At 34.2% G+C, this 72089-nt stretch overlaps 1 protein-coding gene and 1 long non-coding RNA gene across 2 annotated transcripts; both read right to left on the bottom strand.

Annotated features, from left to right (window-relative positions):
* Positions 1-30170: 30170 nt before the first annotated feature.
* LOC139897001 (uncharacterized) lies at positions 30171-31207 on the bottom strand. The gene is made up of 4 exons (XR_011776414.1): positions 30858-31207; positions 30671-30700; positions 30549-30579; positions 30171-30428 (listed from the first exon to the last, which is right to left on the bottom strand). It is a non-coding gene; the product is annotated as an uncharacterized lncRNA (long non-coding RNA).
* A 6338-nt stretch (positions 31208-37545) lies between these two features.
* On the bottom strand, positions 37546-37929 carry LOC139900611 (uncharacterized). The gene has a single exon (XM_071883377.1). It carries the CDS (start codon positions 37927-37929, stop codon positions 37546-37548), a length of 384 nt encoding a protein of 127 aa, XP_071739478.1.
* Between the last annotated feature and the right edge of the window lie 34160 nt (positions 37930-72089).

Raw genomic sequence — 72089 nt, 5'->3', positions numbered from 1 at the left:
TTAAATACTTTATTGACATTTTCAATTTATAACATATACACATATACATACATATTCATATATGTTCATTTAATGGTCCGTGAATCATTGGAATTTGGTCGAGGTTTAAATGAATGTATAAACATAGTTTAAAATCCTTGAGATTTAACTTAACAAGCATTGCTTATCTTGTCAGAATAATATAAAGATAAAGTTTAAATTTAGTCGGAAATTTTCGGGTCGTCACAAGAACGGTGGAACGGTAGTAACAGATGGATTACATTACTAGTTCTTAGGGTTAGACGAGTGGGAAAAGGGTTCAGAAAAACATGTGAACTAGGAAAGATAAATTTCCAAGTCGGTACAGCGGATAGCAGAAATGTAGCAAGAAACAGCATCAACAATAACCTAGGTAGTCTATTGCAGTACACAAAACTGTAGTATAGTAAAATTGAGGGAGAAAGAATAGAAAGTGTGAGCTGTGGAAATAAGGAAACGAAGGGAGTAGATTTATAGTAAAATATTTGATAAAGCAATCGAAACAGATTATTGCATTTAACCAAAGAAGATCCTAATTTCCTTAACTACCGAAGAATCAAATCTTATTACGAATATTTTCCTCTAAATCCCTTGAAATCCGGAAATCCACCGTGACTACGTCCAAAGTTTAATCTCTATCTCAACCTTTTGTGACAGCTTCACTCGTACGCTTCACATAATCGAATCATTTTATCTATATTAGTCAATAATGATAAAAGTCTATTTATCAACTCATATTCCTCATGAAAACATTTTTATTGTTAGCCATGACAATCTCTATCAAATTTCGGGACGAAATTTCTTTAACGGGTAGGTACTGTGACGACCCAGAAATTTCTGATCAAATTTAAACTTAATCTTTGTATGATTTCGACATGATAAGCAAAGTCTATAATGTTAAGTCTCAAAAACTTTGGAACTATATTCATGTAACCAATTACCCTTTTTACTGTGCTCGACGATTCACGAACATTTATGTATATGTAGATACGTATATATAATATATAGTTACATTAATTGAAAATGTTAACAAAGTATTAAATATATAATGCTTTACATGAACATAATTGTTTCAATATATGTTTAATATATCTATCGACGGAACTAAAAGATAATATCAAATGAATTAATTAACGGATATTTTATTAGCATTTATCAATTCCATAAGTATTGTGATATTATTATAAGTCTCTGTTGTGAGGTCCACATTGATTTGAGAAATTTTTCCTTGTTAACAGCATTCGGAATAAATGGTAAAGTGATTTACAAGTAAGAACAAAAGTGTCAATTAACGGTAACTGGACAAAAGTTAGTAGAGATTCCTGCTTAATTTTCAATGCATGCTTTACAAAAATTGTCTCGTGTCTCTTGATAAGTTAATTATTTAGTTTTCTAATATTGAAAACGTTTTACGATATAGATGAAACCTTTTAAAGAATAATTTGAATATACTTAATTCTGGAAAACTAAATTATATTTATTCGATTTAGCACGAACACGTTTTTCGATATAATAGAATTTTATTATAAAATGTTTTTATGGATTTTCAAAGATAGGAAAATAAAAATAAAGATAAAATAAAGATTTCTAATGAGCACCAAAAGACTACAACATTCCATCTCAAGATTGCAAGTTAAAATGATGGAAATCACTAAACCTGCGCACTTGCACGAGAAAAATCATAACTAAATCATACTGACTCGAAAAAGGGTGATTCCGGTGTCCAGACGTCCGTAACTCATAAATCTACAACTTTACAGAAGACACTATACGTGGATCGCGTACCCATCTACGCGAAACGAGTAATGTTTGTCGACATAAAAAGTGATGGCGGCTTTTAATTTAACACGTTTATTATTATTATATTATTATATTATCTTATCATAATTATTATATTATTATATTTACATTATTATATTTATTATTATATTACATATATGTACATATATATATATATATATGAATGACTCTTGACATAGAAATATTACTCCGTATTAGTTTTTATCAATTTCAAAATATTAGAAGTTATATACTACAATAAGTTATGTACGGGTGTTTTTAATTCGGGTTTCAAACCGTTTTAAACAAAGAAAATTATGAGTATTGCTTGGAGGTTATGATCATGAGTCAAAGGTCAACCTAGCGTTTATCATCTCCGTTGCGTCTACATATTTTCATGCAATATTGAATCACAATATTGATACGTGAGCATTCATATCTTATCTTTTATATTAATAGTGTATCCATGTCTAGTGCTCGAGTATATATGTTTATGTATGCTTGTATGCTTTAATTTTGTCGTTAGATAGTTTATGATGAATCACGAATTTGATACATATGCTACTGATATAAAGTATATGATATGCATGTCGTTGGAAAGCTATCGAAAAATTAATAACTTTTCATTTAGAAATCGCGAGATTTCGATGAACGGATTAAAAGATATGGTCAACTAAATTATGTTTGACGTTAATTGAAATTGTGTTTGAAACTACAATTAATATTTAAACAACTTGTTTATAAGATTAATAAATTGGATTTTTGGATACTACTAGTCGAGTAAATGAATTCTTATATAAGACACGTCTCGTTTTGTTAAACAATTGTCAAAGTTGACTTTTGAGATGACTTTTGTTAACTTTTGCATGTCGGTCTCGAGCATTAGGATTGTGATACACTATGACCTGACCTAGATCGTTAGACATGTATTGACCAACATATGTTCTCTAGGTTGAGATCTACGATTATTTTACTTTCCGAGTTTCGGTCACATTTCGGTGAATGACCTTATGTGCTGCTAAGGTGAGTTTCATTTGCTCCCTTTTTAATTGCTTTTGCGAACTATATTTTTGGGCTGAGATTAATACATGCACTTTATTTTAAACGCAATGGATACAAGTACATACTTAATTCTACACTGAGTTTGAACCGAAAATCCCTTAGCTTTGGTAACTAGTAACTGTCAGTTATAAGAACTGGTGGGCGCGAGTAGTTGTATATGGATCCACAGGGCTTGACATCCCCGTCTGTTCCAGGTATAGAAACCCTAGCCTGAACTATAAAACAGACGTATACTATTTGAGTTTAGTACACGTTGGTTTGCGTGTATTGTACATGTTGGTTGCATGTATGTTAAAACAGGGGTACTTATTATATAGACGTTAAAGCTTAGTTACCAGGGTGCTCAATCTTGCAGAATATTTTGATAAACGTTTCTGGATGAAACAACTGAAATCTTGTGATCCGCCTTTATATACAGATTATGCGCAACATTAAAACTATGAACTCACCAACCTTTGTGTTGACACTTTTAAGCATGTTTATTCTCAGGTTCCTAGAAGTCTTCCGCTGTTTGCTTATACGTTATACAAGCTATGTGCATGGAGTCATACATGCTTTATTCGAGAAAACTTTGCAGTCACAAAATCATCACCATGTATCTTATTTGACTGTATTGTCAACGGATGTATTGTTAAAAACTATTATATACGGTGATTGTCTATACGTAGAAATCATCAAATGTCGAAAACCTTGGATTTATATATTCATTTATGGTGTGCCTTTTCAAAAGAATGCAATGTTTACAAAACGTATCATATAGAGGTCAAAACCTCACTATGAAATCAATGAATGATGTATTCGTCCAAATGGATTTGGACGGGTCATCACTAAAATAATTAATAACTTGCTAGAATAGAAGTTTAGTAAACAAAATATAAACAAAGAATGTACAAACTTGAAGTGTATTGTAAATGGTTTTCCTTATTTTCAAATGTTACATACTACCTCTTTAAATACAAGAAAAATATTAAATGCATAATAAATGCAAACCAACTATACCTAAGAAACATTAAATGCTAGATATAAAAGAGATATCCTATAATCTCTATATTAAATGCAAGATATCTTAGAGATATGCAAAATCTCTATATTAAATGCAAAATATCTTAGAGATATGCAAAAATCTCTACAAGATATATCTTGTGACAATAGAATCTATTTAATTAGATTGCACTAATATTTTAACACTCCCCCTTAGTGAAAACTCTCGATCAATAATCCCCAACATTTCTCGAAATTCCATGAACTTGGTTTTCATTAGAGCTTTAGTAAAGATGTCGGCTACTTGAGCATTTGCCCTTACGTTTGCTAACTCGATTTCCTCGCTAAGAACCTTTTCACGAATAAAATGATATCTCATTTCTATATGCTTAGTACGGGCATGAAACACGGGATTCGAAGCAAGCTTGATTGCACTTTCGTTGTCACATTTCAATTTGACAACATAATCTACTTTTTCAAATATGTCACCAATCAATCTTCTTAACCAAATACATTCTTGAGCCGCCATTGTTGCAGCTATGTATTCTGCTTCCGTGCTAGACAAAGCAACAACATCTTGCTTCTTGCTACACCATGAAATAACCGCGGAACCTATGTTAAAATAGTAACCCGAAGTTGAATGGCGATCATTTGCGTCTCCCATCCAATCTGCATCCACGAAACCATTTAACAAAACATCATCACACTTCTTGTACCACAAACCGTGACCCATTGATCCTTTCACATAACGAAGGATCCTTTTTGCTGCATCAAGATGAACATTAGTTGGACATTGCATAAATTGAGAAACAATGCCAACCAAGTAAGAAATTTCCGGCCTTATGATGGTTAAATAGATCAAACTCCCAACCATTTGTCGGAACAACTTCACATCCTTGAGCTCTTTTCCTTGATCTTTCTTCATTTTGAGGTTTGGTTCCATTGGAGTAGTCATAGGCTTTGACTCCCCAATGTTGAAACGTTCCAAGAGACTTCTTGCATAACCTCTTTGAGAGATAAAGTACCCGTTTTCTAATTTATCGACTTCCAAGCCAAGAAAACATCCAATCTCCCCCAGATTCTTCATTTCAAAACGAACCGAAAGATCATCACTTAAACGAGAGATTTCTGACTCGTTTCCTCCGGTGATAATCATGTCATCAACATATAATAATACCAAAACATGGAAACCTGGTTCTTTCTTTACAAACAAACTAGAATCCGCATCAGAAATGTTAAAATCACAAAAGACAAGGTATTATGCAACCTTACCTTACCAAGCTCTCGGAGCTTGTTTCAAGCCATAAAGAGCTTTCTTCAACCGGTACACATATTCTGAAAATTGATTTGAAATGAACCCAATAGGTTGTTCCATGAACACCTCACGATCAAACTCTCCATATAGAAAAGCATTCTTCACATCAAGTTGCCACAATTTCCACCCTTTGTAAGCCGCTAATGAGATTATTGTTCTCACCATTACCATTTTAGCCACGGGGCTAAAAGTTTCCTCATAATCAAGCCCATAACTTTGACAAAAGCCACGAGCCACCAACCGAGACTTGAACCTATTAATGGTTCCATCTGAGTTCTTCTTCAAACGGTAGACCCATATGCAAGTAACTGGTTTACATGCTTCTGGTTTCTTGACAAGCTCCCAAGTTTCATTCTTTTCCAATGCATCAATCTCCTCTTGCATTGCTTTTCTCCAATTCGGAGAATCTTTAGCTTCTTCATAACATGTTGGTTCTTCAGTTAAGCCACCTGAAAAGAAACAAGTTGTGACTGTGTTCACCTCATAGTCACTTAGATGTTTTGGTTATCTTTTTTCTCTTGTTGACCTTCTAACTTAAGTTGGTACTTCTTCAATATGCGTCTCTTCTTGATTTTGAGAAACACCATCATTCTCACTTTCTTCTTGAGTGTCAAAACTAGTAAACATAAATTTGTAATCTCTATTTTCTTCACCATTTTTGCTTGATTCAGAAAATTGAGAAGACACTTCATCAAATACCACATCTCTTGAAGTGGTAAACTTCTTTGTTTCTTGATCCATACACCTCCAACCTTTCCTGTGAGAATCATAACCAACAAAAATACACTTTTGAGCTTTTGGGTCAAGTTTGGTTCGGTTAGATTTTGGAACATGAACATACCAAATAGAACCAAACACCCTAAAATAGCTTACATTAGGCTTTTCACCATAAGCTAGCTCAAAAGATGATTTTTGTGTACCTGGCCAAGATGGTAACCGATTAGACACATGACAAGCACATTGAAGTGCTTCCGCCCATAGCTCCCAAGGCAACCCTTTGTCATGTAACCAAGATAAGCATATTGAAATAAGGTAAGCAATTTTTCTTTCTGAAACCCCATTTTGTTGTGGAGTATCCGGAAAAGTCATTTGGCGAGAAATACCATTTGTTTTACAATAAGTAAAGAAATCATTTAACATGAATTCTCCACCATTATCACTCCTAAGAACTTTTACCTTTCTCCCAAATTCTGATTCTACCGCTTCTTTGAATTCTATGAACTTTGATAAGGCTTCGCTTTTCTCCTTTAGGAATTTCACCCAAGTAAACCGAGAATAGTCATCAATTAACACCATGACATAGCAATGACCGCTATAACTTGGTGTTTTTGTTGGCCCCATCAAGTCCGTATGAATCAAGTCAAGCAAACCTTGTTTTCGATTTGTTGACTTCTTATATGGAAGTCGGTGTGACTTTCCATATTGACATCCTTGGCATATTACTTCCTCACGAACATTCTTTAATTGAGGAATTCCATCAACTAGTTTATGTGAGAATATCTTTTGCAACATTTGATATCCCACATGTCCTAGTCTAGCATGCCAAATAGCTCCGTTGTCAGTTTGACTTGTTTTCTTCACATAAGCCTCACCTGCGGACAACACAAACAAAGAACCTTTCTTTTCTCCCATGAAAAGAACATCACCCGCAATCTCCTTGACATTCTCAAGGACTTCCACATCCATTGGACCAAAAAGAACATATTTTCCAGATTCGCTAATTTGAGGTACCGAAACTAGATTCTTGGTCAATCTAGGAACAAGATAAACATCTTCCAAAGTAAAAGTATTATTATTAACATCAATAATAGTATTTCCTTCCTTTTTAACCGGATGAGTTGAGTTGTCGGCCGTGATTACAACTCAATTTTGATTGTGATCTCTAACGTCATGAAGAAGAGTTCCATCACCGGTCACATGATGAGAGCAACCCGAATCAATAATCCATTGATTCTTCTTAACAACCATATCAACAGTAAAACATTGCTCCCATTTGACTTCATCATCATCGTTGCTTGAACAAGCCACGTTTGCTTTTGTGACTTTAGAACGACAATATTTCTTGATGTAACCAACCTTCCCGCACTTGTAACATGTGGGAGGTTTCTTTTCATAGTTACTTTTGTAACTAGTTTACTCTTCTTCTTTTTCTTTTCTAGAAGAACCTTTCTTGAAGTTCTTCCCTTTTAAAAACAATACCGCATCATTTTCAAATCCTTTAGCCATTTGTTTGGCCAAAGCTTCTTGATTAGAGAGCAAATTCTCTAATTCTTCAACCGAAGGTTGAGTAGACCACCCCTGTATAGAGGTTATGAATGGAACATACTCTTTCTTCAAACCACGAATTAAATATCTTCGCAACCGAGATTCACTAATTTTCTCATTTGTATCAATCTCTAAAATTTCTGAACAAAGAGTTTTCACCCGTAAGAAATATTCAGAAACTGACATACCTTCTTGTCTTGAGATTGCTAACTCATTTTCCAGGAATTGCAACTGTGAGGTATTCTTCTTGGTAAAGAGTTTCTCAAGAGTATCCCAAACCTCCTTTGGCGAGTTAAGATCACGAACGTGTTCTATGAACTCTTTGCTAATTGATGTCCTCAACGCAAAGAGAGCCTTCCCACACTTAGTCTTCTATTTTCTTCGTGACTCGCCTTGCTCAAGAGTTTCTACGGGAATTATGGCATCGCTTCCGACCACAAGTTCCCATAGGTCTTGACCTTGGAGATAAGCTTCCATACACATCTTCTAATACTTGTAGTTGTTGCCTACAAGTCTTTCCATACCATTGAACATACCTTCATTGTTTACATTTGAGACTTTCATTTATGATTAGCAAGAAACTAGTTTACACTTTGAGTAATTGCACACAAAGTTTAACTTAGGACTAAACTTATAATCAAGTTTATAACCAAGCTCTGATACCATAAAATTATTAATAACTTGCTAGAATAGAAGTTTAGTAAACAAAATATGAACAAAGAATGTACAAACTTGAAGTGTATTGTAAATGGTTTTTCTTATTTTCAAATGTTACATACTACCTCTTTAAATACAAGAGAAATATTAAATGCATAATAAATGCAAACCAACTATACCTAAGAAACATTAAATGCTAGATATAAAAGAGATATCCTATAATCTCTATATTAAATGCAAGATATCTTAGAGATATGCAAAATCTCTATATTAAATGCAAGATATCTTAGAGATATGCAAAAATCTCTACAAGATATATCTTGTGACAATAGAATCCATTTAATTAGATTGCACTAATATTTTAACAATCACAGCTATAAACATGAATGTGAATAACAATTTCTTGCAAGCTACAATAAAGATAAAGCAACACAACTCCACTAAATAGGCAAATAATACTGAAAATAGAGGGAGAGTTATGGAGGTCTTACATTTAGACTAGATCTGGCAGTTTGGGTTAGTTGAAAAAAGTTATCTGATGGCTTTCTAATGGTTAATGCTTCATTTGGGACAACCTTTAGATTCCTTTCGATTACACTAGATATGGCAGTTTGGGCGGGTTGGGTAAAAGTGCACACCACAAACACCTTTTTGTCCATAATTATTTGCATTATATATAGTATTTACTTCAACAATAGGTTTATTTTATTCGAAGTAAAACATGGTCTCGATTTGTTGACAACCCAAATTGATTTTCATAAAAAAAAAGTAAGGGATTTTCTTAATAGTTGTTAGAGGTATGGCAAGCCATTAGAGTGGTCGCTGAAGCTGGGTTGCGTGTCGTGGTGCAACTTCTCGCAGCGAATAGCATTCTACTTGTGAAGGACGACCCAGCCAAGTTCCGATTCAGGTTCTATTACTTATTAATATTAATGAAGTTGTCTGTTTGTTACAAGTAAGTCATTATGATGATATATTGTTATCTTCTATTTCAATTAACAATCCTTTGTTTTTTTTTCATTTAACGAGGAGAGTTCTGTCCTCACTACCTCCGAAAAAGCAACAACATAATCGAAGTGAAAGAGGTCATAACTACAGACAACCCCGATATTAAGTAAAATGGCACCCTCCTCTAAACAATAGCGTGTATAGTTTTAATATTACAACTGATGTTTTATAACTTGTAACCGTTATGTTGTTTGCATATTACTTTATAAACGATCAGTAGATCAAATGCACTTCGTAATTTTAGAGATCTAGCTGGAATTTAGTTATGCTCCCACTTTACAAAGAATTTTTATCTGTACGCCTTCAGCATTTTATTTACAATACAAATTCGCTAATGCTCAATTAGTACTTCGCTTAAGTGTTTACATGTAATAGAGAAAAATGTATGATGTGTCTTATATTGTATGATTTATAATGCCAATTATTACTAGCTAGCACATTTTATCTACGTAGTAATCACACATCAACAAAGAAGAACAAGGAGTGAACACCAAGACTGAACAACAATAATCATGCGATTAATATGTTGGACTATGTAACTAAGCAGGCATTTTGTAAACATACTTAACTGGTAGAGCACATAGCTAGAAAATCTTTTTGTCTAACTCTTTTGTTAAAAAAAAACTCAAGATGGTTGCATAAGTTCGATAAAGAATTTCGAGTAATCCTATAACTGTTCACAGATTCCCGAAAAATAGCAGCGAAGTTCGTAGATTGAACTCAATCTGTGTTGAGATTGACTCAATATGTGTGCAGATTGAGCCAATCTGTATGTAGATTGGGTTTAATCTGTAAGTTCTATGGGTTCTCTCTCACTCTTAGTTCTCTCTGGATCCTTTCAGTGTATATATATATATATATATATATATATATATATATATATATATATATATATATATATATATATATATATATATATATATATATATATATATATATACTAGTGTGATCTTAGCCGTGCATATGCAGGACCCATGAAATAAAAGCTTAATTAATATGGCTAACAAACGTGGATGTCAAACCAAACCTCATGTTAAACTGTTTGCAATTTTCTTGTTGACATAACTTACAATAATCTTATGATTCATAATCTACTTCTAAAAAATAAGAACACTTCACACAAGTAGTAAAACTACACATACATCTGTTAGCCCACAAAATTCGTATGGTAAGACAGTTCGTATGAGGCTGCCTCCTAAAGAGTTTAATATACTTGAGCCCAATCAACCCCCCAAAAGTTAACTCAAGGGGATGGGGTACCCAAGCTATTATAAACTAGTTAATTTTTAGTCCACTGGCCGATGTGGGATAACTACCCAACACGCCTCCTCACATCGAGACGTGTAGATGGCCTCCCAACATCAATATTTGGGTCTGGCTCTGATACCATAAAGAGTTTAATAGACTTGAGCCCAATCAACCCTAAAAGTTAACTCAAGGGGATGGGGTACCCAAGCTATTATAAACTAGTTAATTTTTAGTCCACTGGCCGATGTGAGATAACTACCCAACACCTCCATAAAGGTCTTCACAAGAATGAACCCTCGCATGATCAAAACATGTGGTGTGTTAATGGTAGAAGGTGGATTCATAGAGTATTTGTACGAAGCAGCTTGTAAAGCTGACTATACCTAACTCAAGTAAGGTTTGGTATTCTTCATCGGGACATCCCTAGGCAGCCTGGTAGGAGCTATTTTCTTCCCAAAGAAGGTGTTAAGGGACCTGATCAGGTAATAGATGACACATATTCGGCTGTGTAGTAACCCGAACTTTTTCATGTTTATTTATATTAAATGAAATTGATAATTTACAAGATTAAATGTTTTCAACATGTCAATCAATCAAACTTGTTAATACTTGATTAATTGAAATAGGTTTCATGTAGACAATTGACCACCCAAGTTGACCGGCGATTCACGAACGTTAAAACTTGTAAAAAATATATGATGATATATATATATATATATATATATATATATATATATATATATATATATATATATATATATATATATATATATATATGTGGATATGTATATATATAATTAACATGATATTATGATAAGTAAGTATCTCAATAGGTATATTAACAATGAGTTATATACATAAAAATGAGACTACTAGGTTAAGAAACTCGAAATGATATATATAACGATTATCGTTATAACAACGTCTTATTAAATACATATGTATCATATTAAGATATTGTTACACTATATTTAACATGATAAAATGATAATTATATATATCATTAAGTATGTTAATGTAACGACCCGTCAAAATCGCTATTGACGCGACACGTTAATCATTGATTCCACAGTGAGGTTTTGACCTCTATATGATACGTTTTGATAAAATATTGTATTCATTAAAATAAGTGACTTTCTAAACATAGAAAGTTTTAAATATGTGGGCGAGTGCTTAGGTATAAGCAAAACCCCAAAATACATAAGTCTTTAATTTACAGGTTGACATCAGTTTTATTTTGAATGCAATAAACTTTGTACAAAGCATGAGAGACTCCATGCAGGCAACAAGCACATCACAGCGGAAGCAGTCTAAGGACCTGAGAATAAAACATGCTAAAAAGTCAACATGAATGTTGGTGAGTTATAGGTTTAATTGCTCGAGTCATAAACATATATAAAGATAGACCACAAGATTTCATCAAAAGTTTATCAATAGATTCTACGTAACAGAGCACCCTGGTAACTAAACTTAACGCTATAGCGATAATTACCCCATTCGTTTTAATACACGCAAACCAACGTGTCTTAAACTCAAATAACATACGTCCGTTAAAAGGCTAGCGCTCTAGCTCGGACGGGGATGTCAAGCCCTATGGATCCATATACAATTATTCGCGCCCACCAGTCCATATCCTATGTACTGGCAGCTACTAGTTACCAAAGCTAAGGGATTTTCGGTTTAACTCAGTGTAGAATTTTGTATGTACTTGTGTCTTATTGCGTTTAAAATAAATTGCAAGTATTCTCAGCCCAAAAATATTTAAAGTATTTAAAAAGGGAGACTATAACTCACAGTTCAATATTGAGACTCAATATTGTAGGCAAATTGCGTAGACGTAATGATGGTAGACGACTGTATGGTTGGCCTTGGATTCAAGAACAATACCCCGAACAATACCCAATATTTCCTTAGCTTAAAGCGGCTTGAAACCGGAATTAAATACACCCTCGTATATACCTTATTATTATTAAACTTAAATTTAAAATTATAATTATAATATAAATATAAATAAATTACAGAATAAGGTGTTGAAAAAATTCGTCGAGCAAACTGGTGTATTTATAATACTTTTCCATTTACTGTAGCTCATGCGATCGCATGAGTTTTCAGTGTTTTTGCCATGCGATCGCATGGCCGCCTTTTCCGTTTTTGTTTGCTAGTTCGTCGACATCAAATAGTGTTTTACTGTAGCAAATAGTGTAGCACTGTAGCAAAATACGGTTTCACTGTAGCAAATAGTGTTTTACTGTAGCAAATAGTGTTTTACTGTAGCAAAGTCATTTTTACAGTAGCAATTAGTGTTTTACTTGTACATCTTAATATACACACACACACACACACACATATATATATATATATATATATATATATATATATATATATATATATATATATATATATATATATATATATATATATATATATATATATATATATATATATATGTATATTTACATAATATTGAATCATATAGAGAATTGGTTTAAATTAGTCGAAATTTTCCGGGTCATCACATAACCTCCCCGTTAAAGAAAATTTCGTCCCGAAATTTTGAGTAGTACCTGTTTTATGAGCGATATCAGTGAACAAATGTGGATACTTTTGCTTCATTTGATCTGAAATGTCCCGTTCTTATTGATTAAAAACGTTCCATATTAATTGATTTCGTTGCGAGGTTTTGACCTCTATATGAGACGTTTTTCAAAGACTGCATTCATTTTTAAAACAAACCATAACCTTTATTTCATAGATAAAGGTTTTAAAAAAAACTTTACGTAGATCATCAAATAATGATAATCTAAAATATCCTGTTTACACACGACCATTACATAATGGTTTACAATACAAATATGTTACAACAAAATAAGTTTCTTGAATGCAGTTTTTACACAATATCATACAAGCATGGACTCCAAATCTCGTCCTTATTTAAGTATGCGACAGCGGAAGCTCTTAATAATCACCTGAGAATAAACATGCTTAAAACGTCAACAAAAATGTTGGTGAGTTATAGGTTTAACCTATATATATCAAATCATAATAATAGACCACAAGATTTCATATTTCAATACACATCCCATACATAGAGATAAAAATCATTCATATGGTGAACACCTGGTAACCGACATTAACAAGATGCATATATAAGAATATCCCCATCATTCCGGGACACCCTTCGGATATGATATAAATTTCGAAGTACTAAAGCATCCGGTACTTTGGATGGGGTTTGTTAGGCCCAATAGATCTATCTTTAAGATTCGCGTCAATTAAGGTGTATGTTCCCTAATTCTTAGATTACCAGACTTAATAAAAAGGGGCATATTCGATTTCGATAATTCAACCATAGAATGTAGTTTCACGTACTTGTGTCTATTTTGTAAATCATTTATAAAACCTGCATGTATTCTCATCCCAAAAATATTAGATTTTAAAAGTGGGACTATAACTCACTTTCACAGATTTTTACTTCCTCGGGAAGTAAGACTTGGCCACTGGTTGATTCACGAACCTATAACAATATATACATATATATCAAAATATGTTCAAAATATATTTACAACACTTTTAATATATTTTGATGTTTTAAGTTTATTAAGTCAGATGTCCTCGTTAGTAACCTACAACTAGTTGTCCACAGTTAGATGTACAGAAATAAATCGATAAATATTATCTTGAATCAATCCACGACCCAGTTTATACGTATCTCAGTATTGATCACAACTCAAACTATATATATTTTGGAATCAACCTCAACCCTGTATAGCTAACTCCAACATTCACATATAGAGTGTCTATGGTTGTTCCGAAATATATATAGATGTGTCGACATGATAGGTCGAAACATTGTATACGTGTCTATGGTATCTCAAGATTACATAATATACAATACAAGTTGATTAAGTTATGGTTGGAATAGATTTGTTACCAATTTTCACGTAGCTAAAATGAGAAAAATTATCCAATCTTGTTTTACCCGTAACTTCTTCATTTTAAATCCGTTTTGAGTGAATAAAATTGCTATGGTTTCATATTGAACTCTATTTTATGAATCTAAACAGAAAAAGTATAGGTTTATAGTCGGAAAAATAAGTTACAAGTCGGTTTTGTAAAGGTAGTCATTTCAGTCGAAAGAACGACGTCTAGATGACCATTTTAGAAAACACACTTCCACTTTGAGTTTAACCATAATTTTTGGATATAGTTTCATGTTCATAATAAAAATAATTTTCTCAGAATAACAACTTTTAAATCAAAGTTTATCATAGTTTTTAATTAACTAACCCAAAACAGCCCGCGGTGTTACTACGACGGCGTAAATCCGGTTTTACGGTGTTTTTTGTGTTTCCAGGTTTTAAATCATTAAGTTAGCATATCATATAGATATAGAAAATGTGTTTAGTTGATTTTAAAAGTCAAGTTAGAAGGATTAACTTTTGTTTGCGAACAAGTTTAGAATTAACTAAACTATGTTCTAGTGATTACAAGTTTAAACCTTCGAATAAGATAGCTTTATATGTATGAATCGAATGATGTTATGAACATCATTACTACCTTAAGTTCCTTGGATAAACCTACTGGAAAAGGGAAAAATGGATCTAGCTTCAACGGATCCTTGGATGGCTCGAAGTTCTTGAAGCAGAATCATGACACGAAAACAAGTTCAAGTAAGATCATCACTTGAAATAAGATTGTTATAGTCATAGAAATTGAACCAAAGTTTGAATATGATTATTACCTTGTATTAGAATGATAACCTACTGTAAGAAACAAAGATTTCTTGAGGTTGGATGATCACCTTACAAGATTGGAAGTGAGCTAGCAAACTTGAAAGTATTCTTGATTTTATGTAACTAGAACTTGTAGAATATATGAAGAACACTTAGAACTTGAAGATAGAACTTGAGAGAGATCAATTAGATGAAGAAAATTAAGAATGAAAGTGTTTGTAGGTGTTTTTGGTCGTTGGTGTATGGATTAGATATAAAGGATATGTAATTTTGTTTTCATGTAAATAAGTCATGAATGATTACTCATATTTTTGTAATTTTATGAGATATTTCATGCTAGTTGCCAAATGATGGTTCCCACATGTGTTAGGTGACTCACATGGGCTGCTAAGAGCTGATCATTGGAGTGTATATACCAATAGTACATACATCTAAAAGCTGTGTATTGTACGAGTACGAATACGGGTGCATACGAGTAGAATTGTTGATGAAACTGAACGAGGATGTAATTGTAAGCATTTTTGTTAAGTAGAAGTATTTTGATAAGTGTATTGAAGTCTTTCAAAAGTGTATAAATACATATTAAAACACTACATGTATATACATTTTAACTGAGTCGTTAAGTCATCGTTAGTCGTTACATGTAAGTGTTGTTTTGAAACCTTTAGGTTAACGATCTTGTTAAATGTTGTTAACCCAATGTTTATAATATCAAATGAGATTTTAAATTATTATATTATCATGATATTATCATGTATGAATATCTATTAATATGATATATATACATTAAATGTCTTTACAACGATAATCGTTACATATATGTCTCGTTTAAAAATCATTAAGTTAGTAGTCTTGTTTTTACATATGTAGTTCATTGTTAATATACTTAATGATATGTTTACTTATCATAGTATCATGTTAACTATATATATATATATATATATATCCATATATATGTCATCATATAGTTTTTACAAGTTTTAACGTTCGTGAATCACCGGTCAACTTGGGTGGTCAATTGTCTATATGAAACATATTTCAATTAATCAAGTCTTAACAAGTTTGATTGCTTAACATGTTGGAAACATTTAATCATGTAAATATCAATCTCAATTAATATATATAAACATGGAAAAGTTCGGGTCACTACAGTACCTACCCGTTAAATAAATTTTGTCCCGAAATTTTAAGCTGTTGAAGGTGTTGACGAATCTTCTGGAAATAGATGCGGGTATTTCTTCTTCATCTGATCTTCACGCTCCCAGGTGAACTCGGGTCCTCTACGAGCATTCCATCGAACCTTAACAATTGGTATCTTGTTTTGCTTAAGTCTTTTAACCTCACGATCCATTATTTTGACGGGTTCTTCGATGAATTGGAGTTTTTCGTTGATTTGGATTTCATCTAACGGAATAGTGAGATCTTCTTTAGCAAAACATTTCTTCAAATTCGAGACGTGGAAAGTGTTATGTACAGCCGTGAGTTGTTGAGGTAACTCAAGTCGGTAAGCTAGTGGTCCGACACGATCAATAATCTTGAATGGTCCAATATACCTTGGATTTAATTTCCCTCGTTTACCAAATCGAACAACGCCTTTCCAAGGTGCAACTTTAAGCATGACCATCTCTCCAATTTCAAATTCTATATCTTTTCTTTTAATGTCAGCGTAGCTCTTTTGTCGACTTTGGGCGGTTTTCAACCGTTGTTGAATTTGGATGATCTTCTCGGTAGTTTCTTGTATAATCTCCGGACCCGTAATCTGTCTATCCCCCACTTCACTCCAACAAATCAGAGACCTGCACTTTCTACCATAAAGTGCTTCAAACGGCGCCATCTCAATGCTTGAATGGTAGCTGTTGTTGTAGGAAAATTCTGCTAACGGTAGATGTCGATCCCAACTGTTTCCGAATTCAATAACACATGCTCGTAGCATGTTTTCAAGCGTTTGTATCGTCCTTTCGCTCTGCCCATCAGTTTGTGGATGATAGGCAGTACTCATGTCTAGACGAGTTCCTAATGCTTGCTGTAATGTCTTCCAGAATCTTGAAATAAATCTGCCATCCCTATCAGAGATAATAGAGATTGGTATTCCATGTCTGGAGATGACTTCCTTCAAATACAGTCGTGCTAACTTCTCCATCTTGTCATCTTCTCTTATTGGCAGGAAGTGTGCTGATTTGGTGAGACGATTAACTATTACCCAAATAGTATCAAAACCACTTGCAGTCCTTGGCAATTTAGTGATGAAATCCATGGTAATGTTTTCCCATTTCCATTCCGGGATTTCGGGTTGTTGAAGTAGACCTGATGGTTTATGATGCTCAGCTTTGACCTTAGAACACGTCAAACATTCTCCTACATATTTAGCAACATCGGCTTTCATACCCGGCCACCAAAAATGTTTCTTGAGATCCTTGTACATCTTCCCCGTTCCAGGATGTATTGAGTATCTGGTTTTATGAGCTTCTCTAAGTACCATTTCTCTCATATCTCCAAATTTTGGTACCCAAATCCTTTCAGCCCTATACCGGGTTCCGTCTTCCCGAATATTAAGATGCTTCTCCGATCCTTTGGGTATTTCATCCTTTAAATTTCCCTCTTTTAAAACTCCTTGTTGCGCCTCCTTTATTTGAGTAGTAAGGTTATTATGAATCATTATATTCATAGATTTTACTCGAATGGGTTCTCTGTCCTTCCTGCTCAAGGCATCGGCTACCACATTTGCCTTCCCCGGGTGGTAACGAATCTCAAAGTCGTAATCATTCAACAATTCAATCCACCTACGCTGCCTCATATTCAGTTGTTTCTGATTAAATATGTGTTGAAGACTTTTGTGGTCGGTATATATAATACTTTTGACCCCATATAAGTAGTGCCTCCAAGTCTTTAATGCAAAAACAACCGCGCCTAATTCCAAATCATGCGTCGTATAATTTTGCTCGTGAATCTTCAATTGTCTAGAGGCATAAGCAATCACCTTCGTTCGTTGCATTAATACACAACCGAGACCTTGCTTTGATGCGTCACAATAAATCACAAAATCATCATTCCCTTCAGGCAATGACAATATAGGTGCCGTAGTTAGCTTTTTCTTCAATAACTGAAACGCTTTCTCTTGTTCATCCTTCCATTCAAATTTCTTCCCTTTATACGTTAATGCAGTCAAGGGTTTTGCTATTCTGGAAAAGTCATGGATGAACCTTCTGTAGTAACCAGCTAGTCCTAAAAACTGGCGTATGTGTTTCGGAGTTTTCGGGGTTTCCCACTTTTCAACAGTTTCTATCTTTGCCGGATCCACCTTAATACCTTCTTTGTTCACTATGTGAACGAGGAATTGAACTTCTTCCAACCAAAATGCACACTTTGAAAACTTAGCGTACAATTCTTCCTTCCTCAATACTTCTAACACCTTTCTCAAATGTTCACCGTGTTCTTGGTCATTCTTTGAGTAAATAAGTATGTCATCAATGAAAACAATGACAAACTTGTCAAGGTATGGTCCACACACTCGGTTCATAAGGTCCATGAACATAGCTGGTGCATTAGTTAAACCAAACGGCATGACCATAAACTCGTAATGACCGTAACGTGTTCTGAAAGCTGTCTTTGGAATATCATCTTCTTTCACCCGCATTTGATGATACCCGAAACGTAAGTCAATCTTTGAATAAACAGACGAGCCTTGTAGTTGATCAAATAAGTCGTCGATTCTCGGTAGTGGGTAGCGGTTCTTGATGGTAAGTTTGTTCAACTCTCGGTAGTCGATACACAACCTGAATGTACCATCTTTCTTCTTGACAAACAAAACAGGAGCTCCCCACGGTGATGTGCTTGGTCGAATGAAACCACGCTCTAAAAGTTCTTGTAATTGGCTTTGCAGTTCTTTCATCTCACTGGGTGCGAGTCTGTAAGGAGCACGAGCTATTGGTACAGCTCCAGGTACAAGATCTATTTGAAATTCAACGGATCGATGTGGGGGTAATCCCGGTAATTCTTTCGGAAATACATCGGGAAATTCTTTTGCAATGGGAACATCATTGATGCTCTTTTCTTCAGTTTGTACTTTCTCGACGTGTGCTAGAATAGCATAGCAACATTTTCTTATTAGTTTTTGTGCCTTCAAATTACTAATAAGATGTAGCTTCGTGTTGCCCTTTTCTCCGTACACCATTAAGGGTTTTCCTTTTTCTCGTATAATGCGAATTGCATTTTTGTAACAGACGATCTCTGCTTTCACTTCTTTCAACCAGTCCATACCGATTATCACATCAAAACTCCCTAACTCTACTGGTATCAAATCAATCTTAAATGTTTCGCTAACCAGTTTAATTTCTCGATTCCGACATATATTATCTGCTGAAATTAATTTACCATTTGCTAATTCGAGTAAAAATTTACTATTCAAAGGCGTCAATGGACAACTTAATTTAGCACAAAAATCTCTACTCATATAACTTCTATCCACACCCGAATCAAATAAAACGTAAGCAGATTTATTGTCAATAAGAAACGTACCCGTAACAAGCTCCGGGTCTTCCTGTGCCGCTGCCGCATTAATATTGAAAACTCTTCCGCTGCCTTGTCCATTCGTGTTCTCCTGGTTCGGGCAATTTCTAATAATGTGGCCCGGTTTTCCACATTTATAACAAACTACATTGGCATAACTTGCTCCGACACTACTTGCTCCGCCATTACTCGTTCCGACACCATTTGTTCCTTTCGTTCTATTAACCCCTGGTCCGTAGACCTCACACTTCACCGCGCTATGACCATTTCTTTTACACTTGTTGTAAAATTTGGTGCAGAACCCCGAGTGATACTTTTCACACCTTTGGCATAGCTGCTTCTGATTGTTGTTGTTGTTGCGGTTATTGTTGTTGTTGGGATGATTGTTGTAGTTGCTGTTGTTGTTGTTGTTGTTGTTGTTGTTGGGCCGTTTGTTGTAGTTGCGATTGATGTTGCGATTGTTGGGATAATTGTTGCGATTATTGTTGTAATTGCTGTTGTTGTTGTATTGGTGATTCTTATCACCGTTTTCCTCCCACTTTCTTTTGACTTGCTTCACATTGGCCTCTTCAGCAATCTGTTCTTTAATTCTTTCTTCAATCTGGTTCACTAGTTTGTGAGCCATTCTACATGCCTGTTGTATAGAGGCGGGCTCGTGTAAACTTATATCTTCTTGGATTCTTTCCGGTAATCCTTTCACAAACGCGTCGATCTTCTCTTCCTCATCTTCGAATGCTCCCGGACACAATAGGCACAATTCTGTGAATCGTCTTTCGTACGTGGTAATATCAAATCCTTGGGTTCGTAACCCTCTAAGTTCTGTCTTGAGCTTATTGACCTCGGTTCTGGGACGGTACTTCTCGTTCATCAAGTGCTTGAATGCTGACCACGGTAGTGCGTACGCATCGTCTTGTCCCACTTGCTCTAGATAGGTATTCCACCATGTTAACGCAGAACCTGTGAAGGTATGCGTAGCGTACTTCACTTTGTCCTCTTCAGTACACTTACTTATGGCAAACACCGATTCGACCTTTTCGGTCCACCGTTTCAATCCGATCGGTCCTTCGGTTCCATCAAATTCCAAAGGTTTGCAGGCAGTGAATTCTTTGTAGGTGCATCCTACATGATTTCCTGTACTGCTAGATCCAAGGTTATTGTTGGTATGTAGCGCAGCCTGTACTGCGGCTATGTTTGAAGTTAGAAAAGTACGGAATTCCTCTTCATTCATATTCACGGTGTGTCGAGTAGTCGGTGCCATTTCATTCAAAATAGTCAAATGGAACAAGTTAATCATACAGAATATTAAGAGTAGTTAATAGTATTTCGTAGCATAATATGAACTCATTTATAAAAGCTTTTTCTTCATATTAGCGTTTTATAAGTTTAAATTCGGGTAGTACCTACCCGTTAAGTTCATACTTAGTAGCTAATATATACAATTCAACTACTACAATTCTATATGAAAAACTGATTATAATAATATTTCGCGTTCAAACTTTTATACAATATTTTACAAACTTACAATACCGCTTATTTTACATAAAGCATGAAATATAGCACACAATAACTTTGATACAAGATAGTTGTGAAGATAATTCTAGCTAGTACACAAGTCGTTCAGCAAAGGCAATAAAGACACGCAATTCATACGTCCAGAAACAAGTCATGCATTCTGGTTTTACTAGGACTACTTCCCATCCTTGGTCTTGTGGAACATAACCGTTATGGCCGTTGATAAGACAGCGTGTTGTAACATCGTCAAAGGGACGAGGGTTACGTAATGTCCAACAGTCCCGTAACAATCTAAAAACCTCATTTCTTACCCCAATTACCGACTCCGTCACTTGTGGAAACGTTTTGTTTAATAGTTGTAGCCCGATGTTCTTGTTCTCACTTTGGTGAGAAGCGAACATTACTAATCCGTAAGCATAACATGCTTCTTTATGTTGCATGTTAGTCGCTTTTTCTAAATCACGAAGTCCAATATTCGGATATATTGAGTCAAAATAATTTCTTAACCCGTTGCGTAAAATAGCATTTGGGTTCCCCGCAATATATGCGTCAAAGTAAACACATCGTAACTTATGGGTTTCCCAATGTGATATCCCCCATCTTTCAAACGAAAGTCTCTTATAAACCAAGACATTCTTGGAACGTTCTTCGAATGTCTTACAAACTGATCTCGCCTTAAATAGTTGTGCCGAGGAATTCTGACCGACTCTAGACAAGATTTCATCAATCATGTCTCCGGGTAGGTCTCTTAAAATATTGGATTGTCTATCCATTTTGTGTTTTTAAACTGTAAAATAGACAAGAGTTAGATTCATAAAAAAATACTTATTAATATAAGCAATTTTTACATATATCATAAAGCATAAGCACACTATATTACATATATTACACCACACGAATACAACTATCTTATTCCGACTCGCTCGTTTCTTCTTCTTCGGTTTTGGTTCTCTAAGACCAACGCTCTGATACCAACTGAAATGTCCCGTTCTTATTGATTAAAAACGTTCCATATTAATTGATTTCGTTGCGAGGTTTTGACCTCTATATGAGACGTTTTTCAAAGACTGCATTCATTTTTAAAACAAACCATAACCTTTATTTCATAGATAAAGGTTTTAAAAAAAACTTTACGTAGATCATCAAATAATGATAATCTAAAATATCCTGTTTACACACGACCATTACATAATGGTTTACAATACAAATATGTTACAACAAAATAAGTTTCTTGAATGCAGTTTTTACACAACATCATACAAGCATGGACTCCAAATCTCGTCCTTATTTAAGTATGCGACAGAGGAAGCTCTTAATAATCACCTGAGAATAAACATGCTTAAAACGTCAACAAAAATGTTGGTGAGTTATAGGTTTAACCTATATATATCAAATCATAATAATAGACCACAAGATTTCATATTTCAATACACATCCCATACATAGAGATAAAAATCATTCATATGGTGAACACCTGGTAACCGACATTAACAAGATGCATATATAAGAATATCCCCATCATTCCGGGACACCCTTCGGATATGATATAAATTTCGAAGTACTAAAGCATCCGGTACTTTGGATGGGGTTTGTTAGGCCCAATAGATCTATCTTTAGGATTCGCGTCAATTACGGTGTCTGTTCCCTAATTCTTAGATTACCAGACTTAATAAAAAGGGGCATATTCGATTTCGATAATTCAACCATAGAATGTAGTTTCACGTACTTGTGTCTATTTTGTAAATCATTTATAAAACCTGCATGTATTCTCATCCCAAAAATATTAGATTTTAAAAGTGGGACTATAACTCACTTTCACAGATTTTTACTTCCTCGGGAAGTAAGACTTGGCCACTGGTTGATTCACGAACCTATAACAATATATACATATATATCAAAATATGTTCAAAATATATTTACAACACTTTTAATATATTTTGATGTTTTAAGTTTATTAAGTCAGCTGTCCTCGTTAGTAACCTACAACTAGTTGTCCACAGTTAGATGTACAGAAATAAATCGATAAATATTATCTTGAATCAATCCACGACCCAGTGTATACGTATCTCAGTATTGATCACAACTCAAACTATATATATTTTGGAATCAACCTCAACCCTGCATAGCTAACTCCAACATTCACATATAGAGTGTCTATGGTTGTTCCGAAATATATATAGATGTGTCGACATGATAGGTCGAAACATTGTATACGTGTCTATGGTATCTCAAGATTACATAATATACAATACAAGTTGATTAAGTTATGGTTGGCATAGATTTGTTACCAATTTTCACGTAGCTAAAATGAGAAAAATTATCCAATCTTGTTTTACCCATAACTTCTTTATTTTAAATCCGTTTTGAGTGAATCAAATTGCTATGGTTTCATATTGAACTCTATTTTATGAATCTAAATAGAAAAATTATAGGTTTAAAGTCGGAAAAATAAGTTACAAGTCGTTTTTGTAAAGGTAGTCATTTCAGTCGAAAGAACGACGTCTAGATGACCATTTTAGAAAACATACTTCCACTTTGAGTTTAACCATAATTTTTGGATATAGTTTCATGTTCATAATAAAAATAATGTTCTCAGAATAACAACTTTTAAATCAAATTTTATCATAGTTTTTAATTAACTAACCCAAAACAGCCCGCGGTGTTACTACGACGGCGTAAATTCGGTTTTACGGTGTTTTTCGTGTTTTCAGGTTTTAAATCATTAAGTTAGCATATCATATAGATATAGAAAATGTGTTTAGTTGATTTTAAAAGTCAAGTTAGAAGGATTAACTTTTGTTTGCGAACAAGTTTAGAATTAACTAAACTATGTTCTAGTGATTACAAGTTTAAACCTTCGAATAAGATAGCTTTATATGTATGAATCGAATGATGTTATGAACATCATTACTACCTTAAGTTCCTTGGATAAACCTACTTGAAAAGGGAAAAATGGATCTAGCTTCAACGGATCCTTGGATGGCTCGAAGTTCTTGAAGCAGAATCATGACACGAAAACAAGTTCAAGTAAGATCATCACTTGAAATAAGATTGTTATAGTTATAGAAATTGAACCAAAGTTTGAATATGATTATTACCTTGTATTAGAATGATAACCTACTGTAATAAACAAAGATTTCTTGAGGTTGGATGATCACCTTACAAGATTGGAAGTGAGCTAGCAAACTTGAAAGTATTCTTGATTTTATGTAACTAGAACTTGTAGAATTTATGAAGAATACTTAGAACTTGAAGATAGAACTTGAGAGAGATCAATTAGATGAAGAAAATTGAAGAATGAAAGTGTTTGTAGGTGTTTTTGGTCGTTGGTGTATGGATTAGGTATAAAGGATATGTAATTTTGTTTTCATGTAAATAAGTCATGAATGATTACTCATATTTTTGTAATTTTATGAGATATTTCATGCTAGTTGCCAAATGATGGTTCCCACATGTGTTAGGTGACTCACATGGGCTGCTAAGACCTGATCATTGGAGTGTATATACCAATAGTACATACATCTAAAAGCTGTGTATTGTACGAGTACGAATACGGGTGCATATGAGTAGAATTGTTGATGAAACTGAACGAGGATGTAATTGTAAGCATTTTTGTTAAGTAGAAGTATTTTGATAAGTGTATTGAATTCTTTCAAAAGTGTATAAATACATATTAAAACACTACATGTATATACATTTTAACTGAGTCGTTAAGTCATCGTTAGTCGTTACATGTAAGTGTTGTTTTGAAACCTTTAGGTTAACGATCTTGATAAATGTTGTTAACCCAATGTTTATAATATCAAATGAGATTTTAAATTATTATATTATCATGATATTATCATGTATGAATATCTCTTAATATGATATATATACATTAAATGTCTTTACAACGATAATCGTTACATATATGTCTCGTTTAAAAATCATTAAGTTAGTAGTCTTGTTTTTACATATGTAGTTCATTGTTAATATACTTAATGATATGTTTACTTATCATAGTATCATGTTAACTATATATATATCCATATATATGTCATCATATAGTTTTTACAAGTTTTAACGTTCGTGAATCACCGGTCAACTTGGGTGGTCAATTGTCTATATGAAACATATTTCAATTAATCAAGTCTTAACAAGTTTGATTGCTTAACATGTTGGAAACATTTAATCATGTAAATATCAATCTCAATTAATATATATAAACATGGAAAAGTTCGGGTCACTACATGATCCTCACGTTCCCAAGTAAACTAGGGTCCTCGTCTAGCATTCCAACGAACCCTAACTATCGGTATTTTGCTTTGTTTTAATTGTTTGACCTCGCGGTCCATGATTTCAACAGGTTCTTCGATAAAATGGAGTTTATCATTGATTCGTATTTCGTCAAGAGGAATTACGACATCCTCTTCAGCTAAATATTTCTTTAAATTTGACACGTGAAATGTGTCATGAACACTACTAAGTTCTTGCGGTAGCTTTAATCGATAAGCAACTGCTCCAATTCTTTTGGTGATTTCAAAGGGTCCTACGTACGTAGGACTTAGCTTTCCTCGTTTACCGAATCGTACAACGCCTTTCCAGCGTGACACTTTCAACATGACTTTGTCGCCCACTTGAAATTCTAGCGGTTTTCTTCTTACATCAGCATAACTCTTTTGGCGACTCATGGCCGTTTTCAATCGCTGTTGTATTTGAATGATCTTGTCGGTGATTTCATGAATAATTTCTGGTCCAGTAAGTTGTCTTTCTCCTACTTCACTCCAACAGATAAGAGATCTGCACTTTCTACCGTAAAGTGCTTCAAATGGCGCTGCGTTGATGCTCGTATGATAGCTGTTATTGTATGAAAATTCTGCCAACGGTAAGTGTCAATCCCAACTGGTTCTAAAGTCAATCACGCATACCCGTAACATGTCTTCCAATGTTTGTATTGTTCTTTCACTTTGACCATCTGTCTGTTGGTGATAAGCGGTGCTCATATCTAATCGAGTTCCCAATGCTTTTTGTAATGACTGCCAAAAACGTGATGTGAATCGGGTGTCGCGATCAGATATGATAGAGATGGGTACACCATGTCTGGAAACTACTTCCTTCAAATATAGGCGTGCTAATTTCTCCATACGGTCTGTAGCACTGTAGCAAAATACGGTTTCACTATAGCAAATAGTGTTTTTCTGTAGCAAATAGTGTTTTACTGTAGCAAAGTCAGTTTTACAGTTGCAATTAGTGTTTTACTTGTACATCTTATAATATATATATATATATATATATATATATATATATATATATATATATATATATATATATATATATATATATATATATATATATATATATATATATATATATATATATTTACATAATATTGAATCATATAGAGAATTGGTTTAAATTAGTCGAAATTTTCCGGGTCATCACAGATAACAATGAACTACATATGTAAAACAAGACTACTAACTTAAGAATTTGAAACGAGTCATATATGTAACGATTATCGTTGTAACGACATTTTAATGTATATATATCATATTAAGATATATTCATACATCATAATATCATGATAATGTAATAATTTAACATCTCATAAGATATAATAAACAATGGGTTAACAACAATAAATGAGATCGTTAACTTAAGGTTTCAAAACAACACTTACATGTAACGACTAACGATGATTTAACGACTCAGTTAAAATGTATATATATGTATTGTATTAATATGTATTGATACACTTTTGAAAGCCTTAAAGTCACATATCAAAGTACTTCTACTTAACAAAAATGCTTACAATTACATCCTCAATTCATTTTCATTAACAATTCTACTCGTATACACCCGTATTCGTACTCGTACAATATCCAGCTTCTAAATGTATTTACTATTGGTATATACACTCCAATAATCAGCTCTTAGCAGCCCTTGTGAGTCACCAACACATGTGGGAACCATCATTTAACATCTAGCATGAAATATCTCACAAAATTACAAATTGATGGAGCCTATATGGAGACTACAAGTTCACGTGAAGTATGGTGCTCACAAACACATTCACTTTGCAATTTTCTTGAATCAAATTAATCTCTCTCAAGTGTTCTTCCATTGTTCTAAGTGTTCTTCATCATCTTCATCAAAATCTAGCTCAATCTAGCTCAAAAATCCAAACATAAAATAACTTACAAAATAACAACTCAAGAACACATCAAGAACACTTTCAAGGTTACTAGCTTACTTCCAATCTTGCAATTCCATTTCAAGTGATCATCCAATCTAAAGAAATCTTTGTTATTTACAGTAGGTTATCTTTCTAACTCAAGGTAATACTCATATTCAAACTTTGATTCAATTTCTATAACTATAACAATCTTAATTCGAGTGATAATCTTACTTGAACTTGTTTTCGTGTCATGATTCTACTTCAAGAACTTTCAAGCCATCCAAGATCCTTTGAAGCTAGATCAATTTTTGTCACTTCCAATAGGTTTATCTACTAAACTTGAGGTAGTAATGATGTTCATAACATCATTCGATTCATATATATATATATATATATATATATATATATATATATATATATATATATATATATATATATATATATATAACTATCATATTCGAAGATTTAAACCTGTAATCACTAGAACATAGTTTAGTTAATTCTAAACATGTTCGCAAACAAAGTTAATCCTTCTAACTTGACTTTTAAAATCAACTAAACACATGTTCTATATCTATATGATATACTAACTTAATGATTTAAAACCTGGAAACACTATGAACACCGTAAAACCGAACATACGCCGTCGTAGTAAAACCGCAGGCTGTTTTGGGTTTGATAATTAAAATCTATGATAAACTTTGATTTAAAAGTTGTTCTTCTGGTTAAATAATTTTTCTTATTAACATGAAACTATATCCAAAAATCATGGTTAAACTCAAAGTGGAAGTATGTTTTTTCAAAATGGCCATCAAGACGTCGTTCTTTCGACTGAAATGACTACCTCTTACAATATTGACTTATAACCTGTATTTATGACTATAAACTTATACTTTTTCTATTTAGTTTCAAAAATTTCAGTTCATTATGAAACCATAGCAACTTGAATCACTCAAAACGAATTTAAAACGAAGAAATTATGGGTAAAACAAAATTGGATATTTTTGCTTGTTGTAGCTACGTGAAATTTGTAACAAATCTATACAAATCATAACTTAACTAACTTATATTGTATTATACATGTATTCTAACATATATTATGTAATCTTGGGATACCATAGACACGTATACAATGTTTTGACATATCATATCCACCCATATATATATATATATATATATATATATATATATATTTCAGAACAACCATAGACACTCTATATGCAGTAATGCTTGAGTTAGGTATAGGGTTGAGGTTGATTACAAAATAATATATATACTTTGAGTTGTGATCTAGCCTGAGACTTGTATACACTGGGTCGTGGATTGATTCGAGATAATTTATATTGATTTATTTCTGTACATCTAACTGTGGACAACTAGTTGTAGATTACTAACGTTGGACTGATAACTTAACAAACTTAATTCATTAAAACGTAATGAAAAATGTTGTGAATATATTTTGATCATACTTTGATATATATGTATATATTTGTTATAGGTTCGTTTAATCGATCCGTGGCCAAGTCCCACTTTTAAAATCTACTATTTTTGGGATGAGAATACATACAGTTTTATAAATGTTTTACGAAATAGACACAAGTAATCTAAACTACATTCTATGGGTGAATAATCGAAGCCGAATATGCCCCTTTTTGCTTGGTAGCCTAAGAATTATGGATCTGGCCCCTAATTGACGCGAATCCTAAAGATAAATCTATTGGGCCTAACAAACCCCATCCATGGTTGCGGATGCTTTAGTACTTCGAATTTTTTTATCATGTCCGAAGGATGTCCCAGAATGATGGGGATATTCTTATATGCATCTTGTTAATGTCGGTTACCAGGTGTTCACCATATGAATGATTTTTATACATGCATGTTGTTTACAAGAAATGAAAATATGAAATCTTGTGGTCTATTATTACGAATTGATAAATATATAGGTTAAACCTATAACTCACCAACATTTTTGTTGACGTTTAAAGCATGTTTATTCTCAGGTGATTATTAAGAGCTTCCGCTGCTGCATGCTAATTTATGGACAAGAGTTGGAGTCAGCATGCTTGTATAATATTGTTTAAAAACTGCATTCGAAGATTTAAATTGATGTGTAATATTATTGTAAACCATTATGTAATAATCGTGTGAAAATACTATATTTTAGATTATCATTATTTGATAATCGTCGTAATATTTTTAAACCTTTATCGATAAAATAAAGGTTATGGTTTGTTTTAAAATCGAATGCAGTCTTTGAAAAATGTCTCATATAGAGGTCAAAACCTCGCAACGAAATCAATTAATATGGAACGTTTATAATCGATATGAACGGGACATTTCAGGCTGCCCCTTCCGTTGAAGTCGGGTTCGCAAGATGCATACGCACGTAGTGACGTTAATTTGGAGGTTGATTTATATGCCTTAATCGAAGGTCACCCCACCTCGGTATAAATATACATATAGCGGGTCATCTGTAGTTAATGCAATAACAGTAAATGATTTGAGTTTTCTGTTCGCCTTTCTTTCAAGAAGAAGACGTGAGTCCTTTCCTAGCCTAAGAAACATCACCAAATTTTGTTAAGTGATGATGATAGCGATGTTTATTGTACACCGTTGCATCCTCGTATCCTTAAGGTTAAAAGCACACTAATTTATTATACTTCCATAGAATAAAAACCAAGAAATGAAGTCTAGATATACGAAAATAAATTTTGTTTTACCTAAAGGCTGAATCATACGTTCGATTGCATCATTGAAGTGTTGGTAGTTGACTCGAATTGTTCATGTTATGATCTCCGACCTATTTTCTTGAATCAACTACTCTAATAAGTAGACTTTTACATCAATGACACAATCAAAATAAGAGACGAACCCCAACTAATTTACCAATAATAATTAGTTTGAAACATTGATTAATTAGTATACCTTGAGTTGGGTCATCGAACTTCTTTCTTTTATTTTTTTTCTTTCTTTTATACATCTAATAAAAAAAATCAACTCTTACTAATTGACTTATCACAACACATGTCAACTTGATATACATATATGAATCCACATAATTAAGTAATTAGATCACTTTGAAACAACCGAAGCTACATATACCAAAAACACTTCTATTACCTTCATACTGATGTCGATAATGACACAGGTAGTGCTGAAGTTGTAATCACACATTTCATGTTCAAATCTGAAGCCAAAGCATCGAAAATAAAGTAAATCAATAACTAAATGAGCTTAAAATATTACTAAAATCATCATCATGAATATAAGAAATCAACAAAATAAGTAGTAAAGAGGAAAACCCCACTTGATTCCATGGAGCTCGCTGTACGCTAAACCTGGAGTGGGTAGATTGAGTTATAGTAATAACCTTAAAAGTTTATGGAATCAACTTACAGAGCAAGGAATATTATAGAAAATAAAACTTACCAATAGAATTTACAACTCACATGCTTCAACCTTAACAAAATCCACAAACAGCATAAAAAAGTTAGTTTAACAACACCACTCAAGTACAATGATATAAAAGGTTGATCAACAAATACATAAATATATTTGACAACATGTATAATGAAGAAGGTCGGAGGCAACAAACTCCCGATGCGTCGACCTTTACCTTGCTGGAAGTCGATTGATGAATCGTATCTTGAAGAAGAAGATATGCGGTGTAATTGGGGATTTTGGAGAAGGTTGGCAGTGTAATTAGGGGTTTGGAGAAATAGTTTGAAAAATAAAATCCTTATACGTGTTAACGATACGGTGAGCAAATCCATCCACATGCTATGCTCTACGGTACGTGGTCATTTGAGACATTTGGATGGCTGACACCAAGGCATTTTCAGCTGTAAATATCTTATGGATGACTGACATCTGAAACTAAATTGGATAAGGAAACTGACTTGAGAAATTGGACCTTACCCGACCCGTATAATGCTCTTTCTTACAAAGAATGATGAATTTGGACGAATGGAGCTCCGACACGTGACAGGCATTGGGGATGCTATTGAAAAAATTCTCTTCTTATATGGTAGTAAGATAAGATAAGATATATATATATATATATATATATATATATATATATATATATATATATATATATATAATATAAGGAACGTTCAAATGAGAACATTCTCATTTTAAAGTTTGGTGAGAACACTTCTAAACCACATATTTAATTTAAATAATTAGAAATAATATATAATTGAAAAGGAAATAAAAAGGCTGTGCTGGTAATTATTGTATTAATAACCCATCAGACGGTTTTAAATTTATGATATGGTAACTGCTTCCTAAAATATTGTCCCATTATCTTTTATTTCGATTTCAATAAAAAACATATTTATACATCCATTTGGATTCATGTATCGAAGTATCAATAATCATGAAATTTGTTATTGAAATAAACCGGTAAATTAATTGCATAACATGTTGTTTCTAATTCAACGCATTCTATTTTATTTGATGCACCAAATCATATTCGACATATTTTATTTTATATTGATGCTCCAACTCATATTCATATTCAACACATCCTAACTAATATTTATCGTCCATTGTTAGTATTATGGATGCATGAATTCATTTTGTTGCATTTCATCATCAATGTATACCTAATACATTGATGCATGTAAATAAAACTACTATAAAATTGGGATGAATCATTTCCATTTTAGACGCATCCAAAACTATTTAAATGCAGTAACTTGAATTCAATGTCTAGGGGTATTGATGTTTGCATCCCAAATATTGAAGAATGTTAGCGCCATTAAAAAAAATTATTGGAGTATGTTAGCAAAATTTGTACGTACTAAAGAGGATAATAGATTGGATTGAACTAAGTATTTATCATCCGTTTTCTGAAAAATAAGAAAAAGATAAAGTACGTTAGATTAAAGGGGGAAGGGGAAGGGAAAAATCCCTATTGTACCCTTTATTTTGACTTTCTGTAAATGTGAGAGTAAATAAATATGTGGCTAATAAGTGTTCTCACCATTTCTTAAAATAAGAACATTCTTATGAGATATATATATATATATATATATATATATATATATATATATATATATATATATATATATATATATATATATATATATATATATATATATATATATAGTGGTAGGATTAAGAGAGAAGTAACCAAGCGGGGGGAAACAATTTTTTTTTTTCGTTTTTTAAAAAAACTTTGTTCACGAACATTATAGATTGGATGAAAATAAGAACATTTAGAAAAGACACTTCGTGATGAATGTTATTATTTTGGCGGGAAAACGCTCGAAGAAGTAATATATAACATTTATCGTGTTTTTCGAACGTATGTTGAGGTTTTAGAAATTAGGGTTTAGATATTAGTGTTTAGATATTAGGGTTTATAGGGTTTAGATATTAGGGTTTAGAAATTTAGGGTTTAGGGTTTAGATTTAGGGTTTAGATTTAGGATTTAGATTGAGTTTTTAACACGAACAGTTTAGAGTTTAGGGTTTAGGGTTTAGGGTTTGGTGTTTTGGGTTTATACCCTAAACCCTAAACCCTAAACCCTAAACTCTAAATCGGTCTAAATTTTACTTCACAAAACATGAAGAAAAAAAAACGTTAACATTCTTCACGAACAATATTATCTTGAATGTTATTTTTGTCGATCGTTTTTCTGCCAAAATAATAACATTCATCACGAAGTGTCTTTTCTAAATGTTCTTATTTTCATCCAATCTATAATGTTCGTGAACAAAGTTTTTTCAAAAAACGAAAAAAAAAAATTTGCTTCCCCCGCTTCCCCCCGATTGGTTACTTCCCCATTGATCCTGCCCCTATATATATATATATATATATATATATATATATATATATATATATATATATATATATATATATATATATATATATATATATATATATATATATATATTATTTAAGGATTTGCCTAAATAAAACGGATGATCACATATTAACAATTCAAAGCATCAAAATGTTTTCTTGATTTTAACTTATGCACCGGATGATAACAAAAAATAACTCATTACATACAAAAGATGAACAGGTATATAAGCATGCAAACATCTTAATTGGGATGCAAACGTACTCATAAATATCCTTGTACCCATAAATATCATTTTTTTGAACATTATTTTGTTGAAATAATTAACAAATTATTTAAAATCTAACTCGCGGGTTACACTTTTATTCGAAAAATAATTGTATATAATAATTCTAAAATAATATAAGTTATATTTTACTAATGTTCTGTTATGATGACAAATTTTCATTGTATTAATATTACGTTAGTATATAATTTATATATTCAAAATATATTAATAGTGAAAAACAAAATTTAGACATTAAGTTACGGGAGATGATACTTACACACCAACAATTGATCCATACACACTAACTTACTATTGTACCCTTAATTTATAATTATCAAGGTTCAAGTCCCTAGATAAACTTAGGGTTATAACTGTCAATTTTGTGTTAAAAAGTGTGGATGGATCAATTTTAGGTGTGTGAGTATCACACCAAAAATCACATTTAGAATTTGTCAATACCACAGACTCTTAAACTCAAAAGAACTTTTAAAATTCGTTAACACAACAGGCTCTTAAACTCAAAAGGAATTTTTAAAATTTTTCAACACTACGGCTTTTAAACTCAAAAGAATTTTTAAAATTTGTCAACACCACATGCTCTTAAATAATTCTTATATTTTTTCTATTTTTCAGTATCACTATTTACATTCCAATATGAACTGTAAATTAAATTTTTTGTACGATTTATTACACATTCGTACAACGTGCGGGTTCAAAAACCTAGTATATATATATATATATATATATATATATATATATATATATATATATATATATATATATATATATATATATATATATATATATATATATATTTTAAAGTATGATATTATAATATATGAATATGAATAAAACAAGCACTACACTATTTAATAACAACGATCCCAAATAAGATATCGAACTGACATTCATGATTTACCAAACTTGGGAAAAATGAAGAAATTTTTTATCCTTTTGTGGATGATCAGGTAAGAAGATGACAAATATTCAAATAACTTGAACAAATCCACTTAATAATTAGGTAGAGATGTTAATTTATTTATTTATTTTATGTTAATAAGTGAAACTGTTACCCCTACATTAATAGAGTTATTAATAAGTGATAACAAATTAGAGTTTACTAAGGTCAATCTCAACCATAACATTTACATCAGCGTCACACCAGCGCTTCCTCTCAGAACTAACCCCAGTACTAATCACTCTCAACCATGACATAGTTTTTCAAAACAATCGGAAACCAATATATTATTTAATTAAACAAGTTACAATAATTTAATCTAAGAGTATAACCCATATCTTCGATACTTCCATCACGAGTTATGTTGTGCGAAGACAAGAATCAGGGCGAGAGGAGGAGGGCTAAAGTAGGTGATGTGTAATTTTATCACACAATACAGGCAACTAATCACGACCGTGTAGTAATTTATAAGTAATGTTGACCAGTTCGTACACAGAGAGCAGTTTTATCAGAAACTTTAACTTGTAATTATTCTAGTAAGAATGGGGGTTTTTGTTTAGAAAACAATCGTATAAGTAAAATTAAACTTAATTCAATAAAGATAAATGTATCCACTTAGAATCAATTTCCTCAAATCAGGATTGCTTGTTAATTCCACTTTTAAACAATTATGATGGTGGTAAAACTGTAATTATCTCTCGATTCTCACAGATTATCAACTAAATCCCTATCTCAACTCTCGTTGATCCTAGTTTTCTAATCTAGTTACCAAGATATTAATCTAGCTTGAATTGCTTTGGTGTCCCTACACAACACCACGTGCGGAACCAAGAAAAATTTGGCCTTAGGGAAAACAAGACCTTAATAAAACCATTTTTGCATTTTAAGAACGGGAAAACAAGTTAAGTTTTTACACAAAACACGTTTTCCGAAAATTTTAGGTTTTTTAAGGCTATGTGCTTTCAAAGTCATCCCGGTTTTGAGACAGCCGCACGGACAATTGTTACCCCAATATATCATCTAGGATGAGCTACCTTCCGGTTCAAAAGCGATGAGATAACAATTGTCTTGGCTCAAAAGGCGGTGTGCATACAAGCAATCCCGACTGTGGGACGACCGCACGGGTAGCTACTCCTCCTGTAAACATACTATTCGGTATCAATAGCGATGGGAAAGTAACTACCTTGGGTGTAAATTCTTCAGGGATCTAGTGCACGTCACCTGAAAGATTTTAGTTTCAAGCAATGGTCTTTTGAAACTCGACTTAACTTGGAAGACTTTACTTTCAAGCTTCGGAAGACTTTACTTCCTAAAAACAATTGGGAGGGCTCGATTCTCTCCCGGAAGTGTTTAAACACTTGTTTGATTTATTTAAGGTCCTTGGACCCCACTTCCCACACATCTAGCTTTTATGCTAGTTGTAAGAAAATGTAGGAAGCAGATACTACATTTTCGTATTTTAAAGGGTACCATGGCTTTTGATCATGGCGTGTGTTGTCTAGAAACACTAGCACGAAGCCATTGCTCTTCCTAAAGAAGACAACACAATGTGAAGCTCAAGGCTCCTCTTCCCTCAGCACGATACATCGGTATAACACATCGTGAAATGATGCATTAACCAATGTCAGTATAAAATGATGTAGATTAGGAAGTCTCTTACACCAAGTAAAATGGGCATTCAGAAGACTTAACTTCCTTTACGAATGGACTTGAATCATCCTACAATTGAATTTTTAAAATCCTGGAAGACTTTGCTTCCTTATTTTCATCAAAAACTGTTCAACAAGTTCATAAAATTTTCAAATTTGCAACAAATGTCCACGAGGATTTATCTCCCTCCCCCCCCCCCCACACACACACTTAAGATCATGTAATGCCCTCATTTACATGAAATCAGATAATCAGAGATAAATTTGAGAGGACAATAGTGAAAAGGGAAAAAGAAAAAGAAACAAAATCCGAAGATCATGGATAGACGATGCACGATGGCGCTGAACTTACTGCCAGCATAAGAACATCGGCATCCACTCGAACATCAATCACGCAATAATCCTTAAATGCAAAATAAATTGCTGAACTTAATGCCCATCTTTGAAAAGAACAACATGCGTATCATCATAACCTGCAATATCATACAAACCACACATGCAAAATATGGGGTGGTACCACCGCGGTACCTAAACACCCTATTACATATCCACGTACGAAGTTTTAAAAATATCTAGTACAGTCATCCAAAGTACAAACCAAATAAAGAAGATAGTCTTAAGACAAACAAACACACGCACACACACACACCCGCGAGCAATCATCACAATAAACTGCTCAAAATAACCCCCAGAAGGACCTATCACTGAGCCCGGGGTTCTGCTGATCTTGTTGCTTTTGGTGTTGCTGCTGGTACTGCTGTTGCATAGCGAGCTAGTGAGCGGCCTGAGCCTGAGCAAGAGCTGAATCATGATACAATCTTCAACGTTCTTCTCCGGGTACTAAGTTTCCCGCACGGAGACGAAGACCTTGAAAGTATGACTAATATTGTAGAAAGAGAGAAAGAAGTGAATTGAAGTGTGTGTAAAAATAGATGACAAAGACCCTTTAAATAGACTTGAAATTGGCCTGCATACGGCTGGCAAGCCGTACGGCAGACCGTTTTTGCAGGCCGTTTGTATTGGTCAGCCGTTTTGCCTGGCCGTTTTCCTGGGCCATATGGCAAGCCATTTTCCCTACTGGAAGGCCGTATGGCCTGCTTTGGTTTGCTGATTTCACTGGATCGTAACTTGATTTCCTTGATCGTAACTTGGTTTCTCGTCTTTCACCGTTTTCGCTCTAGAATCTTCGTTTTAGCTCTGATTCTCTTGATTCTTTTTGCACCGTCTTCGTAATCACTTAATCTTCAATTTTAATTGACGAAGCAAGTATTTTGGGCATAAAGCTTGAAACTTTATTGTTTTTGGACCTCAATACCGGGGTGAAAACGTGACTTTTTAGCCGATATCAGACCGCAAGATTCAAAAATCGCGACCTCGATTTTGTCAGTTTTTCCGTTCCCCAAGTTCTGTTAAGAAATTACGGGCGCGATATTTGCATTGCGGCCGCAATTTTTGGCCGGCTGATATTTTTTATTTTAATTTTTTTTTGTTTTTTTAAAGATTTTATATTGTTTTTGGGTTTTGTGGTTTTATCAAAAATGTACAAAGATTGAACTTACAAAATTTACAAAGGTGATTTTTTTAACGAGTCGTTTACTCGACTCTTACCCGGGATCAAGTATCTTTCGAGTCAAAGGTGAGGTCCTCCTTCTTGATTTCATTTAATCCCTCATAGTATAATTTTAATCGGTAACCATTCACCTTGAAGCATTCACCATCCCTTCTAATTAACTCAACATGATCGGCCGGAAAAGCTTGTTTGACCACGAATGGACCGGACCATCGTGACCTAAGTTTTCCCGACGAGAATTTGAACCTTGAATTATAAAGTAAGACTTTTTGACCCGGTTCAAACTCCTTTCGCTCTCGCAAATGGGCATCGTGCCAACATTTTGTTTTCTCGTTATACAAAGAGGAGTTCTCGTACACATCTAACCTTAACTCATCTAGCTCATTTAGTTGCACAAGCCTATTTTCACCCGCCTTTTCGAGATCCATATTAACAATATTCAACGCCCAATAAGCTTTGTTTTCCACCTCTACCGGAAGATAGCACGCTTTACCATAAACGAGGAGAAACGGTGTGGTCCCGAGAGGCGTTTAAACGCGGTTCGGAAGGACCACAATGCGTCATCTAATTTGCATTGCCACATCTTTAGATTATCATTAAATGTTTTTAAAAGAATACGCTTCAAAGCACGATTAGTATTCTCCACTTTCCCACTCATTTGTGCGTGATAAGTGGTGGAGAACCTATGAGTAACATCATGCTTCTTTAACACTTTTTCGAGGAGGTGGTTAGCAAAGTGGGTGTCACGATCGGAAATGAGTGCCTTTGAAATTCCAAAGCGCGAGAAATGTTTTTTAAAGAAAATCACCACGACCCGTGCATCATGCGTGGGCAAAGCTTTGGCTTCCTCCCATTTAGACACGTAGTCGACGGCTACTAAGATATATTTGCAATTGTGAGAACTTGGAAAGGGACTCATGAAATCAATTCACCACATATCGAAAACTTCACACACTAGGAAGCCAGTTTGTGGCATCTCATCCCTTTTAGTGATGGTGCCCATTCTTTGGCATGCATCACAAGTGCGGACAAACGTATGAGCATCTTTAGATATCGAGGGCCAATAAAAGCCCGAGTCAAAAACTTTGTTAGCAATATGGCTTGGTCCATGGTGACCACCAGTGGGACCTTGATGACAATGCTCAAGAATTTGTTGAGCTTCTTTACCGTACACACACTGGCGAATCACTTGATCCGCACAGACTCGAAAAAGATGAGGGTGATCCCAAAAGTAGTACTTCAAATCTGCAAAGATTTCTTCTTTTGCTGATAAGAAAACCCCTTTTGAAGAACACCCGAGGCTAGGTAATTTGCGAAATCCGCAAACCATGGAACTTCCGGGTCATTTTCGACCCTCATCAAAAATGCATCGGGAAACGTGTCTTTCACATCCGACTCATTAACCTTTTCCAAATTAAGATTCTCAAGTCGATAAAGATGGTCGGCAGCAATATTCTCGGCCCCCTTTTTATTGTGAATCTCAATGTTGAATTCTTGAAAAAGAAGAACCCAGTGAATGAGATGTTGCATAGCATCTTGCTTAGCAAAAAGGTACTTAAGGGCAGAGTGATAACAATGATCTTAGACAGCTCCAAATAAGGTCGAAATTTATCAAACGCGAAGACAACTGCGAAGAGCTCTTTCTCAGTTGTGGTATAATTAATCTGAGCTCCCGTTAGTTTTCTACTCGCGTAGTAAATTGGACGGAAATGATTATCGCTACGTTTTCCTAATACGGCTCCCAACGCATAATCGATAGCATCACACAGAAGCTCAAAAGGTAAACTGAAATCAAGAGATACAATTACAGGAGCTTGTGTAAGCTTGTTTTTTAGAATGGAGAAGGCGTTCTTGCAATTATCATTAAAATCAAACGGAACGTCCTTCTCATGAAGCCTAGTCATGGGGCGAGCTATTTTAGAAAAGTCTTTTATGAATCAGCTATAAAATCCCGCATGACCAAGAAAGCTACGAATGGCCTTAACACTCATCGATTCTGGTAGTTTAGATATAACCATGAATTTTGCTTGGTCTACCTCTACGCCCGCACGAAATATCTTATAGCCAAGAACTATGCCTTCCTTCACCATGAAGTGGCATTTCTCCCAATTCAAGACTAAATTAGCTTTCTCGCATCGAATTAGCATACGCTCAAGATTGGAAAGATATGAATCAAAGGAGTCGCTAAAGACGGAGATGTCGTCCATAAAGACTTCCATGCACTCCTCGATCATGTCATGGAAGATCGCAATCATGCACCTTTGAAAAGTTCCAGGTGCATTGCATAACCCGAAAGGCATGCGGCGATAAGCGAAAGTACCAAAAGGACAAGTGAATGTCGTCTTATCCTGGTCAATGCGGTCGATGGGAATTTGGAAATACCCGGAGAATCCATCTAGGAAGCAGTAGAACTCCTTACCAGCCAATCGTCAAGCATTTAATAGATAAAAGGTAGCGGGAAGTGATCCTTCCTAGTGGCGTCGTTCAAACGACGAATCTATACAAACTCCCCATCCTATAACCGTGCGCGTTGGAACAAGTTCGTTCTTTTCATTAAGCACAACGGTTGTACCCCCTTTTTCAGCACAACTTGGACGGGACTCACCCATGGGCTATTGGAGATCAGGTAGATTAACTCGGCGTCAAGTAACTTGACTACCTCTTTTTTCACTACATCCTTCATATGCGGGTTTAACCTCCTTTTCCTTTGGAGAGCAGGTTTGTATGCATCCTCTAAGAGGATCTTATGAGTGCAAAAGGAGGGGTTGATGCCCGGTATGTCGGTCATTTTCCAAGCAATTGCCCTTTTGTGAGCCCTCAAAAGATCAAGTAACCGACCCCTTTGGTTACCGGAAAGAGTAGAAGAAATTATTACGGGTAATTTGGATGTACCTTGAAGATAGGCGTACTCCAAATGTTCCAGGAGTTCCCTAAGTTTGAGAATAGGTGGTTCTTCCAAAGAAGTTTTAATTCAGAACTTATCCTCCTCCTTGATCTCTTTAATTAGTTCCTCTTCTTTGGGATCTTCTTCATCAGTCAACTCATCATCCGTATTCACTTTCAACAATTCCTCAATTTCGGCCTCTACATCAAAATCATCACTACCATCAACGGGAACAAAACCTGTCATGTCAACTTCCAAAAAGTCCTGCAAATCATTCTCAACACACAAGTCTATAACATCAATTTGAAAAAAGGTATCATTAGTGGACTTGGGTTGTTTCATGGTCTTGTCTACATGACATATTACTCTTTCATCACCTACACCTATGCTTAGTAAATTTTTTTAGACATGGATGATAGCATCCGCGGTGTTAAGGAAAGGTCGACCTAGAATGATTGGTACTTTAGTGTCCTCTTTCATTTCAACGATCACAAAATCGGCCGAAAAGACTAATGGTTCCCTATTCTGACAAGGGTTGTTCACTTTTACTATCAAATCTTCGACAATACCTATAGAAGTGTCAAAAGAATGGTTAGCCAAACATATTCCCATTCTGGTCGGTTTTAAGTCTCCTAGGCCTAGTTTCAAATACAACGAATAGGGCATTAAATTAACACTTGCCCCCAAATCGACTAGTGCATTGTACACTACCGAATCTCCCAACAAACAAGGGATAATAAAGCTACCCGGGTCTCCTAATTTAGGAGGCATATTTTGCTTTTACAAAATGGCCGAACATTCCTTTTGGAGGAATGTGGCCGACACCTCTTGATACTAACCTTTTGAGGAGATTAGGTCCTTTAGAAACTTTTCGTAGTTGGGCATACCTCTTATCACTTCCACAAGAGGCATGTTCACACTGATTTGATTGATTATATCCAAGAACCTTTGACATTAACTTGCTAGCTTATCTTTTTTCAAGGCTTTAGGATATTGAATTGGTGCTTTGTACACCTTCAACGGCGGTGATTTAGTTATGATCTCCGGTGGATCATCTTTCTTTTGCTCTTGAACCTTTGGCTCGTCATATGTGTAGTGACCCGAACTTTTCCATGTTTATATATATATTAATTGAGATTGATATTTACATGATTAAATGTTTCCAACATGTTAAGCAATCAAACTTGTTAAGACTTGATTAATTGAAATATGTTTCATATAGACAATTGACCACCCAAGTTGATCGGTGATTCACGAACGTTAAAACTTGTAAAAACTATATGATGACATATATATGGATATATATATATATATAGTTAACATGATACTATGATAAGAAAACATATCATAAAGTATATTAACAATGAACTACATATGTAAAAAAACAAGACTACTAACTTAATGATTTTTAAACGAGACATATATGTAACGATTATCGTTGTAAAGACATTTAATGTATATATATCATATTAAGAGATATTCATACATGATAATATCATGATAATATAATAATTTAAAATCTCATTTGATATTATAAACATTGAGTTAACAACATTTAACAAGATCGTTAACCTAAAGGTTTCAAAACAACACTTACATGTAACGACTAACGATGACTTAACGACTCAGTTAAAATGTATATACATGTAGTGTTTTAATATGTATTTATACACTTTTGAAAGACTTCAATACACTTATCAAAATACTTCTACTTAACAAAAATGCTTACAATTACATCCTCGTTCAGTTTCATCAACAATTCTACTCGTATGCACCCGTATTCGTACTCGTACAATACACAGCTTTTAGATGTATGTACTATTGGTATATACACTCCAATGATCAGCTCTTAGCAGCCCATGTGAGTCACCTAACACATGTGGGAACCATCATTTGGCAACTAGCATGAAATATCTCATAAAATTACAAAAATATGAGTAATCATTCATGACTTATTTACATGAAAACAAAATTACATATCCTTTATATCTAATCCATACACCAACGACCAAAAACACCTACAAACACTTTCATTCTTCAATTTTCTTCATCTAATTGATCTCTCTCAAGTTCTATCTTCAAGTTCTAAGTGTTCTTCATAAATTCCAAAAGTTCTAGTTTCATAAAATCAAGAATACTTTCAAGTTTGCTAGCTCACTTCCAATCTTGTAAGGTGATCATCCAACCTCAAGAAATCTTTGTTTCTTACAGTAGGTTATCATTCTAATACAAGGTAATAATCATATTCAAACTTTGGTTCAATTTCTATAACTATAACAATCTTATTTCAAGTGATGATCTTACTTGAACTTGTTTTCGTGTCATGATTTTGCTTCAAGAACTTTGAGCCATCCAAGGATCCATTGAAGCTAGATCCATTTTTCTCTTTTCCAGTAGGTTCATCCAAGGAACTTAAGGTAGTAATGATGTTCATAACATCATTCGATTCATACATATAAAGCTATCTTATTCGAAGGTTTAAACTTGTAATCACTAGAACATAGTTTAGTTAATTCTAAACTTGTTCGCAAACAAAAGTTAATCCTTCTAACTTGACTTTTAAAATCAACTAAACACATGTTCTATATCTATATGATATGCTAACTTAATGATTTAAAACCTGGAAACACGAAAAATACCGTAAAACCGGATTTACGCCGTCGTAGTAACACCGCGGGCTGTTTTGGGTTAGTTAATTAAAAACTATGATAAACTTTGATTTAAAAGTTGTTATTCTGAGAAAATGATTTTTATTATGAACATGAAACTATATCCAAAAATTATGGTTAAACTCAAAGTGGAAGTATGTTTTCTAAAATGGTCATCTAGACGTCGTTCTTTCGACTGAAATGACTATCTTTACAAAAACGACTTGTAACTTATTTTTTTCGACTATAAACCTATACTTTTTCTGTTTAGATTCATAAAATAGAGATCAATATGAAACCATAGCAATTTGATTCACTCAAAACGGATTTAAAATGAAGAAGTTATGGGTAAAACAAGATTGGATAATTTTTCTCATTTTAGCTACGTGAAAATTGGTAACAAATCTATTCCAACCATAACTTAATCAACTTGTATTGTATATTATGTAATCTTCAGATACCATAGACACGTATACAATGTTTCGACCTATCATGTCGACACATCTATATATATTTCGGAACAACCATAGACACTCTATATGTGAATGTTGGAGTTAGCTATACAGGGTTGAGGTTGATTCCAAAATATATATAGTTTGAGTTGTGATCAATACTGAGATACGTATACACTGGGTCGTGGATTGATTCAAGATAATATTTATCGATTTATTTCTGTACATCTAACTGTGGACAACTAGTTGTAGGTTATTAACGAGGACAGCTGACTTAATAAACTTAAAACATCAAAATATATTAAAAGTGTTGTAAATATATTTTGAACATACTTTAATATATATGTATTTATTGTTATAGGTTCGTGAATCAACAGTGGCCAAGTCTTACTTCCCGACGAAGTAAAAATCTGTGAAAGTGAGTTATAGTCCCACTTTTAAAATCTAATATTTTTGGGATGAGAATACATGCAGGTTTTATAAATGATTTACAAAATAGACACAAGTACGTGAAATTACATTCTATGGTTGAATTATCAAAATCGAATATGCCCCTTTTTATTAAGTCTGGTAATCTAAGAATTAGGGAACAGACACCCTAATTGACGCGAATCCTAAAGATAGATCTATTGGGCCTAACAAACCCCATCCAAAGTACCGGATGCTTTAGTACTTCGAAATTTATATCATATCCGAAGGGTGTCCCGGAATGATGGGGATATTCTTATATATGCATCTTGTTATTGTCGGTTACCAGGTGTTCACCATATGAATGATTTTTATCTCTATGTATGGGATGTGTATTGAAATATGAAATCTTGTGGTCTATTGTTACGATTTGATATATATAGGTTAAACCTATAACTCACCAACATTTTTGTTGACGTTTAAAGCATGTTTATTCTCAGGTGAATATTAAGAGCTTCCGCTGTTGCATACTAAAATAAGGACAAGATTTGGAGTCCATGTTTGTATGATATTGTGTAAAAACTGCATTCAAGAAACTAATTTCGATGTAACATATTTGTATTGTAAACCATTATGTAATGGTCGTGTGTAAACAGGATATTTTAGATTATCATTATTTGATAATCTACGTAAAGCTTTTTAAACCTTTATTTATGAAATAAAGGTTATGGTTTGTTTTAAAAATGAATGCAGTCTTTGAAAAACGTCTCATATAGAGGTCAAAACCTCGCAACGAAATCAATTAATATGGAACGTTTTTAATCAATAAGAACGGGACATTTCAGTTGGTATCCGAGCGTTGGTCTTAGAGAACCAGAAAATTTGCATTAGTGTGTCTTATCGAGTTTGTTAGGATGCATTAGTGAGTCTGGACTTCGACCGTGTTTTCTTTAAAAATGATTGCTTAACATTTTTGTTGGAAACTATATATTTTTAACATATGAATATTATGTGATATATTAATCTCTTAACGTGTTTGATATTATGTGATAGATGTCTACCTCTAGAACAAGTCCCATTGACTCACCTAATAATAATGAAGAGTTAAATGTAAATTGGAATGATTTGTGGACTGATTCACAAGTTCCCGAAGAGGAACCGGAAGAAGAATCGGAACCGGAAGAAGAATCGGAACCGGATGAAGAAATAGAACCGGTGGGGGAAATAATAAAACGGTTAAGTAAAAGAAAATCCTCAACCAACCGACCAAAGTTAATTATGGTCAATGGTGTTTCCGCCAAGGAAGCAAAATATTGGGAGGATTACCAATTCTCCGATGAATCGGATTCCGACGAGAATTCCGATGATGTTATAGAAATTACCCCACCTGAATTTAAAAAGGCAAAAGAAAATAATAAGGGAAAGGGCATAAAAATAGAGAAATCTAATTCCAACCCCGATGAACTTTATATGTATCGTCAACCCCCGAAGTCCTTAAGTTGTAACAATGACCCAGGAACCTCTAAACCACCAGGTTTTTCTAAACCAATGTGGATAATGACGGCTCATATTAGGGGAAAATCATATATCCCTAGAAACTTGGCAAAACGAACCAAAACCGAAGAAGAAGAAACAAGCGAGTCGGAATAAGATAGTTGTATTCATGTGGTGTAATATATGTAATATAGTGTGCTTATGCTTTATGATATATGTAAAAATTGCTTGTATTAATAAGTATTTTTTTTTTTATGAATCTAACTCTTGTCTATTTTACAGTATAAAAACGCAAAATGGATAGACAACCCAATATTTTAAGAGACCTACCCGGAGACATGATTGATGAAATCTTGTCTAGAGTCGGTCAGAATTCCTCGGCACAACTATTTAAGGCGAGAGCAGTTTGTAAGACATTCGAAGAACATTCCAAGAATGTCTTGGTTTATAAGAGACTTTCGTTTGAAAGATGGGGGATATCACATTGGGAAACCCATAAGTTACGATGTGTTTACTTTGACGCATATATTGCGGGGAACCCAAATGCTATTTTACGCAACGGGTTAAGAAATTATTTTGACTCAATATATCCGAATATTGGACTTCGTGATTTAGAAAAAGCGGCTAACATGCAACATAAAGAAGCATGTTATGCTTACGGATTAGTAATGTTCGCTTCTCACCAAAGTGAGAACAAGAACATCGGACTACAACTATTAAACAAAACGTTTCCACAAGTGACGGAGTCGGTAATTGGGGTAAGAAATGAGGTTTTTAGATTATTACGGGACTGTTGGACATTACGTAACCCTCGTCCCTTTGATGACGTTACAACACGCTGTCTTATCAACGGCCATAACGGTTATGTTGCACAAGACCAAGGATGGGAAGTAGTCCTAGTAAAACCAGAATGCATGACTTGTTTCTGGACGTATGAATTACGTGTCTTTATTGCCTTTGCTGAACGACTTGTGTACTAGCTAGAATTGTCTTCACAACTATCTTGTATCAAAGTTATTGTGTGCTATATTTCATGCTTTATGTAAAATAAGCGGTATTGTAAGTTTGTAAAATATTGTATAAAAGTTTGAACGCGAAATATTATTATAATCAGTTTTTCATATAGAATTGTAGTAGTTGAATTGTATATTAGCTACTAAGTATGAACTTAACGGGTAGGTACTACCCGAATTTAAACTTATAAAACGCTAATATGAAGAAAAAGCTTTTATAAATGAGTTCATATTATGCTACGAAATACTATTAACTACTCTTAATATTCTGTATGATTAACTTGTTCCATTTAACTATTTTGAAGGAAATGGCACCGACTACTCGACACACCGTGAATATGAATGAAGAGGAATTCCGTACTTTTCTAGCTTCAAACATAGCCGCAGTACAGGCTGCGCTACATACCAACAATAACATTGGATCTAGCAGTACAGGAAATCGTGTAGGATGCACCTACAAAGAATTCACTGCCTGCAAACCTTTGGAATTTGATGGAACCGAAGGACCGATCGGATTGAAACGGTGGACCGAGAAGGTTGAATCGGTGTTTGCCATAAGTAAGTGTACTGAAGAGGACAAAGTGAAGTACGCTACGCATACCTTCACAGGTTCTGCGTTAACATGGTGGAATACCTATCTAGAGCAAGTGGGACAAGACGATGCGTACGCACTACCGTGGTCAGCATTCAAGCACTTGATGAACGAGAAGTACCGTCCCAGAACCGAGGTCAATAAGCTCAAGACAGAACTTAGAGGGTTACGAACCCAAGGATTTGATATTACCACGTACGAAAGACGATTCACAGAATTGTGCCTATTGTGTCCGGGAGCATTCGAAGATGAGGAAGAGAAGATCGACGCGTTTGTGAAAGGATTACCGGAAAGAATCCAAGAAGATATAAGTTCACACGAGCCCGCCTCCATACAACAGGCATGTAGAATGGCTCACAAACTAGTGAACCAGATTGAAGAAAGAATTAAAGAACAGACTGCTGAAGAGGCCAATGTGAAGCAAGTCAAAAGAAAGTGGGAGGAAAACGGTGATAAGAATCACCAATACAACAACAACAGTAATTACAACAATAATCGCAACAATTATCCCAACAATCGCAACATCAATCGCAACTACAACAAACGGCCCAACAACAACAACAACAACAACAGCAACTACAACAATCATCCCAACAACAATAATAACCGCAACAACAACAACAATCAGAAGCAGCTATGCCAAAGGTGTGAAAAGAATCACTCGGGGTTCTGCACCAAATTTTGCAACAAGTGTAAAAGAAATGGTCATAGCGCGGCGAAGTGTGAGGTCTACGGACCAGGGGCTAATAGAACGAAAGGAACAAATGGTGTCGGAACGAGTAATGGCGGAGCAAGTAGTGTCGGAGCAAGTTATGCCAATGTAGTTTGTTATAAATGTGGAAAACCAGGCCACATTATTAGAAATTGCCCGAACCAGGAGAACACGAATGGACAAGGTCGTGGAAGAGTTTTCAATATTAATGCGATAGAGGCACAGGAAGACCCGGAGCTTGTTACGGGTACGTTTCTTATTGACAATAAATCTGCTTACGTTTTATTTGATTCGGGTGCGGATAGAAGCTATATGAGTAGAGATTTTTGTGCTAAATTAAGTTGTCCATTGACGCCTTTGGATAGTAAATTTTTACTCGAATTAGCAAATGGTAAATTAATTTCAGCAGATAATATATGTCGGAATCGAGAAATTAAACTGGTTAGCGAAACATTTAAGATTGATTTGATACCAGTAGAGTTAGGGAGTTTTGATGTGATAATCGGTATGGACTGGTTGAAAGAAGTGAAAGCAGAGATCGTCTGTTACAAAAATGCAATTCGCATTATACGAGAAAAAGGAAAACCCTTAATGGTGTACGGAGATAAGGGCAACACGAAGCTACATCTTATTAGTAATTTGAAGGCACAAAAACTAATAAGAAAAGGTTGCTATGCTGTTCTAGCACACGTCGAGAAAGTACAAACTGAAGAAAAGAGCATCAATGATGTTCCCATTGCAAAAGAATTTCCCGATGTATTTCCGAAAGAATTACCGGGATTACCCCCACATCGATCCGTTGAATTTCAAATAGATCTTGTACCAGGAGCTGCACCAATAGCTCGTGCTCCTTACAGACTCGCACCCAGCGAGATGAAAGAACTGCAAAGCCAATTACAAGAACTTTTAGAGCGTGGTTTCATTCGACCAAGCACATCACCGTGGGGAGCTCCTGTTTTGTTTGTCAAGAAGAAAGATGGTACATTCAGGTTGTGTATCGACTACCGAGAGTTGAACAAACTTACCATCAAGAACCGCTACCCACTACCGAGAATCGACGACTTATTTGATCAACTACAAGGCTCGTCTGTTTATTCAAAGATTGACTTACGTTCCGGGTATCATCATATGCGGGTGAAAGAAGATGATATTCCAAAGACTGCTTTCAGAACACGTTACGGTCATTACGAGTTTATGGTCATGCCGTTTGGTTTAACTAATGCACCAGCTGTGTTCATGGACCTTATGAACCGAGTGTGTGGACCATACCTTGACAAGTTTGTCATTGTTTTCATTGATGACATACTTATTTACTCAAAGAATGACCAAGAACACGGTGAACATTTGAGAAAGGTGTTAGAAGTATTGAGGAAGGAAGAATTGTACGCTAAGTTTTCAAAGTGTGCATTTTGGTTGGAAGAAGTTCAATTCCTCGGTCACATAGTGAACAAAGAAGGTATTAAGGTGGATCCGGCAAAGATAGAAACTGTTGAAAAGTGGGAAACCCCGAAAACTCCGAAACACATACGCCAGTTTTTAGGACTAGCTGGTTACTACAGAAGGTTCATCCAAGACTTTTCCAGAATAGCAAAACCCTTGACTGCATTAACGCATAAAGGGAAGAAATTTGAATGGAATGATGAACAAGAGAAAGCGTTTCAGTTATTGAAGAAAAAGCTAACTACGGCTCCTATATTATCATTGCCTGAAGGGAATGATGATTTTGTGATTTATTGTGACGCATCAAAGCAAGGTCTCGGTTGTGTATTAATGCAACGAACGAAGGTGATTGCTTATGCGTCTAGACAATTGAAGATTCACGAACAAAATTATACGACGCATGATTTGGAATTAGGCGCGGTTGTTTTTGCATTAAAGACTTGGAGGCACTACTTATATGGGGTCAAAAGTATTATATATACCGACCACAAAAGTCTTCAACACATATTTAATCAGAAACAACTGAATATGAGGCAGCGTAGGTGGATTGAATTATTGAATGATTACGATTTTGAGATTCGTTACCACCCGGGGAAGGCAAATGTGGTAGCCGATGCCTTGAGCAGGAAGGATAGAGAACCCATTCGAGTAAAATCTATGAATATAATGATTCATAATAACATTACTACTCAAATAAAGGAGGCGCAACAAGGAGTTTTAAAAGAGGGAAATTTAAAGGATGAAATACCCAAAGGATCGGAGAAGCATCTTAATATTCGGGAAGACGGAACCCGGTATAGGGCTGAAAGGATTTGGGTTCCAAAATTTGGAGATATGAGAGAAATGGTACTTAGAGAAGCTCATAAAACCAGATACTCAATACATCCTGGAACGGGGAAGATGTACAAGGATCTCAAGAAACATTTTTGGTGGCCGGGTATGAAAGCCGATGTTGCTAAATACGTAGGAGAATGTTTGACGTGTTCTAAGGTCAAAGCTGAGCATCAGAAACCATCAGGTCTACTTCAACAACCCGAAATCCCGGAATGGAAATGGGAAAACATTACCATGGATTTCATCACTAAATTGCCAAGGACTGCAAGTGGGTTTGATACTATTTGGGTAATAGTTGATCGTCTCACCAAATCAGCACACTTCCTACCAATAAGAGAAGATGACAAGATGGAGAAGTTAGCACGACTGTATTTGAAGGAAGTCGTCTCCAGACATGGAATACCAATCTCTATTATCTCTGATAGGGATGGCAGATTTATTTCAAGATTCTGGCAGACATTACAGCAAGCATTAGGAACTCGTCTAGACATGAGTACTGCCTATCATCCACAAACTGATGGGCAGAGCGAAAGGACGATACAAACGCTTGAAGACATGCTACGAGCATGTGTTATTGATTTCGGAAACAGTTGGGATCGACATCTACCGTTAGCAGAATTTTCCTACAACAACAGCTACCATTCAAGCATTGAGATGGCGCCGTTTGAAGCACTTTATGGTAGAAAGTGCAGGTCTCCGATTTGTTGGAGTGAAGTGGGGGATAGACAGATTACGGGTCCGGAGATTATACAAGAAACTACCGAGAAGATCATCCAAATTCAACAACGGTTGAAAACCGCCCAAAGTCGACAAAAGAGCTACGCTGACATTAAAAGAAAAGATATAGAATTTGAAATTGGAGAGATGGTCATGCTTAAAGTTGCACCTTGGAAAGGCGTTGTTCGATTTGGTAAACGAGGGAAATTAAATCCAAGGTATATTGGACCATTCAAGATTATTGATCGTGTCGGACCAGTAGCTTACCGACTAGAGTTACCTCAACAACTCGCTGCTGTACATAACACTTTCCACGTCTCGAATTTAAAGAAATGTTTTGCTAAAGAAGATCTCACTATTCCGTTAGATGAAATCCAAATCAACGAAAAACTTCAATTCATCGAAGAACCCGTCGAAATAATGGATCGTGAGGTTAAAAGACTTAAGCAAAACAAGATACCAATTGTTAAGGTTCGATGGAATGCTCGTAGAGGACCCGAGTTCACCTGGGAGCGTGAAGATCAGATGAAGAAGAAATACCCGCATCTATTTCCAGAAGATTCGTCAACACCTTCAACAGCTTAAAATTTCGGGACGAAATTTATTTAACGGGTAGGTACTGTAGTGACCCGAACTTTTCCATGTTTATATATATATTAATTGAGATTGATATTTACATGATTAAATGTTTCCAACATGTTAAGCAATCAAACTTGTTAAGACTTGATTAATTGAAATATGTTTCATATAGACAATTGACCACCCAAGTTGATCGGTGATTCACGAACGTTAAAACTTGTAAAAACTATATGATGACATATATATGGATATATATATATATAGTTAACATGATACTATGATAAGAAAACATATCATAAAGTATATTAACAATGAACTACATATGTAAAAAAACAAGACTACTAACTTAATGATTTTTAAACGAGACATATATGTAACGATTATCGTTGTAAAGACATTTAATGTATATATATCATATTAAGAGATATTCATACATGATAATATCATGATAATATAATAATTTAAAATCTCATTTGATATTATAAACATTGAGTTAACAACATTTAACAAGATCGTTAACCTAAAGGTTTCAAAACAACACTTACATGTAACGACTAACGATGACTTAACGACTCAGTTAAAATGTATATACATGTAGTGTTTTAATATGTATTTATACACTTTTGAAAGACTTCAATACACTTATCAAAATACTTCTACTTAACAAAAATGCTTACAATTACATCCTCGTTCAGTTTCATCAACAATTCTACTCGTATGCACCCGTATTCGTACTCGTACAATACACAGCTTTTAGATGTATGTACTATTGGTATATACACTCCAATGATCAGCTCTTAGCAGCCCATGTGAGTCACCTAACACATGTGGGAACCATCATTTGGCAACTAGCATGAAATATCTCATAAAATTACAAAAATATGAGTAATCATTCATGACTTATTTACATGAAAACAAAATTACATATCCTTTATATCTAATCCATACACCAACGACCAAAAACACCTACAAACACTTTCATTCTTCAATTTTCTTCATCTAATTGATCTCTCTCAAGTTCTATCTTCAAGTTCTAAGTGTTCTTCATAAATTCCAAAAGTTCTAGTTTCATAAAATCAAGAATACTTTCAAGTTTGCTAGCTCACTTCCAATCTTGTAAGGTGATCATCCAACCTCAAGAAATCTTTGTTTCTTACAGTAGGTTATCATTCTAATACAAGGTAATAATCATATTCAAACTTTGGTTCAATTTCTATAACTATAACAATCTTATTTCAAGTGATGATCTTACTTGAACTTGTTTTCGTGTCATGATTTTGCTTCAAGAACTTTGAGCCATCCAAGGATCCATTGAAGCTAGATCCATTTTTCTCTTTTCCAGTAGGTTCATCCAAGGAACTTAAGGTAGTAATGATGTTCATAACATCATTCGATTCATACATATAAAGCTATCTTATTCGAAGGTTTAAACTTGTAATCACTAGAACATAGTTTAGTTAATTCTAAACTTGTTCGCAAACAAAAGTTAATCCTTCTAACTTGACTTTTAAAATCAACTAAACACATGTTATATATCTATATGATATGCTAACTTAATGATTTAAAACCTGGAAACACGAAAAATACCGTAAAACCGGATTTACGCCGTCGTAGTAACACCGCGGGCTGTTTTGGGTTAGTTAATTAAAAACTATGATAAACTTTGATTTAAAAGTTGTTATTCTGAGAAAATGATTTTTATTATGAACATGAAACTATATCCAAAAATTATGGTTAAACTCAAAGTGGAAGTATGTTTTCTAAAATGGTCATCTAGACGTCGTTCTTTCGACTGAAATGACTATCTTTACAAAAACGACTTGTAACTTATTTTTTTCGACTATAAACCTATACTTTTTCTGTTTAGATTCATAAAATAGAGATCAATATGAAACCATAGCAATTTGATTCACTCAAAACGGATTTAAAATGAAGAAGTTATGGGTAAAACAAGATTGGATAATTTTTCTCATTTTAGCTACGTGAAAATTGGTAACAAATCTATTCCAACCATAACTTAATCAACTTGTATTGTATATTATGTAATCTTGAGATACCATAGACACGTATACAATGTTTCGACCTATCATGTCGACACATCTATATATATTTCGGAACAACCATAGACACTCTATATGTGAATGTTGGAGTTAGCTATACAGGGTTGAGGTTGATTCCAAAATATATATAGTTTGAGTTGTGATCAATACTGAGATACGTATACACTGGGTCGTGGATTGATTCAAGATAATATTTATCGATTTATTTCTGTACATCTAACTGTGGACAACTAGTTGTAGGTTATTAACGAGGACAGCTGACTTAATAAACTTAAAACATCAAAATATATTAAAAGTGTTGTAAATATATTTTGAACATACTTTAATATATATGTATTTATTGTTATAGGTTCGTGAATCAACAGTGGCCAAGTCTTACTTCCCGACGAAGTAAAAATCTGTGAAAGTGAGTTATAGTCCCACTTTTAAAATCTAATATTTTTGGGATGAGAATACATGCAGGTTTTATAAATGATTTACAAAATAGACACAAGTACGTGAAATTACATTCTATGGTTGAATTATCAAAATCGAATATGCCCCTTTTTATTAAGTCTGGTAATCTAAGAATTAGGGAACAGACACCCTAATTGACGCGAATCCTAAAGATAGATCTATTGGGCCTAACAAACCCCATCCAAAGTACCGGATGCTTTAGTACTTCGAAATTTATATCATATCCGAAGGGTGTCCCGGAATGATGGGGATATTCTTATATATGCATCTTGTTATTGTCGGTTACCAGGTGTTCACCATATGAATGATTTTTATCTCTATGTATGGGATGTGTATTGAAATATGAAATCTTGTGGTCTATTGTTACGATTTGATATATATAGGTTAAACCTATAACTCACCAACATTTTTGTTGACGTTTAAAGCATGTTTATTCTCAGGTGAATATTAAGAGCTTCCGCTGTTGCATACTAAAATAAGGACAAGATTTGGAGTCCATGTTTGTATGATATTGTGTAAAAACTGCATTCAAGAAACTAATTTCGATGTAACATATTTGTATTGTAAACCATTATGTAATGGTCGTGTGTAAACAGGATATTTTAGATTATCATTATTTGATAATCTACGTAAAGCTTTTTAAACCTTTATTTATGAAATAAAGGTTATGGTTTGTTTTAAAAATGAATGCAGTCTTTGAAAAACGTCTCATATAGAGGTCAAAACCTCGCAACGAAATCAATTAATATGGAACGTTTTTAATCAATAAGAACGGGACATTTCAATATGTAGTTTCAACATCCTTTGGCTCCTCATCATCCGGTACCTGCAAAACAGTAGGAGTAACAACATGTGGAGACTTGGGAGTCTCCGCATTAATAACTGTTGAGTCCCCAAAATAATTAAGGATTTAATTATGACAAAACTGTAATTTATTTGCACTAAAATGTTATGTGCAGCCAACACAAGTTTGTTTATGTATAGACAACAAATATTGCTTTGTCTCGTGTTTAGTATACTGCCTAGTCTACCAGCACAAGGTAGAGTGTATTCTTCAAATCAGCACAGGATGAGTACCCAGCAATTCAAGAATATCAAGTGACTCAGCATAAGAAGAACCAGTAAACCTGGTAAGTAGCATACAACACAAGACAGCCATGCTACATTACAAGCATGGTGGTTTCCTAAGTGGTCTACATCAATTGTACTATTCAACAGAAGTCAAAGAAAAAGTTAAACAGGAAATGACACGCGTCGGTGGCTGACAAGTGACCTTACAAGACCACATGGGAATGCAGAAGTTTAACGCATGTGCAGACATGTGCTATACTTTGTCAATGCCTAGGGAACACAACATTCTATTTGTTTAAATGAATAGTGGTGCCAAACCAAATTGGAGTGTTCCTGCAAATAGCTACCAAGGATGAAAGAGGAGAGTACGCTTTCTGATGCAGTTGTCCCCACAAGTACAGACATCCTATGTACCAGTGGACAATAGAACCTTTACACGGTTAATAGGACTACACTATTGTAACAACTAGTGGTGTAGGTTTTGTTATTTAGAGTCCAAAACATGTAATAGCTTTAAGTTTATCCTCATAGCTATACTTAGGTAAATCTGTATCAACCAACTATCATTCCGCCAAGGATAGTTGTAATTCTTTGTGATTTAATCAATAAATAATAACAGGTGAAAAATTACCTTTGACTCTATTTAAATTACATGCTTGAATACTAAACTGTGTTTAATTGGTTAGTTAATTTAAAGAAATTGTATTCACCCCCTACAATACTCCTGTTGTTAATCAAGGGACCAACAACTGGTATCAGAGCTTCAGTCTTGATAATTTAATATCTTGGATCTGAATTCTCTCATGGCTGCATACTCAAATACAGCTTACCTTAAAAATGGCTCATCCAATAGACCACCCAAATTCGATGAAGATGAGTATGAAACTTGGAAGGCAAGGTTCATGCTTCACCTGGAGTCTATTGACCCACTTATGCCTGGTATTGCCACAGATGGTCCATTTGTTCCAACTGAGACTATTGATAGCATCCCAGCTACAGTTGACACTCCTGCCATTCCTGGCAGAGAGGTTATTCTCACTCCAACTAAATGGGATGCTGTGGACAAACGTCGTGTTGGAATTGACCCTAAGATCAAAACTCTGTTAGCTATAACTTTACCTAACCACCTGTTCAAACTGATTAAGGGAAAGCTGAATGCTAAGCTTATGTTAGACTATCTAGATGTTACTTATGAAGGCATGGATGAGGTTAGGCAGAACAAGATTATTGCTTTGAAAAGAGAGTATGAAATGTTCTTTGCCTATAAGAATGAGACCCTTAAGCAAACCTTCAATAGGTTTAACTCATTAGTTGCTGACCTGCTTACTTTAAAAATCACATATACCGATTTTGAACAAGTAAACAAATTCATTGACTCACTGCCTACTAAACGGAAACCTGTCACTGACCCCTTAAGAACCACCCGGACCTTAAAAAACTTTAACATGTCCTCTCTTTATGGTACACTTTGGAACCATGAGAAGGCAAAAGCTAAACTTGAAATGAATTTAAAAGAAAACTTTAAGTCTGCCCCCACCACCTCAAAATTCTCAAAAATTGATGATACTGCTCTTATTGCTGCTGCTAAAAAGAAAGCTCAAAAAGCTTTACTGGTTCAAAAGTTGATGGCAGCAGATGATTCAGCTGAAGATGAGGTGGATAGTGGTACTGGGTCTGAAGAAAGAGTAATGATGAAGATGATGTGGAAGGGTTTGCTGAAGGTATGGCTTTGCTGGCTAGGCAGTTCAAAAGGTTCAATCGTAATAGAACCAGCAAGCCATACAAAGGGAGTAAGAAACCAAGTGCTAGGTATATCAGCAAATCAGTCAAGGGTCCTAAATCTGAGTGTTACAATTGTGGGAAGGTTAGACATTTTGCTGCTGAATGCATGTCCAGGAAACCTTCAACATCACATGCTAACTCCTTCTCAAAAGCTGATAAGTACAAGAACAAGTACAAAGCTATGAAGGCTCGGATGAAGGAAAGTGCAAAGGCTGATAAGAAGGGAAAGAAGCCAGAAAAGGTTCTAGTTGCTGAGCATCATGATTGGGATGAAACCAGCTCTTCTTCATCTTCTGACAGTGATATTGATGATGATGATGCTAGTTATGCTTATGGTAAAAAGCTATGTTTGATGGCCAAGGAGGGCGAGGAGTCTGATGAGGATGATAATGGTAGTATGTTTTTGGCTGATATGAGGGAAGCTGATCTGAAAAAGGATTCACCTCAATGGAAATCTGAAATGCTGTATAAGGTTGATAATTTTCGAACTTATACTGATGATGAAAAAGCTGAAATGTTTGACTACCTAAGAGTTGATCTATGTAGAGGCAGTAAATGTGAAAAAGTTTTGAAAAATGATAACAAATCTTTAAATGATAAACTTAAAAGCAAAACTGATGAAATTAAGATCTTGAAGGATGAAATTTCAAAACTTGAAAAACAAAATTTTGCTTTAAAGTCTCTTCACGTTGAGGCAGCAGGTGTTAAGAACCAGCTAAACGACCTCAAGAAGGTTGTTGCTTCATGGTGTACATCTGCTCAACGCACAGCTAAATGTGTAAATGAGCAGGTGCTTGCCCAAGTTGAAGCTTTCTTTGCTGTGACTATACTGCTGATGCTGCTCTCGCAGAAGTTACTTATATGGACCCCATTCTTGAAACAGATCCTGAAGCTGTCTTGCCAAATACCTTTGCCAAGATAGTTAAGGGTAAAATGGTCTTAACAAATAAGTTTGTCAGACCTACTGAGACCCCACCATCGTCCATGAAAGAAATTTTGGAGGATGAAGTAAAAGCCAAGGAAACCAGTACTTCAATTGATGAAACTACTGATCCCTCAAGCATTTACTATATGACTCCAAAGGAAAGACGCATTAAAAGGGAAATCACTGAAAACAATCAAAGAAAGTTAAAATCAATTGATTCCCCTTTGTGTTCAAATTCCACCAATGCTGAGCCAGCTGATGAAAATTGTACTGGTCAACCAGTGGCTGCTGACAAGCCAGCAAAATGCAATACTGGCAATTCAAAGGCAGCAATCAAGATTCACAAGAATCGACCAGCATCAGCTGATGGGTCAGTAACTTCCCACACTGACTCGTCGAACAACAAAGGCAAAGCAGTATATCATGATTATGGTACTGGTTCTAAAAGGAAAGCTACCCTTAAGGGAAAAGCTAAAGTGAACCAAATTGTGGAATCATGTGTTGGGTCATCTATTACTGAGATAATGAATGTCAAGCTTGACCAGCTCATAGCTGTCATATCTAAAAGCAGACCCGATCTTACTGCACCCATCTAATCAGTGTATGACCAGTCACCGATACCAAAAGTGAGAAAATGCTACAAGTGTGGCAGCAAGTTTCACCTTGCCAACCGGTATACTCTAACCCCAGCCCCATCTGCTGCTGTCTCTTCAAGCAAACCAACAGACAGGAAGAGATCATCAAAGATGACCCTTCCAGAACCCATCCTTGGATGGGCTCCCAAAAAGAACTAATCTCTTAGCTACTGTGCAGGGCATTCAAAACAAGCAAATCTGGTATCTCGATAGGGGTTGTTCGAGACATATGACCGGATGTAAGTCCCTGCTAATGGACTATCAAGAAAAGGATGGTCCAGTTGTATCATATGGAGATAATTCGTTGGGTTACACAAAGGGTTTTGGTATTTTAATAAATGGGAATGTTACATTTTCAAATGTAGCATATGTCGTTGGGCTTAAACATAATTTACTCAGCATAAGCCAACTGATAAGCAAAAGTAAGATAGTCCAATTCAGAAGGAAAATTGGCACTATTTTTGATAAGACAGGGAAGCCACTGCTGACAGTAAAAAGACATGAGAACATGTATCAAATCGACATGAATACAGCAGTCATAATAACTGATACTTGTTTTTATTCAAAGGCAACAGACAACCTCAAGTGGTTATGACACAAGAGACTCTCACATCTCAACTTCAAAGATATTCATAAATTATCTAGTAAAAGTTTAGTGTCTGGGCTACCCACAATATCTTATGTGAATGACAGATTATGTCCTGGATGTGAAAAAGGGAAGCATCATCATGCCTCATTCAAATCAAAGCAGATTTCATCTGTTAAGAAACCATTTCACCTTCTTCATATGGATCTTTTTGGTCCTGTTAATATAGTCAGCTGTAGTGGGAAGAAGTATACACTACTGATTGTTGATGAATATTCCAGATACACTTGGGTGTTCTTTTTAAAGCAAAAGAGTGAAGCTGCTGATGAAATTATCAATTTTATCAAAAGAATGGAACTACTGAATGGGCAACTGGTGAAGCAGCTTAGAAGTGATCATGGTACAGAATTCAGAAATGCAACATTGAAAGAATTTTGTGCTGACAAAGGTATTTCACAGAACTTTTTTGCTATGAGAACACCTCAACAGAATGGTGTTGCAGAAAGAAGAAACATAACTCCCATTGAAGCAGCAAGATCTATGTTGGCTGAGTCTGGGTTGAAAAATTCATATTGGGCAGAAGCTGTGAACACTGCTTGTTTTACCCAGAATAGATCTTTAATTGTGAAAAGACATCAGAAAACTGCTTATGAAGTTCTCAATGGCAGAAGACCCTCAATTTCATTTCTTCATGTATTTGGCACTCCCTGTTTCATTCTAAACAATAGGGATCAGCTAGGCAAGTTTGATATTAAGGCTGATGAAGGTATATTCTTGGGATATTCCAACATGTCAAAGGCATATAGGGTTTTCAATAAAAGAAGGGGTTGTTTTGAAGAATCCATTAATGTAACATTTGATGAAACTGCCCCTATTTCATCTACTAGTCAAGAAGATGAAGAGTTATTGTTTGAAGAGCCTACTCAGCAAGCTCTTGATGATGATGAAGAACCAGCAGTATTTCCCTCTCCAATCTAAGTTGCTGGGTTCTCTGATGATGAGATGGAATACTCTGTTCCATCTGTGTCTAAACCATGTGGACCTACTGGCTCTACTGAAGTTTTACAACTGGAGCATAGGTCTACTGATTCTGAAGGATCTCAAGCTGGTACTGGTTACACTCATAATGAATAGCTGTCTCCCACTGCTGCTCATTCCTCTGAGTCAGCTGATGATCAAGATACTGTGTGTTCCACAACAAGATCACCTGTTCATAACACTAGATGGACAAAGGAGCATCTAATTGAACAAGTTATTGGTAATCTGGCAAGCGGTGTTAATACAAGAAGGCATGCAACCAGCAAATTTTGTATGCATGTAAACTTTGTGTCTACCATTGAACCTACATGTCCTGATGAAATAATCAAAGATCCAAGCTGGGCAGGAGCTATGCAAGAAGAGATCTTCCAGTTTAATAGGAATAAGGTTTGGACATTGGTACCTAAACCTGATGATGAAACTAAGAAGATCATTGGTACCAAGTGGGTCTTCAAGAATAAGATGGATGAAGATGGGATTGTGATCAGAAACAAAGCTAGATTGGTAGCTCGGGGTTTCAAAAAGGAAGAAGGATTGGATTATGGAGAGACATATGCTCTAGTGGCTAGGATGGAAGCTATTAGATTGTTCTTGGCATATGCTGCTAAGATGAACTTTATGGTATTCCAGATGGATGTTAAGTCCCCAAAATAATTAAGGATTTAATTATGACAAAACTATAATTTATTTGCACTAAAATGTTATGTGCAGCCAGCACAAGTTTGTTTATGTATAGACAGCAAATATTGCTGTGTCTAGTGTTTTGTATGCTGCCTAGTCTACCAGCACAAGGTAGAGTGTATTCTTCGAATCAGCAGAGGATGAGTACCCAACAATTCAAGAATATCAAGTAATTCAGCATAAGAAGAACTAGTAAACCTGGTAAGAAGCATACAACACAAGACAGCCATGCTCCATTACAAGCATGGTGGTTTCCTGAGTGGTCTACATCAATTGTACTGTTCAACAGAAGTCAAAGACAAAGTTGAACAGGAAAGGACACGCGTCGGCGGCTGACAAGTGACCTTACAAGACCACATGGGAATACAGAAGTTTAACGCATGTGCAGACATGTGCTATACTTTGTCAATGCCTAGGGAACACAACATTCTATTTGTTTAAATGAATAGTGGTGCCAAACCAAATTGGGGTGTTCCTGCAAATAGCTACCAAAGAGGAAAGAGGAGAGCACGCTCTCTGATGCAGTTGTCCCCACAAGTACATACATCCTATGTACCAGTGGACAATAGAACCTTTATACGGTTAATAAGACTACTATAAATTGTTGTATCCACTATTGTAACAACTAGTGGTGTGGGTTTTGTTATTTAGAGTCCAAAACGTGTAATCGCTTTAAGTATATCCTCATATCTATACATAGGTAAATCTGTATCAACCAACTATCATTCCGTCAAGGATAGTTGTAATTCTTTGTGATTTAATCAATAAAGAATAACAGTTGAAAAATTACCTGTGACTCTATTTAAATTACATGCTTGAATACTAAATTGTGTTTAATTGGTTAGTTAATTAAAAGAAATTGTATTCACCCACTCTACAATACTCCTGTTGTTAATCAAGGGACCAACAATAACCAAACCACTTCGGGTGGTTATAGCATTCACATCCTCATTTCGAGTTGGCCCCTTATTGTTTGGATTGCTTTGCGTATTAGATGGGAGAGCACCTGGTGGTCTATCCGATAACGATTGAGCTATACGCCCCACATCCCGTTCCAAATTCTAAATTGAGGCCCGCTGACTTCTAACTTGCAGCTTTGTTGAATCACTATCTTGCCTCAAAGCAGAAATACTCTCGTCTGTCTTCATGATAAAACCCCTTAACAACTCCTCCAATGAAGGCATCTTATCGACTGGCTGTTGAATGGGTTGAATAGGTTGCTGGAAATTCCTTGGTGGTGCTTGTTAAATTCTGTTATTGTACCCAGGTGGCCTATACGAAAAAGTCTTTTGATTACCTTGAAAAACTTGATTTCCTCCTTGATAATTATTACCACCCGTATTACCAGTTTGGTTGAAAAATTTCCTTCCACCCGAAAATTCACTAAGTGTAAATTCACCCTTTTTCTAGCTTGTTCCTCCATCGATGATTGATCACAATCTTTCATAAGATGTGGTCCCTGACATAACTCACAACCAACTTTAATAGCGTGCATCTCTTTAGTCATAGATTCCATCTGTCATTTAACGGTTGCAAGTTGTGCCTTAACTGAAGCAAGTTCGTCACTAGTTTCGGTACTAGCGACATGAGAAGAGCGAGAAACATCCATCTCTAGGTGCCAATCATAAGAGTGTGTAGCTATTTCGGAGATGATGTTGTAAGCTTCATCCGGAGTCTTTTTCATCAAAGAACCACCTGCAGCAATATCGATTTCTTTCCTTGTCGACACATTAACACCCTTATAAAATATCTGGACCTTATTAAAATTGTTTAACCCGTGTTGAGGACAATTTCGAAGCATTTTACCGAAATGGGGCCAAGCATCATAGAGTGTCTCATTTGACTTTTGAACTAAGTGATTAATGTCACTCTGTAATTTCGCGGCCTTAGAAGCGGGAAAGAAATGGTGCAAAAACCTGTCTTCCATCGTAGTCCAACTGTCATTCTCACCCTCGGGCAGTGATTCCAACCAGTCCTTGGCATCGTCTTTCAAGGACCAAGGAAAGACCCTCAAATATAAAACAGTATCCGCAACTTGGGCAATCTTGAACAAATTACAGATGCTTTTTAATATATTCGAAATATATTAAAATGGTGAGTCATCATATTCAGAATCTGACAATGGTGAGTCATCATATTCAGAATCTGCCCCTTAACCTCAAAATATGTATTAACAACTGGTTGGGTAATTGCATGTCCATTACCAGCCCTCGTGGCTTTCATCATCGCCTCCATGGATTGACCTCGCATTGGTTCAACCATTACAATTTCATCCTTCTTAATATATTCGAAATTCGGAATATAAAAAGGTAATTTAGCGAAACCTTCGGCGATTTCCTGTTCTTCTTTAGCTTTGTTGCTTGTATGGTAAAGTCTAGACGGTTCCAGAGTTATTAGTACCTAACCAGAGATCTCACCACAACAAAACCGCGCGTAAACCCAAACAAAAATAACAGAAAAGTAACTTTTGCAAGAATTGCTTGTCACAAAAGGATCGAATAACTAAGAGCTCGTAAGTTCCCGATTGAACACCGCTTTCCGGCAGCGGCGCCAAAAAGTTGATGTGTAATTTTATACTCTAAAAATAACTAGTAAATACTATCCAATAATTATCACACAATACAGGTAACAAATCCCGATCGTGTAGTAATTTATAAGTAATGTTGACCAGTTCATCCACAGAGATTTGTTTTATCAGAAACTTTAACTTGTAATTATTCTAGTAAGAATGGAGGTTTTTGTTTAGAAAACAATCGTGTAAGTAAAAATAAACTTAATTCAATAAAAACAAAGGTATCCACTTAGAATCAATTCCCTCATATCAGTATTGCTTGTTAAGTCCACTTTTAAACAATTATGATGGTGGTAACACAATAGTGGCGGATCTAGAATTGGTAGTTAGTGGTGTCACTGATTAAAACCTCAAAAAAGTTTCTACTGGATGTCTTATTTCAATGGTGTCACTCAAAAAAATGTACAATATCCAGTGGTGTTACTAGTTAAAAACCCAAAATATTTCCACTACACCGCGTATTTCAGTTATGTCCCGTGCCATCACTGGGCCTATATTAGATCCGCCCCTGGTAACACTGTAATTATCTCTTGATTCTCATAGATTATCAACTAAATCCCTAGCTTGAGACGACCCATCCTAATCCATAAGGACGAATACAATAACATATGATTACATTGCGAGGTATTTGACCTCTAAATGATACATTTTACAAACATTGCATTCGTTTTTAAAAGACAAACTTTCATTACATCGAAAGTTGACAGGCATGCATACGATTTCATAATATATCAAACTATCAATGACTTAATAATAATCTTGTTGAACTCAACGACTCGAATGCAACGTCTTTTGAAATATGTCATGAATGACTCCAAGTAATATCTCTAAAATGAGCAAATGCATAGCTGAAGATTTCTTTAATACCTGAGAATAAACATACTTTAAAGTGTCAACCAAAAGGTTGGTGAGTTCATAAATTTATCATAAAACAATAAAATTCTAAAATTTTGATAGATCACAAGATTTAAATGTGCATGGTACAAATGGGCCCGAATCCTACACCCACCTGTAATGTACATGCGATTTCCTTTAAATACAGTACACATATCTCGTGTACGAAATAATTTTTGAAAATGCTTAATAACCGTACACATATCTAGTGTACAAAATATCATACACATAACCTGTGTATAAAAATCATTCTCTCGATATATAACATTCACTTTGCTTTCTTTGCTTGGTAACCGACCTTAACATTTAATGTACATCATAAATATCCCCAAAATAAACAGAACTTTTAGTCTGTAATAAATATATAAACCTTGAAATACTAAAAAACACGCCCACTAGCTCTCCCGTCTAGTGAACATTATGGGTGGGGGTGTTAAACCCGGTAGCTACCTTTAGGATTCGCGTGAATTAGGGGCCATACCCGTTTCCTAATTCTTGTAGTGACCCGAAATTTTCCATGTTTATATATATTAATTGAGATTGATATTTACATGACTAAATGTTTCCAACGTGTTAAGCAATCAAACTTGTTAAGACTTGATTAATTGAAATAGGTTTCATATAGACAATTGACCACCCAAGTTGACCGGTGATTCACGAACGTTACAAATTTGTAAAAACTACATGTTGTGGTATATATAGACATATATATATATGGTTGACATGAGATTATGATGAGTAAGTATCTCACTAAGTATATTAACAATGTGTGATATACATAAGAAATGATATTACTAAGTTAAGAAACTCGAAATGATATATATAACGATTATCGTTATGATAACGTATGCTAAATACATATGTATCATATTAAGATATTGATACACTATATTTAACATGATAAAATGATATTTAAATATATCATTAAGTTTATTAACAATGAACTACATATGTAAAAATAAGACTACTAACTTAATGATTTCGAAACGAGACATATATGTAACGATTATCGTTGTAACGACATTTAACTGTATATATATCATACTAAGATATATTATATATCATAATATCATGATAATGTAACAATTTAACATCTCATTTGATATAATAAACAATGGGTTAATAACATTTAACAAGATCGTTAACCTAAAGGTTTCAAAACAACATTTACATGTAATGACTAACGATGACTTAACGACTCAGTTAAAATGTATATACATGTAGTGTTTTAATATGTATTCATACACTTTTGAAAGACTTCAATACACTTATCAAAATACTTCTACTTAACAAAAATTCTTACAATTACATCCTCGTTCAGTTTCATCAACAATTCTACTCGTACGCACCCGTATTCGTACTCGTACAATACACAGCTTTTAGATGTATGTACTATTGGTATATGTAGTGACCCGAACTTTTCCATGTTTATATATATTAATTGAGATTGATATTTACATGATTAAATGTTTCCAACATGTTAAGTAATCAAACTTGTTAAGACTTGATTAATTGAAATATGTTTCATATAGACAATTGACCACCCAAGTTGACCGGTTATTCACGAATGTTAAAACTTGTAAAAACTATATGATGACATATATATGGATATATATATATATATAGTTAACATGATACTATGATAAGTAAACATATCATTAAGTATATTAACAATGACCTACATATGTAAAAACAAGACTACTAACTTAATGATTTTTAAACGAGACATATATGTAACGATTATCGTTGTAAAGACATTTAATGTATATATATCATATTAAGAGATATTCATACATGATAATATCATGATAATATAATAATTTAAAATCTCATTTGATATTATAAACATTGGGTTAACAACATTTAACAAGATCGTTAACCTAAAGGTTTCAAAACAACACTTACATGTAACGACTAACGATGACTTAACGATTCAGTTAAAATGTATATACATGTAGTGTTTTAATATGTATTTATAAACTTTTGAAAGACTTCAATACACTTATCAAAATACTTCTACTTAACAAAAATGCTTACAATTACATCCTCGTTGAGTTTCATCAACAATTCTACTCGTATGCACCCGTATTCGTACTCGTACAATACACCGCTTTTAGATGTATGTACTATTGGTATATACACTTCAATGATCAGCTCTTAGCAGCCCATGTGAGTCACCTAACACATGTGGGAACCATCATTTGGCAACTAGCATGAAATATCTCATAAAATTACAAAAATATGAGTAATCATTCATGACTTATTTACATTAAAACAAAATTACATATCCTTTATATCTAATCCATACACCAAAGACCAAAAACAACTACAAACACTTTCATTCTTCAATTTTCTTCATCTAATTGATCTCTCTCAAGTTCTATCTTCAAGTTCTAAGTGTTCTTCATATATTCTACAAGTTCTAGTTACATAAAATCAAGAATACTTTCAAGTTTGCTAGCTCACTTCCAATCTTGTAAGGTGATCATCCAACCTCAAGAAATCTTTGTTTCTTACAGTAGGTTATCATTCTAATACAAGGTAATAATCATATTCAAACTTTGGTTCAATTTCTATAACTATAACAATCTTATTTCAAGTGATGATCTTACTTGAACTTGTTTTCGTGTCATGATTCTGCTTCAAGAACTTCGAGCCGTCCAAGGATCCGTTGAAGCTAGATCCATTTTTCTCTTTTCCAGTAGGTTTATCCAAGGAACTTAAGGTAGTAATGATGTTCATAACATCATTCGATTCATACATATAAAGCTATCTTATTCGAAGGTTTAAACTTGTAATCACTAGAACATAGTTTAGTTAATTCTAAACTTGTTCGCAAACAAAAGTTAATCCTTCTAACTTGACTTTTAAAATCAACTAAACACATTTTCTATATCTATATGATATGCTAACTTAATGATTTAAAGCCTGGAGACACGAAAACCACCGTAAAACCGGATTTACGCCGTCGTAGTAACACCGCGGGCTGTTTTGGGTTAGTTAATTAAAAACTTTGATAAACTTTGATTTAAAAGTTGTCATTCTGATAAAATGATTTTATTATGAACATGAAACTATATCCAAAAATTATGGTTAAACTCAAAGTGGAAGTATGTTTTCTAAAATGGTCATCTAGACGTCGTTCTTTCGACCGAAATGACTACCTTTACAAAAACGACTTGTAACTTATTTTTCCGACTATAAACCTATAATTTTTCTGTTTATATTCATAAAATAGAGTTCAATATGAAACCATAGCAATTTGATTCACTCAAAACGGATTTAAAATGAAGAAGTTATGGGTAAAACAAGATTGGATAATTTTTCTCATTTTAGCTACGTGAAAATTGGTAACAAATCTATTCCAACCATAACTTAATCAACTTGTATTGTATATTATGTAATCTTGAGATACCATAGACACGTATACAATGTTTCGACCTATCATGTCGACACATCTATATATATTTCGGAACAACCATAGACACTCTATATGTGAATGTTGGAGTTAGCTATACAGGGTTGAGGTTGATTCTAAAATATATATAGTTTGAGTTGTGATCAATACTGAGATACGTATACACTGGGTCGTGGATTGATTCAAGATAATATTTATCGATTTATTTCTGTACATCTAACTATGGACAACTAGTTATAGGTTACTAACGAGAAAAGCTGACTTAATAAACTTAAAACATCAAAATATATTAAAAGTGTTGTAAATATATTTTGAACATACTTTGATATATATGTATATATTGTTATAGGTTCGTGAATTAACCAGTGGCCAAGTCTTACTTCCCGACAAAGTAAAAATCTGTGAAAGTGAGTTATAGTCCCACTTTTAAAATCTAATATTTTTGGGATGAGAATACATGCAGGTTTTATAAATGATTTACAAAATAGACACAAGTACGTGAAACTACATTCTATGGTTGAATTATCGAAATCGAATATGCCCCTTTTTAGTAAGTCTGGTAATCTAAGAATTAGGGAACAGACACCCTAATTGACGCGAATCCTAAAGATAGATCTATTGGGCCTATCAAACCCCATCCAAAGTACCGGATGCTTTAGTACTTCGAAATTTATATCATATTCGAAGGGTGTCCCGGAATGATGGGGATATTCTTATATATGCATCTTGTTAATGTCGGTTACCAGGTGTTCACCATATGAATGATTTTTATCTCTATGTATGGGATGTGTATTGAAATATGAAATCTTGTGGTCTATTATTATGATTTGATATATATAGGTTAAACCTATAACTCACCAACATTTTTGTTGACGTTTTAAGCATGTTTATTCTCAGGTGATTATTAAGAGCTTCCGTTGTCGCATACTTAAATAAGGACGAGATTTAGAGTCCATGCTTGTATGATATTGTGTAAAAACTGCATTCAAGAAACTTATTTTGTTGTAACATATTTGTATTGTAAACCATTATGTAATGGTCGTGTGTAAACAGGATATTTTAGATTATCATTATTTGATAATCTACGTAAAGCTTTTTAAACCTTTATTGATGAAATAAAGGTTATGGTTTGTTTTAAAATGAATGCAGTCTTTGAAAAACGTCTCATATAGAGGTCAAAACCTCGCAACGAAATCAATTAATATGGAACATTTTTAATCAATAAGAACGGGACATTTCAGTATATACACTCCAATGATCCGCTCTTAGCAGCCCATCTGAGTCACCTAACACATGTGGGAACCATCATTTGGCAACTAGCATGAAATATCTTATAAAATTATAAAAATATGAGTAATCATTCATGACTTATTTACATGAAAACAAAATTACATATCCTTTATATCTAATCCATATACCAACGATCAAAAACAGCTACAAACACTTTCATTCTTCAATTTTCTTCATCTAATTGATCTCTCTCAAGTTCCATCTTCAAGTTCTAAGTGTTCTTCATAAATTCCATAAGTATAGTTTCATAAAAATCAAGAATACTTCCAAGTTTGCAAGTCTACTTCCAAGCTTTCTAATCCATTCCAAGTAATCATCTAAGATCAAGGAACCTTTGTTATTTACAGTAGGTTATCTTTCTAATTCAAGGTAATATTCATATTCAAACTTTGATTCAATTTCTACAACTATAACAATCTTATTCCGAGTGAAAATCTTACTTGAACTGTTTTCGTGTCATGATTCTGTTTCAAGAACTTTCAAGCCATCCAAGGATCCTTTAAAGCTAGATCCATTTTTCTCATTTCCAGTAGTTTTATCCAGAAAACTTGAGGTAGTAATGATGTTCATAACATCATTCGATTTATACATATAAAGCTATCTTATTCGAAGGTTTAAACTTGTAATCACTAGAACATAGTTTAGTTAATTCTAAACTTATTCGCAAACAAAAGTTAATCCTTCTAACTTGACTTTTAAAATTAACTAAACACATGTTCAATATCTATATGATATGCTAACTTAATAATTTATGTAACAACCCTCACTTTTTGACTTCTAAATTTACTGAATTAACCCTAGAGTTATATGTCTGACTATATTTATTAAGGGTTGTTATATACAATTAAATATTGACCGAATAGTAATTTTTAGTCAACAATGTACGCTTAAATAAATAATATATTATTAATTTATATAATTTGACATAATTTAACTAAGTATATAAACTTTGTATCACTTTTATTATTTAGTTAATGTATTATATATTTAACTATATAATAAATCTAATTATATATAAATGTAATAATATTTACAAACTTACTAAAACTATAGTTTAATAATTAAAATCATAATTATTATTAAAAATACAAAATACCGAATTATTTAATATTTTTATGCAAAATTTTATTTATTAATTTAAAAAAATAATAATAAAATAAAATATTATTGACAAATATTCTTGGAAAAGCATTAAATCAATTTATTTATTTATATAAAAAAAATCCTTAAAATAAATGGAAAAAAAATAAATAAATAAATAAATTATTTTTTAATTAAAAATTGTAATGGAAAAACTACTTTTATTATTTTATTTTGTGCATTATCCCATGACCTAACATTTAATACTTTTTAATTTTAAAATCCCATTAAGAATTAAAATATTTCTTTTTCTTTTAATTATTTTATTCTTTTTACCTAATTTGTTTCAAGTATAAATATCCCTTATTTCTCATTCAAACTCACACCAAAATTTCTCTCATTCTCTCTTTGAAGAATTACTACTAGTAAGTATTCTTTTCTTACTTTTTATTTTTTTTACTTTTTACTTTTTATTTTTTACTTTTTACTTTTTACTTCGGTTATTATTTTTACCGAAACATGTAAATAATGTTATAAATTATATGCAATTAAAAATAAAATAAATAACATGTATACACTATTACTATTACTAGCACCTATAACCTACTACTTATATTGTAACATAAAAACATTTTGGGATATGTATTAGAGATGTATAGATCTTCGAACTTTCTTGACGAATGGTTTCTATGAGATTCTAGGCAGAGGGTTTGGATTTCCGATTTAAAGGGTCCTATGGCTCAAGCCCCTAGATCTAAATTAGCCATTCGAAGGGAAAGGGGTGATTGGAAGCTTATCTAATATGGCAAGTATCCTAAAATAGAAAACACTGATAAAAGTAGAAACTCTCTAGTCATAGAAACTTAGTAAAATAAGAAACTTTCTAAAAATGAAAACTTTATAAAAATAGTAACTTACTAGGAATAGAAACTTAGTAAAACAAACACATACTTAAACTTAAACATGGGCAAAACACTTAACTACTCTTAAATGTCAATAGGTTGACTTTCCTGCTCACTCGTTCAACTCTTTATTTCGAGGAATATCTCTCTCTCTACTTACTAAGGTGAATTCATAGCCTCTCTTTATTGCTAGCAAACTTACTTACTTTTACTTGGGGTGAGACACATGCTGTTTTTAATTTTACACTTTAGACACAAGTACCAAACTGTTAAACTATGCTATACCCGGCTATGTCCGACTAAGTCCCTACAGTGATATTTTTAATTGCTGCGGCATGCTTAATTATTTAGGGGTAGGCCTATCAGGAGTAACGTCCCCGATACATTTGACCAAGTCATTGTATTACTTAATAATGAAATTAAACCGACAAGGACAGACACAACTTGTCATGGGGCAAACTTGAACGTTTAGTCTAAATATCACGCATTGGCATAACTTTTTGATCCTGCGGGAGATCAACTTTACAAACTAAATCTTGTGGTCTAAAACAACGACAAACTTTTTGTTAAACCTATGAACTTCACTCAACCTTTTTGGTTGACACTTTCGCATGTTTTGTCTCAGGTGCTGTTTGATTCAAGCTCTTATACTTACTGCTTATGTGATGCTACTTGGACATAGAATCAAGAGATATCGCATTTATTACTTCTGCATGTGAACATTTACGATATTGTTATTCCTGTCATTGTAACGATATTTCATTTTCCGATGCGTACTCATTAAAGTTAAATTCATCATTTAGTATTGTTCTCGTTTATTATAATATGTTGGTATGTTTTGATAATAGTGACGTTCCTTCCAGACCCTATTGGGAGGACGTTACAGATTAGTATCAGAGTATAACCAGACTATTATAGAGAACCAGGATTGCATTTTTATGTGTCCCTTACTTGTTAGCTAGGGTGCCTTAGCAATCTAGGAAACTATAACCTTTCCTGCCTTAGAATTAAAGCACTTAGGATTGCCCCATAATCTTAACGATTATGCTTTACTAAACTTAACTTAAAGATTCTAATCAAAATATCCTTCCTAATGTTAGGATGTCTAATTATCATCATACGACCAAAATGAATCTTTTCAAGCCAACCGAAAAAGATACTGAAAGGTCTTCCACAGAAAGACCAGTCCAAAGTCCACCTTATGGCTTTGGTGGTCCTCCCTCACCAAATTATAGCCCAAATACTACTCTAAAGTTACATGGGTCTCCTGAATACTATCCAACCCCGAGGAATAAAGACAAGAGGAAATGTTTTAAAGAAACTGGGTCGTCAAAGAAAAGATCCCGATCTCCTTTCTACGATGAAGTTTATGCCAAGTACGAGCTCATGAATCTGCGAAAAACTATCGATGACCTAATTCGCCAT

The sequence above is a fragment of the Rutidosis leptorrhynchoides genome, chromosome 3 (genome assembly GCF_046630445.1).
Source record: "Rutidosis leptorrhynchoides isolate AG116_Rl617_1_P2 chromosome 3, CSIRO_AGI_Rlap_v1, whole genome shotgun sequence".
NCBI lineage: Eukaryota > Viridiplantae > Streptophyta > Magnoliopsida > Asterales > Asteraceae > Rutidosis > Rutidosis leptorrhynchoides.
The sequence above is the reverse complement of the archived record's forward strand: the minus strand, read 5'-3'. Positions and strand labels throughout refer to the sequence as shown.

What these genes read in the sequence shown, in the direction of transcription:
- LOC139900611 (XM_071883377.1), bottom strand. Translation starts at nt 37,929, where the DNA reads ATGGATCTCGAAAAGGCGGGTGAAAATAGGCTTGTGCAACTAAATGAG.